Genomic DNA, 67699 nt, shown 5'->3' with positions numbered 1-67699 from the left:
ATGGGGAAGTGAGGAGAAACATAAGGGATGGGATGACAATTGCCTAGGTTGAAAGCATATGATAACCAGATATTAATCAATACAGAATTAAAAATGTGAAAAGGAAAAAAATAATAAAATTCAAATGATAATGACCTCGTAGTAATGTAATTTTATTGTATGAGAGCGGCATACATAATACCATATATGAAAATATGGAGAATATGCCCCAGCTGTACAATAGGGAAACCCCTACAGAACAAGGGGAACGGCAAGAATGCGACAGAGAAAAGACACCGTGTAAAAAATATGAGAATAAGGATTATTGTATTAAAAAAAAAAAAAAAAATTCTATTGGATAGAAATGGGTCGCACCCATAAAGAGTGCAACTAGCAATGGAAAACCATAGCTTAAACTACTGGCACTTACTCAAGGAAAATACAGAAGATGGATAACAACAGTTTTAATAAAGACAGGTATGCCGTACCATAAGGATTATAAGGTAATACATAATATATAAGATGTAAAGAAAGCCAAAGTAAAACATTGATCAGAGTAGCCCACGAGAGAGCCAGCTGGAATAGGCTAATCAAAAATATAGGATCAAGGGGCATCTGAATCCAAAACATGGATATCAAAAAATGAATTGAATAGACAATAACCCCAATCCCCATTTGGAGTATATGAGTCCGCACAATGTTGGCACGTGGTCCTGTATTTCCCAGGCATCCAGTACACAGGCTTTGAGGGTTGGATGAGCACTTGTAGAAGGACAAAACATCGCCATAATATAAAGTTCACGGTGAATAGAAATATAGCCATAGGTCCCAGAATATACTTTGTAGAAACTCATCTCGTATTTATAACCATTGTTGAGGATACCGCCAAATCGGACCGAAGAAATACGGATGAATATTGATCCTAGGATTTTCCGTAGTCATGAGGCATATGGCCAGGGCTTGAGGGCAGACACAGCCAAAGGAAAAGCCGTGGAAGTAGCCTAAAGAAGAAGAATTATGGTCAAAATTAACAAAAAACAGAGATATGCATTCATAGAGTCAGCCCAGGAACCCAGTAAAAAGGAGATCCTCGTTAAGGTATACATATCCCAAAAATAGTAAGTACAATAAATGTAGTATCGTGTCAGGATAATGACCACATAAACATATGAGATATAAACAAATACACCCCGGAAGAGCACAATACAGATAAATGTGTACTATGGTAAGAAAGTTACCCCAGTATCAAACAATGTATAGAACAGCAAAAACCAGGAGCCATGAGCCAACATACTGATGTAACAACAACATAGAGCAGAGACAAATACGAAATGGTGAGCCTTGTGCCAAAGAGACCAAGGGGCACAAAGGATAAAATACTCTAAATAGTAGGCTCTACCATGGTAAAATGGTACCATGGTATCATGGTGATTCCCGCAAGGGCAAGGTCCTCACTACAGTGGCCTCTCACTTTTTATCACATCATGCTGGCAAGTGTACAGGCACCAAAGTAGTGGGTCTTGAGCATATTAGGGGATCAGGCAGGGGTGGCTCACTGGAGAATAAACTCTTACAAGTAGAGGCCCGTTGGATTTTCTTGCTTCATTCCACAGTGCCATTTGGCATTAACGAGGATCTCCTTTTTACTGGGTTCCTGGGCTGACTCTATGAATGCATATCTCTGTTTTTTGTTAATTTTGACCATAATTCTTCTTCTTTAGGCTACTTCCACGGCTTTTCCTTTGGCTGTGTCTGCCCTCAAGCCCTGGCCATATGCCTCGTGACTACGGAAAACCCTAGGATCATTATTCATCCGTATTTCTTCGGTCCGATTTGGCGGTATCCTCAACAATGGTTATAAATACGAGATGAGTTTCTACAAAGTATATTCTGGGACCTATGGCTATATTTCTATTCACCGTGAACTTTATATTATGGCGATGTTTTGTCCTTCTACAAGTGCTCATCCAACCCTCAAAGCCTGTGTACTGGATGCCTGGGAAATACAGGACCACGTGCCAACATTGTGCGGACTCATATACTCCAAATGGGGATTGGGGTTATTGTCTATTCAATTCATTTTTTGATATCCATGTTTTGGATTCAGATGCCCCTTGATCCTATATTTTTGATTAGCCTATTCCAGCTGGCTCTCTCGTGGGCTACTCTGATCAATGTTTTACTTTGGCTTTCTTTACATCTTATATATTATGTATTACCTTATAATCCTTATGGTACGGCATACCTGTCTTTATTAAAACTGTTGTTATCCATCTTCTGTATTTTCCTTGAGTAAGTGCCAGTAGTTTAAGCTATGGTTTTCCATTGCTAGTTGCACTCTTTATGGGTGCGACCCATTTCTATCCAATAGAATTTTTTTTTTTTTTTTTAATACAATAATCCTTATTCTCATATTTTTTACACGGTGTCTTTTCTCTGTCGCATTCTTGCCGTTCCCCTTGTTCTGTAGGGGTTTCCCTATTGTACAGCTGGGGCATATTCTCCATATTTTCATATATGGTATTATGTATGCCGCTCTCATACAATAAAATTACATTACTACGAGGTCATTATCATTTGAATTTTATTATTTTTTTCCTTTTCACATTTTTATTTCTGTATTGATTAATATCTGGTTATCATATGCTTTCAACCTAGGCAATTGTCATCCCATCCCTTATGTTTCTCCTCACTTCCCCATTAACAATCCTATATGTATGTGTGTTTGTTACCGTTTCACCACTGTCCGGTCTGTTATGTTTGTTGCATATATACACCTTTGCAGCTTGGGTCCTTTTAAGTTCCCTTCCCACTTATGAGTACTCCTTCCCTATATTTTATACTCTCATTTTTGCTCCCCGCTATATAATTCCAGCGCATGCGCACTTTGTAGTGCTGGCAGAGACGTCTGCCTATACGGCTCCTTGCCCTTGCTGTGTCACTTCCGGTTCCGGTACCTGGCGCGCCTCACACATGTATCCGATCATACCAAAGGTATTTAAACCTCTATTGATCACCTGACAACTTCCCCTGACGAAGCCGTCCTTGCAACGGCGACACGCGTTGGGCTTCTTCCCACGCTGATCCTTGCCCTACCCTTCTTCACCCCGACTGCAGCTTTCTTCATTTTTTACGGCATTACATGTGAGCTCCACAGATCTCCGCTCTCTTCAGGCTGCGGTATTTTACCATGGTAGAGCCTACTATTTAGAGTATTTTATTCTTTGTGCCCCTTGGTCTCTTTGGCACAAGGCTCACCATTTCGTATTTGTCTCTGCTCTGTTGTTGTTACATCAGTATGTTGGCTCATGGCTCTTGGTTTTTGCTGTTCTATACATTGTTTGATACTGGGGTAACTTTCTTACCATAGTACACATTTATCTGTATTGTGCTCTTCCGGGGTGTATTTGTTTATATCTCATATGTTTATGTGGTCATTATCCTGACACGATACTACATTTATTGTACTTACTATTTTTGGGATATGTATACCTTTGGATGACTTCTATGACGCTGGCAGGATCACTGGGGGATTTGGTTTTTCATACGCATTTTTAAGTGTTTTTATACTTGTTGATCAATAAAAGTTTGCCTTTTTATATATAATTATATTGTGGTGTGCAGTATTTAGGAGTGGTCCTTTTCTGTGTATGTGAGGCTGTATAGTATGAGACTCTAACAACCCAACTTCTGTAAGTATTGCAAAACTACAACTCCCAGCATTCTTTGGTACAGGCCCTTTTAGAATGTGAAAACTGTTTATTAATATTTTGCTTCTAGGCTGAGATATAAGCCATTGAGGCTGCACTACTGAGAGGCATGCTATGTGAATATCTCAGTAGTGCTGCTGGCAGGGAGCAGGGGTAAGCAGCGCCCTCTGCTGACATCTCATCCACAACCACCCTCCCTTCTTTATGGCTGGACTAACAGACGGGCCTGCGCTCTGGGTGGATGTAGGGGGCTTGGTCTGGGGTCTGTCTGCATGCAGGGGTTCTAGTCTGGTTTTGGGTTCAGTCTGTATGAAGAGGTCTTGTCTGGCCTCTGTGTACGGATGAGTTGTCCTCTGAGGTCTGCAGGTACATGGGTGGGTTTTGGCCTGGCCTCTGCTGGTGTACACAGGCGGGTTTTGGCTTGGCCTCTGTACATAGGCGGGTTTTGGCCTGGCCTCTGTACACAGGCGGGTTTTGGCCTCTGCCGGTGTACACAGGCGGGTTTTGGCCTCTGCCGGTGTACACAGGCGGGTTTTGGCCTCTGCCGGTGTACACAGGCGGGTTTTGGCCTGGCCTCTACACAGGTGGGTTTTGGCCTGGCCTCTGCCGGTGTACACAGGCGGGTTTTGGCCTGGCCTCTGTACACAAGTGGGTTTTGGCCTGGCCTCTGCCGGCGTACACAGGCGGGTTTTGGCCTGGCCTCTGTACACAGGCGGGTTTTGGCCTGGCCTCTGTACACAGGCGGGTTTTGGCCTCTGCCGGTGTACACAGGCGGGTTTAGGCCTCTGCCGGTGTACACAGGCGGGTTTTGGCCTGGCCTCTGTACACAAGTGGGTTTTGGCCTGGCCTCTGCCGGCATACACAGGCGGGTTTTGGCCTCTGCCGGCGTACACAGGCGGGTTTTGGCCTCTGCCGGCGTACACAGGCGGGTTTTGGCCTCTGCCGGCATACACAGGGGGGTTTTGGCCTGGCCTCTGCCAGTGTACAGGTCTGTGTATGTTCTGTCAGGAGGGTCTATATATGAGGGGAAGGGGTTGGGGTCAAGAGGTCTGTATACAGGGGGTACTGGACATGGATTTGTATACAGGTGGGTGCTTCCTGGCTTGTTTTTATGTAGAAGTTCCGGTGTTCGGTCTGTCTTTAGTTTGGGTGGTCCTATGTATTATATGTGACCCAATACTACAGACGGGGTATGCCTTGTATAAATGGACGGACCATAAGAACAATTCTGTGTAATGCTGCGCAATGTCCATTTTGGCCCTATCTTTCAGATCCAAGTGATGACCGTCTTCAAAAGTTTTGTCACCATGACGGTGCGAAGGGACTATTGTGCTGTGACAGGCGAGTAGAGTACATGGTGATATGTGGTTTATTCCTCCTCCCGTACAGCTGGATGGACCATGAGGATGAAGGTCATGTTACTGCTACAGACTGGAGATGGCCCTGCCCCTGCTGCTTACAGTCCACAGAATAGTGGCGAAGGACACAATAGGTTGGGGTGTTGCAGCTCCGGTAGTGGCCCCAGGGCCATTGCAGGATGTAATCTTTCTTGAAGCGAAGGGTTTAAGTTCCACCTGTAAGTTCTGAGTCTGGCGGATAGTTGGACGTCTTGAGGCACAGATTTCCTGAGGTTGGAGGATACTCAGAAGATATCGGGAGATGTTGTAGACGGCGAGAGTTTGAAGTGTTGAACCGCTGTTTAGGGTTGTGGGATAAAGAAGATACTCGGGTTGTGAAGTAGAGGTGAAGGCCGACGTAAATGTGAAAGTTGCCGTTTTAAGTGCGCTGAAGTCATCTTGCGAGTGTGTTTCTTCCAGCGCCGCTCCGCACCCTGGACACCTGACAAAACTTTTTAGCATGTGCCAGGGTTGTCTATTGATTCCTCAGTCTATCATGCACCGGACAGGCGACCGTGTCCATAGCTGATGCCAGTGTGACGCTCCTCCAGGACAGCAGTACAATAGTCAGTGTGAGGTTTCATCGGTTGCAGATTATCCTTCTACTACCCGACTCAACCTCTATAATATGATTTTTATGGAGGGAACGACTCCAGAAATAAAGAAATGCAAACGTTATGTACAAACTCAGGTGTGAATGGAAACAATTCACTATAAAATCACAGGTAGTGGCAGAGATCTAACCAGCACTATCACCTATACACTACCAGTACCGTGGGGGCGATTGCTGGGGCAGGCTGGGTTTGAGGTTCTACTGAACTACATTGTAAATCTGTCTTCTGTGAACTCCTCCTAGAGGTGGCTTATAAGTCCCTGCCAAAAAGTGAGCTTGAAGTCTACCTTTCTAATGTGTAACTGTGATTTTCCACAATTAAAGCCTTTATTTGTCTCCGCTTTGTGTATTGATTATTTTTTCCATTAATTATGCCCAAATCCTAAAACTAATGTGGAGTGAAAAACCCGTATCCAGCACTAGAGGGAGCTGACTGTATAACATCAGTTCTATGTATTTAACAATATTCAGGGAACTCCCTCTGGTGGTGGCTACAGGTATGACAGTCTGAGACTTTAAAGGGAATCTGTTAGCCCCTGAACGATTTTGTTTTATTACTATGGGCATACAGGTAAGAGAATGGTTAAACCAGTCTTGCCTGTATGCCTCATAGCTGCGGTGTAGATCTTGAGAAACTCTTTTCTAAATTCTAATTTAATAATTTCTTCCAGGCTCTTGTGCGTGCGGTGCCTGGAAGAAATCGCTGCCTCCTGACTTCATTATAATGGTATCCTCCTCCCATCAGCGTCACACTGACTAGCGCAGGATTGCAGCACCGAATATGTGCGTGCAGTTATGTGAACCCTGTCCGCCCTCCTATGGGCAGTGTCTGCATTGATCTTCTGTGCAGGCGCCGGTGAATCTCGGCTACTGCAGTGACACACCGAAGAGTTAAAAAAACAACAAAAAAAAAAACAAGTTTTGGATCAAGGAAAATGGTGACACTATCAAATTTGTTTTAAACCACTAAACTAACATTTGTAATTATTGCTGTAATTAGATTCACCCAGAGACTCACAATACCAGGTCATATTTACTGCACAATGGACGCTGTTAGAACAATCCCGCCTCCCCCAAAAATGGCAGAAATAACACTGAAATGATCATGTTTGGATTTACAATGTAATCCCAAGAGTCTCTGAAACGTTATTAGAGAAGTGAACAATAATGCAAACACCGATCACTCGATGCATAAAGGCGCAGTCAGACGGGCGTACTACTCACGCGAGGATCGTATCGCAATGCTTGGACTGACCGTCGGCAATCCTGACTTGAGGGGGACGGCTACATAGAAATACATGCTGTCAAGCCCAGGTCAGGAGAGCCAACAGCCAGTCCTAGCAGTGCAAGGTGATGGTCGTCTGTGTTATACGGCCGTCTGACTACACTCTAAAACTAGAACATGGTTAATAAAGATAAATACCAACGCAAAAAAACAAACAAGCGGAGCAACAAAGGAAAAAACATTCAGGGTATGTGCACACGTCAGGATTTCTTGCAGAAATTTCCTGAAGAAAACCGGAAATTTTCTGCAAGAAATCCGCATTTTTTTTTTTTTTTTTTTTTTTTTTGCGTTTTTTCGCGTATTTTTTTTTAGCATTTTGCAAGCGTAATTAGCTTGCAGAATGCTAAAGTTTTCCAAGCGATCTGTAGCATCGCTTGGAAAACTGATTGACAGGTTGGTCACACTTGTCAAACATAGTGTTTGACAAGTGTGACCAACTTTTTACTATAGATGCAGCATCAATAGTAAAAGATAGAATGTTTAAAAAAAATTTAAAAAATGGTTATACTCACCTGCAGACAGCTGATCTCAGCGGCTTCCGTTCCTATAGATGGTGTGTGTGCAGGACCTTCGATGACGTCGCGGTCACGTGACCGCGACGTCATCGCAGGTCCTTCACACACACCATCTATAGGAACGCAAACGGCAGCATGCACCGATGAGAGGCGGGAAGACTCCGGGGGCCATCGAAGGTGAGTATATCACTATTTTTTATTTTAATTCTTTTTTTTTTTTTTTTTTACCAATTATATGGTGCCCAGTCCGTGGAGGAGAGTCTCCTCTCCTCCACCCTGGGTACCAACCGCACATGATCCGCTTACTTCCCGCATGGTGGGCACAGCCCCATGCGGAAAGTAAGCAGATCAATGCACTCCTAGGTGTGCGGAATCCCCGCAATTCCGCAAATTTAATGAACATGTTGCTTTTTTTTCCGCTATGCGATTTTTTCGCGGAAAAAAATGCAACATTTGCACAAGAAATGCGGAATACACTGAAAATAATGGGAGGCATATGTAAGCGTTTTTTTGTTCGCGTTTTTATAGCAAAAAAACGTGAAAAATACTGAACGTGTGCACATGGCTTCAAGAGACACACTCTGGAACTAATCTACAAACCAACATCTGGAAACAAGTGCACACAAAGATCTCCTAAAATAACATTTTATTAAATATACTTAACATTTTAAATCCAAGAAACACGAATAAAACAAAACAGAAGGTTCCTAAAAGTGGTTCCAGATCAAAGTATGAAATGCGGCTGCTAGACAGCCTGAATACATGTGGGGATTCCCTAATAAACAGGCAATCCGCACATGTACTCAGGCTGTCTAGCAGCCGCAAATCATGCAGCTGCAGGGACTTAAACATAATCTCCGATCACTCATAAATTACTCGGAGACCACCCGAGCGTGCTCGGAAAACCCAAGTAACGAGCACACTCGCTCACCACTAGCTATAATGTCTCCCATACACAACACATACAGACATGAGGGACTCCTGTCTTTATGTAGCACATGAACAGAAGTATGAAGGACATTTTTTATTGGTACTGAGCAGCGCAGCTGTGAATCCAGCACTGGGTATGACATAAAACACTTATTAAAAAGCAGCAGTGATTTGTATGTGTCCACTTTTTTCTCAATACTTATCCATAAAGCTCTCAAGTACGTCTTTGACCAGGACGAAATTGGATGAGTGACTGATCAGCTCCGAAGGCAGAAAAGAAATGGCTCATAAGTGGGGGAAAAAAAAAAAGCTGATTTGTCTAAGATGTATAAGGGTATGTGTCCACGTTCAGGAAACGCTGCGTTTTTGACGTAGCGCTGAGCCGCAGCGTCAAAAACGCAGCGTCCAGATATTACAGCATAGTGGAGGTGATTTCAAGAAATCCCGTCTCCACTGTGCATTAAAAAACGCATGCGTTTTTCCCGCAAAAACGCACATGCGTTGCGTTTTTTCAGAACGCAGCATGTTGCTACAATGAGCAAAACACGCAGGAACACCGCAGGTGACCTGCCAGTGACCTCAGGTGCATTTTTGGTCAGGATTTCACCTGCATAAAATCCTGACCAAAGCCTGAAGCAAACCTGACCGTGGACACATACCCTTATAGTCGCTTATGCACACTTTGCTGAGATGACAGTGACCATTTAAGAGGAGCGTAAATCGGACATTCAGCATCGATCATGGGGGGCAGAGACTTCTGGACTTGGGCTGACTGTAGTATTTGTCTAGCCCCATCTCTGAAATGGCTGATAACAGGGAATAACAGATCAAATATAGGATTTAGAGTAAAGAAGTAAAAAGATACAAAGTAAGGCTGTGGTTACGGCAGCAGAATTAACTGTGTGGATCAGACAGTGCACAAGTTGCTACACAAGTTGCTACACAAGTTGCTACACAAGTTGCTACACAAGTTGCTACACAAGCTGCGGCAGGACAAACCATGTATTTACCCCCCAGTCTACTTGGACAGTCCCACCTCGAGGTCGTTAGGACTACACCGAGGCTGATATTGTCCTGATTTGTAATGTACAACTGTGGGTTTGAGTCACCACTTAATGGTCAGCCCAGATGTGATTTTCTCCACGGCGTGGTACTGTGTGTGCAGCGCCTCCTTCACCCCGGCGCCGTCCTGCCCTCCCAGCCACTGCTCGTAAAGCTCCTTCACTCTGTCATTCTGCTCCGGTGCCTCCGTCCTCACGGACGTGTACAGCTGCTCCACCCTCTGCAGTAAGTCCTTACCGGCCTCTCCTTCTGCCCGGATCTGACCACCGCCATTCAAACAGCCTGAAATAGAGGAGACGGGGACAAGATGTCAGTACAGGCGTATACCCAACGTTCAACGTGGGTGCCGGCAGCGGCGTCAAGACGGCCTGGACCCGGCATCAAGACAGCCTGGATCCGCCAGCGGCATCAAGACAGCCTGGTGGAAAAACTAGCCGGAGGAATCCCACGCAAACACGGGGAGAACGTACAAACTCCTTGCAGATGTCATCCTTGGTGAGATTTGAACCCAGGACCCCAGCGCTGCAGTGCTAACCACTGAGCCACCGTGCTGCCCTATAGATTAACCCTATATATTCAGAATCATCCCTTTATTATACAATGACAAGTTTTCTCTATGAATTCCATCCCGGTAATAAACTCAGAACATTTAGCGTCCTCTAACAGACAGTGCAATATCGTAGGGCTCTTGCTCTGGACTCTTCTTTGAGCCGGGCACTGTGAGCAGCGTTACCTGCAGGACAGGCCATCACCTCCACGTAGTGATAGGCGCAGCGGCCTCTTTTTAGCTTCTGCACCAGATTCTGAATGTTCCGGAAGCCATACGCCAGTGCGAACTGCAGCAGCACCTCCCCGTCCTTCTCCAGCGTCACTTCCTGGAAGTCTTTGTTCCTGTACAGGATGAACAGATGATTCGTGTATTCATCATCCACAGGAGGGGTCACCGCTAATAACAGAGACGCCAGACAGCGACACAATGACAGACGCGACCGTACTTCAGAGGCTTGTATGTAATGTCATCTACATGGAGGCCGAAGAGCTCCTGTGCTGCGGATTTAAAGACATGTTCCAGGTATCCGCCAGATCCTCCACCATCATGTCCTAAGGGTTCATTATCCACCGCACTGCTGAACCTGCAGAGACAGAAAACCCATAATGCTTCACTTCTGTATACAACTATGGTGACGTATAGTGTTACTGTATACATACGGTACATTGTCCTGCACTCATCCAAATTCATATCCTGCATTAAACCCCAGTGCTGCGCTCACTATTCTGCTGGTGCAGTCACTGTGTACATACATTACATTACTAATCCTGAGTTACACCCTGTATTATACCCCAGTGCTGAACTCACTATTCTGCTGGTGCAGTCACTGTGTACATACATTACATTACTGATCCTGAGTTACATCCTGTATTATACCCCAGAGCTGCACTCACTATTCTGCTGGTGCAGTCACGGTGTACATACATTACATTACTGATCCTGAGTTACACCCTGTATTATACCCCAGTGCTGAACTCACTATTCTGCTGGTGCAGTCACTGTGTACATACATTACTGATCCTGAGTTACATCCTGTATTATACTCCAGAGCTGCACTCACTATTCTGCTGGTGCAGTCACTGTATACATACATTACTGATCCTGAGTTACATCCTGTATTATACCCCAGAGCTGCACTCACTATTCTGCTGGTGCAGTCACTGTGTACATACATTACATTACTGATCCTGCGTTACATCCTGTATTATACTCCAGAGCTGCACTCACTATTCTGCTGGTGCAGTCACTGTGTACATACATCCTGTATCCTGATGTTTTCCAACAACCACCAGCAGAATAGTGAATGCCTCTGTGGTCAGATATCACTCCGGACCCTGGGGCTGTTGGGTCATGCAGCCGACCAGGGCGCTCACAGGTGAGATTTTGTATGACGACTTCTCAGTAATAACTATATAGATACTGAACACTCACTGTGCATCAAGTGGACAGAGATTCACCTCTGGCAGAGCGATCCCCTCCTGTTCCAGCATCCGCAGCACTTCCCCTATAATAGACATCCTGTGATCAGCAGCGTCCTTTATACACAGCACAGTAGTGACACCCGTGATCAGCGCCGGCAGCCCTCACCAGTAGTGATGACACAGTCTACATCTCGGGTCTCGTACTCCTGATTGAAGAAGTCCGGCCTGGAGGCCTCCAGCTTCTTGTCGTAGCACGGCATCACTGTGACATGGTAGATGCGGTGAGGCGGCAGGTTCTGGGACAGGAGACAGATGTCAGATACATCGATATCAGATACATTAATAAATACCAGATATAGATTTCATTCTTTCACCTTTCCCTTTGCAAAGTAGTTCTTCACCAGGGATCCCATCACTTGCTGTGGAGATTTGGTGACGCTGATGTGCGGGATAATAAAGGAGCCGTGAGTTTTCTCAGCATAACAAATCCACCCTAGAAACGAAGAAAGGGCAACAATGGTGGTTTCTATTCTAGACAGGTTTCATATTGTCTGATTGCAACACACCATCAGCAGCAACAACATGCAACAGCCGGTAACATGTAAGTGCAAAACAGGGAGCTCCCTCCTCAGAGCCAGAAGGAGTAAAAAATAGGGAGCTCCTTCCCCCAGAGCCAGAAGGAGTAAAAAACAGGGAGCTCCCTCCCCCAGAGCCAGAAGGAGTAAAAAACAGGGAGCTCCCTCCCCCAGAGCCAGAAGGAGTAAAAAACAGGGAGCTCCCTCCCCCAGAGCCAGAAGGAGTAAAAAACAGGGAGCTCCCTCCCCCAGAGCCAGAAGGAGTAAAAAACAGGGAGCTCCCCCCCCAGTCAGAAGGCGGAAAAAACAGGGAGCTCCCCCCCCAGAGTCAGAAGGCGGAAAAAAGAGAGAGCTTCCCCCCAGAGCCAGAAGAGTAAAAAAAAAACAAAAAACAAACAAAAAAAAACAAAACAGGCCCCTACCCCCAGATCCAGAGAAGTGAAAAACGGGCCCTTACCCCCAAGACCCAGTGACCTACCCCAGAGGAACAAAACACAGGCCCCTACCCCCAAACCCAGGGACCTAACCCCAGAGGAGTAAAAAACAGGCCCCTACCCCCAGATCCAGGCCCCTACCGCCAGACCCAGGGTGCTACATAGCATACACATGTACCTGGGCAGGCGGAGGATAACATGGGCAGGGCCGTCGTCTCCTCCTGCCGTCTCTTGTAGCGTTGTATAAACTCTCGCTGACTCTCCAATAGGCTGAAGTTTCTGGAAAAGCTGGTGTCAAACACATAGTGGACCCCTACAGAGCATTAAAAAAAATCCACCTAGTAAAGCAGGGAGCAGGAAACCGTCGTCAGGAAGACAAAACCGTTCAGGAGTCTGGGAAAGCTGAATGACCACCTCTGCTGTGATGGTAGGCTCAGTGGTGTGATGGTAGCTCACTCCGCTTTCCCAGATCATGTTCACATTAACAATTCCCTTTAGGACATTTTTTTTCTTTCTTCTTACCCAACTGTTTAAAGAAGGCCGTCAGTTTCTGAGCAGTTTCCTGGATATTGAGGTTAAACTTTGTGGCCAGAGAAGCTCGAGACTGTGGAGAGATGGAAACCACGACCAGCCTGTGCCTAGAGGCGTCCTCCACCTGGGGAAGAGGTGACATGTTGGGATGCTTCTCTACAGCCCTCCCGGGGCCTATTGCTCAGTAATGTCACAAGTTCGGAGTTCACCGGCTCCGGGGTGTGAATCCTATTACTCCTCCAATGTCACAAGCTCAGGGGGTCCATGAAGCTGAGATATAAGGTGCAATCCTCACACTGTGCAGCCGCTTGTGTCGCAGACCCCGTATCTCCGCTTCCGGGACCCCAGGGACGGACATTACCTTGTTCAGCTCCAGGATCTTGTACAGCTCCTCGTGACTCTGCTGTGTGATCAGCACGGTCTCTGCGGACGTCACGCATCCACTGCAGGCCAGACAGTCGTTCAGGGTGATCTTGGCCTTCTCTAGTTTTTGGGAAGCTCCATCCTGCAGGTCACACAGGCGTCAGTATATAAAGTTCTGCTCCATTAAATGCCCCGTTCCTTTATATTTTTGGGCCAGTTTTCTCTATTGGCTTTAAAGGGAATTTTCCAGTTCCAGAAGATATTTGAAATTATATATATATATATATATATACGGTATATATATATATATACACACACCTTACTCACCCTCCCTGGGTCCAATCCAGAGTTTCTAATGTCTCTTATTGTCTAGTGTGCTTGACGTCACATCGACAGCGCTGCAGCCAATCCATGAGCTCTGCGACTATTTGAGTTTATGGCATGAGCTGCTCTGGGTCGCCGAGTTCAGTGATTGGCTGCAGCCATGAGGTTACCGCTGCTGACAATAACAGATACTGGAAACAGCTGTAAAGACTCAGCGCTGGACCTGGGGAGGGTGAGTAAAAAGGACTGCAGCCGGGGACATGGGCCTCCTTTAAAATTAGCATTCAGAAAGTCCGATTATCTGGCACTGGTTCTGGTGATTAAGTCTCGCTCCAGATTAATGATCTCAGTTTAAAGGGGGTTCACTTTTAGAGCACCAAGGATGGAGTATAGGGGGGTCTTGGGCTCAAATCTTCCCCCTCCGGTTCATCCATACGTTACACAATCTGCCCATTAACTCTAGACTGCTGAGCTGGAAGCCTGGGGAAAGACCCCTTTAATGCAGAGCGACTGCACAGACATCGTGGGTGACCCAGTCGTCGTACCCCATTAGCGAGATGTATTTTTAGCATAATTTTCTGAAATCCTGGTAAAACCCAAAGCGATTTTGGCAAAGGTTTGGAAAACTACGGAAAAAATGAAAAAAAACCAAAAACTGCAGCGTGTGAATTCAACTTAAATGTTCACGACGGCGAAAACAAACGTTACTCATCACCTGATTGATTTGGAAATAACTCCCATCATCCTCAATACGGATCTTGGCCGCCCCTTTTCCAGGTTTCTTCTCTACTTTGATTGGTTTTATACAATCCTAGAGAAAAAAAAAAAAAAGAATACTCAGAACAAATCCTAACTATATTCCAATGTTAGACATGAGCATTAGGGAGAGACATGTGGGGGTCTCGCTATCTCATGCCATAAGATATGGTCAAAACTTAAGGGGGGACGCTCCAATCGCCGCTGTTTAACTATTTAGATGCCGCAGTCAACTCTTGGTGCCCATCACATGATCGTGGGCAGCTATAGCAGCTGGGGTCGTACTGATCGCCTCTATTGCCGCCATGTTTGTACTCCCATGGAGCCCAACCATTAGTTACATTAAATACAGAAAAAGTCCTAGGAGGACTTAAAAAAAAAAAAAAAAGTGTAAAAAAAATGGTTTGTAAATAAAATGAAGAATTGAGATTTTAAAAAGTCCAAAAAGTTGTTTTTTAAATCAAGAATTTAAAGTTTAAAATAAAAGAATTACATTTGTATCTTTTTCTAGTTTAAAAGTTAAAAAAAAAAAAGTTTAAGAATTTTAAGTTTTTTAAAATAAAAAAAGTTTGTAAATAAAAAGAATTAAGTTTAAAAAAAAAAACTACAAAAAAAAGTGTGAAAAAAAATGTAAGGTTTTAAATATATATATATATATAAAAAAAAAAAATAAGAGTTTAAAAGGTTTTAAAAATCTAAAGGGAAAAAAAAAATCCTGATACAAAAATAAGCCAAGGTTTAAAAAAAAAATAAAAAATTTGTAGTCGCAAAATTTCAATCAAACATAAAAATTAACCCATAAAGGTATACAGTGTAAAAACAAATAAACCAAAAATTAAAACCGCCAGAATTGTTTTTTTCTCCCTCCTATAGAAACAATAAAAACGTTGTTTGTGTCCCAAATATCAAGAAAAACTGATGGAAAAATACAATTTAATATAATCAGTGATAAAACTACAATTCCCAGCATGCCTTGCCATTCTGCAACAGCCAAGGCATGCTGGGAGTTGTAGTTTCACCACAAAGACACTGCAGTATGGAAGAAAGCTGTTCCTCCGTGGATATGATGTGACCCCTGTCTGTCACCACATGGGTTATCACACGTCCCTTCAGTTATCACGGTGTAACATCCATCTTTACACGCTCACACCGCCTGATAATCGGTTCTTATAGTGTCACCATACCTGCGAGGGGCCGATATAATCATCCAAGTCGGTCAGCTGCAGCACTCCGCTGAAGTGAGACGCCATTTCCGCCACACCGCCGTAAAGCAAGCGACCGTCCGGACGCAGCTGCAGCAGTGCAGCACTGCCGTAAAGCAGCTCAGTACATTTGCGCGCGCACTGACTGTTATAAGCGCAGTGTAGGGAGCTCCGTGTGCTCAGTAAAGAGCTCGGAGTCTGACGCGGAGCAGGGTCTCTGCCTAATTAATGATGGTCTCTGCCTAATTAATGAGCCAGATGTATTGTGGGAACACTTGTGTGGCCATAAATTGTAAACTATTGTAAAGTATGTGACCCCCTTTCAGACCCCTGGATTTTACGCAGCCTCTCAGCTGTGAGCTTCTGTTTGCGCTTTTTCTGAGGTAATTTTTTTCCTCACACAAAAACCATGATACTTTAAAACTGTCATTTAGGGAGCACTGGAGGAAGACGCCCCAAATTAATTAGAAAAGGTAGTTCATTTTAATGAATTTGGCCGTTAAGTTGTCGCAATCCTGCACCAGAAATGATACACCGCTCAGGCTGACGGCCATTTTTTTTTCTTAATTTATTGCTACTTTTGTGGCGTAAATTCTGATTTTTCAACAGGACTGTGTTACACTAATATTGAAGTCACCGGAAAAAACAGAGGGCATTATGGGTAACAAAAGGGTCGTTATGTGGATGTGTGAATTAACCCTTAAAGTTATTCCCTATGTTAGGATGTATTATCACTTTTTAATGTGTGATGATAAAGGGCATGGCCAGACTCCATTTTGAAGTATCCATCTTGTCTCATTCTCTTGTTGCGTGGTAACCAAATAGTTAACAATGGTGAGAAGAACAGCCTATTGGGTACATCTTTCATCAAGGCTTCCTTTGTCATTGACACTGTTAACCTTGGGTTCTGTAGTAATAAACCGGAAATCCTGAGTACACCGTACAAGGCTGTGCCGTATTGTTTTCTCGAGCGCTCGTAAAACAAATCTTATTAATTTGGAGTTCAAAAGGCATAGAAGAAAGTTGATTTCGCTCACACTAGTAATAGACAGTCCATTTGTCACAATTCCACCACTCAAGGTGTCTTTAGGATGCTGTGAGTGACAGCTCCACCGCCCTATAGGATGCAGGGGCGTGCTGGGCTGTCAGTATTGTGAATGACAGCCCAATCGCTCAGTCTGAGGCAGTGACTTGCTGGACTGTCAGTATTGTTTATGACATCCAAGCTGTCCAATCTGGTCCGGCCTGTGGGTTTCCTCAAGGTGTCACCCATTCAGGGTGATTACCTGGCTACTTAGCTGGTTGGCAATGATCAGAACATTGTCAGTTATAGCCTTGCTCTGTTGTGTGTTTGGTCTGTGTTCTGATTTTCTGATCTTTGTTGCTGGACCTTGTATTACTCCTTTTGCCTTTGGCACAGTTTGACCTTAGTTACGTGACCTCGGACTTCGCCTCGTATCTATTTGTCTTTGACGTACCCTTTTGGCTTTTGTCCTCAGACTCCTTGACTGCCCAACCTCATGTTTTATCCATGAGAAGTGACTCTTCCAGCTCCTTTTAGTGTTCTGGATAACTTGACCCGCTCACCAAAAAAGAGCCAGCTCTTTGGAATCTAAATGGATCCCTATTAAATAGGTGTTCTCCCCAGGTGAACACACATTTAAAATGAAATTAATGGAGCTGAAGGCCGCTCACCCAAAGCCAAAAACCCACGTACGTGTAGCCAGCTAATGAAATTGATGGATAGGCAGGGTTTGGTTCGTGTGGCTTGGGTTTTGGTGTTATTTTACGCTCAGAACCATACCAAGAATTTAGTGTCTCACTGGAACGCCGACTCAAGTCGTTCCCAGCAGGCAGCCAGCTCTTCGCCTTAGATCAGTCACGAAAGAGGCATCACTATTGACTACTTTTACAACCCCTGACATAAGTGAGAGAGTCGCCGCAGCCCTCACTTCCTCCAGATGTCTGATTTGTCCAAAGGAAGAGACAATGAAGAGACCACTGATTTGCCACAGGGAACTCATGACATAATGTCACGCAATCCTTTGGAGAGATTGCCAATCCCGGCACCGGTGAGCATAGGTGTAATTATTTACTTGTAGGAAACAGTGAGAAGAGGTTGCCTGAGTAGTGGACAACCCCTTTAAACAAATGTGCCAATACAAGGTACCTTATTTTTCCGTCTATAAGGCGCACCTAGGTTTTAGAGGAGGAAATTAGGAAACAAAACTGAAGCAAAAAATGTGGTCACTTCTGAACTTAATATCCCCTATTCTGGTATATATGGTCCCCACATACCCATCCTGATACACATGGCCCCCTCATCCCTATTTCGGAATGCATGGCCCCCTCATCCCAATCCTGGTGGGAATGGTCCCTTTCATCCTTATCCTCGCAGGAATGATTGCCTTCATCCCTATCCTAGTATGCATGTCCCTGTCCCTATCCTGGTATGAGTGGCTCCATCCCTATCCTGGTATGTGTGGCCCCCTCATCCCTATCCTACTATGCATGGCCCCATCTCTATCCTGGTATGCAGGGCCCCCATCTCATCCTAGAATGCATGGCCCCCATCCTTATCCTAGTATGCAGGGCCCCCATCTGGTCCTAGTATGCATGGTCCCATTCCTATTCTGGTATGATTGGCCCCCATCCCGGTCCTGGTATGCATGGCCCCATCCTTAAAATTGGCCCCGACCACCATCCTGGTATGCATGGCCCCATCAGAAAACATGAAAAAAAAACCATTTCACTTACCTTCCCGGCTCTCCCTCGCAGCATCTTGTTCAGATGCCAGCAGCTGCTTTATGCTTGTAAGCTGCGCATGGCAAGGACTACCTCTTGAAGCTCATCAAGAGAATGCCAAGAGTGTGCAAAGCAGTCATCAAAGCAAAAGGTGGCTACTATGAAGAACCTAGAATATAAGACATATTTTCAGTTGTTTCACACTTTTTTAAGTATATAATTCCACATGTGTTAATTCATAGTTTCGATGCCTTCAGTGTGAATGTACAATTTTCATAGTCATGAAAATACAGAAAAATCTTTAAATGAGAAGGTGTGTCCAAACTTTTGGTCTGTGCTGTATGGGGTATTGCCACGTTCAGTAGAAATTCTGAGACAAATTTTGATGCCATTTTTTTTACCCACTTCTTGCGTGAAAATGTAAAATATTTGGCTAAAACAAAATTTGGGTGGTAAATATGTAGTTATTTTGTTGTCACTGCCCAATGGTATAAAATTCTGTGACATACCCATGGTGTTAATATGATCACTGCACCCCTAGATGAATTCATTGAGAGGTGTAGTTCGTAAAATGGGGTCACTTATTGTGGATTCTGCTCTTCTGGGACCTCAGGGGCTCTCCTAGTGGGTCATGGCACCTGCAAGCCATAATATTAAAATCTTTCACTCCTTGCCTTCTGAGCTTTGCACTGTGCCTGAAAAATATTTCCCGATAACATGTAGGGTGTTGGCACACTAAGAAAAACATGGACCTCAGTCTGCTGTAAAAAAAAATTCTTATTAGCTCTTAGAAAAACTAAAAACTTTGGGCTAAATTAACATTTTAGTGGTAAAAATGTAGTTTATTCTTTCTTCACCACTCAGTGGTATAACATTCTGTGAGGCACATGTGGTGTTAATATGATCACTGCACCCCTACATGAATTCATTAGGGAGTGTAGTTTGTCAAATGAGTTCACATATAGGGGGTTTCTGTTGTTCTAGCACCTCAGGCTTACCCTGCGCGTTTTGACTTTGTGACCGGCACTCACTTTTTTTGGATTTTTGTCACTAACCCACACTCTTTTTGCTTAATACAGTCTGCCCTTTTAAGACTTTTAAAAGATTAAATGTGTGATTATTTGTTTGAAATAAAGTATACATAGTTTTGATATTTAGCATTGACTCAGATTTCTCTTATTTTTCGATATGGCATTGAGTCGCTATTCACAATATGCAATTAGCATATAAATGCAGCTAAGTGCATCCTAATACATTTCATAGAATGATTTGGAGACTATGTATATTATTTGTGTTATCTATGGTATAGTAGATATTTTCCAATGTAGCAAATATAGCAAATAAAGTGCCACAAATTATATGGAGATACAGAGTTCCACACAATTAATTGTAATGTGCAAGTGCATAAATTATAAAATGGGGACCTGATCTACAAAAGCAGGGTTAATAGTCTAGATAAGAAAGTCTGAGTAGACCCTATAACGGTTCATATTAAATAAAGTCCCCGTTCAGTGAATCCAAAGGGCTCATGAAGAGTCAGTAGACACATGGAGCAAAGGAGACATGTGGACTTAGTACTGACAAAGTGAATGGTGCCTTGTAGGTATATGCAGCGTGCTACCACCCAAACGATGCCGTTTCGCCTATGCTTTTTCTAAAGAGGTGTTGGCTTGAATTTTTAAATATCTGCTTTTACACCTGACCTTATTAAAAAAATTAGTTTTTTAAGGGTATGTGTCCACGTTCAGGATTGCATCAGGATTTGGTCAGGATTTTTCATCAGTTTTTGTAAGCAAAAACCAGGAGTGGAACAATTAGAGGAAAAGTATAACAGAAACATATGCACCACTTCTGTATTTATCACCCACTCCTGGTTTTGGCTTACAAATACTGATGAAAAATCCTGACCAAATCCTGATGCAATCCTGAACGTGGACACATACCCTAGGTATTCTTTGCAATGGAACCTCCTTTTTCCCAAACATGTATATTTGGGGTTGTGTGAATACATTAGTCTATATGGCATTTTTCCTGAAGTTTTTTTTATATAGAAATCCCATGCACACCCTTGTTTTTTATCTTCATTCAAGTTGAGAACTGCAGACAACATTTCTGAAGTCTGCAGCATGTCAATTCTTTCAGTGTATTTTTACCCATAGGAAGCAATGAGAAAGTAAAAAAAAAGCTGAAAGAAAACCCACCGAAACAAGCGTTTTTACAGAATGAAACTAAGTTTTATTAAAAATGTAATATAAACAAAGCACACATGTAATCTGCTCCTACCAAAATGTTGCAAAAAAAAAACTCCACTGCAAAACAAGTGTATTGAGATCAGCATTTTTACAGGCAAGAGAGCAGGTTTTGGCTGCAATAAAAAAAAGTAGTAAAAACTCTGCATGTGAACATAGCCTTAGACTGGTTCACAAATCACTGGGTAATACCGCTGACAGGCAATTTACTCAATTTACTGAGTTAGGGAACACTCGGCTACGAACATCAGACCCACGTAAGGGTAGAGGAACCTATAGAGTAAAAACAAATGGAAGTGCACATTCTCGACCATTGCTATTGGAACTACAAGAGGATGGTTCCTATGGCAACAGGAAGGTAACTAGAGCCAAGAATGGGGAGGACTATCTACTAAGTGATAATAAACATACTGTCAGGACTCTGAACATTTTTTATTACCTTTTTGTGCATTACTGCCCTTTTCCAAGATGGCGCCTTTGATCTCATGTGCACTGTGTCTTCCTGCTATAAAACTCCACCCCAGCCTTCAGTCTGTGCTAGAGTATTCTGCCTTGCATCCAGCTCCTGACCTCTGATTACTCCCTGGCTATATACCTGCTCCTGTGAACCTGTGTGGTGATCCTGCTACTCTGCTCTGAGTTCTTGCTGCATACACCAGTTTCCAGTAATCCTCCATCATCTGCTGCTCGAATTTACTTCCATCTGCATTTGCTGGACATGTAAGCTGTTGCTGCTCTGCAAAACCTGAGACTATTACCCAGACCTCCCTGGTTGTGCTAAGATTTTATTTGAACTGCCTTATAAGCATATCTATCTGTGTTTGGACTAAGACAAGGACTTATTCGTGTCAAGTATCCTCAAGAATAATTGTGCTTCATAGACTTCCTGCGTGATTGCATTTAAGGCTATGTGCACACGTAGGAAATGTGGTGCAGAATTTTCTGCACTAAATCTGCATCTGCAGATTTGATGCAGTTTCTGTGCAGTTTCTATGCAGTTTCTGCGCAGATTCTATGCAGTTTCTGTGCAGTTTGTATGCAGATTCTATGCAGATTCTGCGCAGATTCTATGCAGTTTCTGTGCAGTTTCTATGCAGTTTCTATGCAGTTTCTGTGCAGTACAATGTAAATCAATGTGAAAAAAAAAAGCTGTGCACATGGTGCAGAAAAATCTGCAGCAGAAACGCTGCAGAACTGCACAAAAGAAGCGACGTGCACTTCTTTGAAATCTGCAGCGTTTCTGCGCAGATTTTTCTGCACCATGTGCACAGCTTTTTTTTTTTCACATTGATTTACATTGTACTGTAAATCACTGCAGTTCTGCAGCGTTTCTGCAGCAGAAAAATCTGCTGCAGTTCTGCACCAATTCTGCACTAAATCTGCATCGTGTGCAGAAACTCTGCAGAACTGCACTGTGATTTATAGTACAATGTAAATCAATGGGAAAAAAAAAAAGCTGTGCACATGGTGCAGAAAAATCTGCGCAGAAACGCTGCAGATTTCAAAGAAGTGCACGTCGCTTCTTTTGTGCAGTTCTGCAGCGTTTCTGCTGCAGATTTTTCTGCACCATGTGCACAGCTTTTTTTTTTTCACATTGATTTACATTGTACCGCACAGAAACTGCACAAAAACTGCACAGAAACTGCATAGAATCTGCGCAGAAACTGCATAGAATCTGCATAGAAACTGCACAGAAACTGCATAGAATCTGCGCAGAAACTGCATAGAAACTGCATAGAAACTGCACAGAAACTGCATCAAATCTGCAGATGCAGATTTAGTGCAGAAAATTCTACACCACATTTCCTACGTGTGCACATAGCCTTAGGCCATGTTCACACAGTGCGTTTTTTACTGCAGAACCGCAGCGGTTTTGCCGCTGCGGTTCCGCAGCTGTTTTCCATGCAGGGTACATCACAATGTACCCCTATGGAAAACAGGAACCACTGTGCACACGGTCCTGAATTTCCCTTAAAAAGCCGCGATGAATCGGTGCGGGAAAAAAGAAGGAGCATGTCACTTCTTTCCCCGAAACTGCAGCGGTTCTGCACCCATAGACCTCCATTGTGAGGTCAAACCCGCAGTAAAACCCGCAGATCAAAAATATATCTGCGGGTTTTATTGCGGTTTGTGGTGCAGAACCGCTGCAGCCGGAAGTGCGGGGAAGCGGCCGGAAGTGCGTGGGCGGAAGTGCTTGGGCGGAGAGACATGGAGGCGTACCGTCGCATGGGGATCGTGTCGGCCGTTTGATTGAATTGGTATGTGTGTGTGTGTGTGTGTATGTCTGTGTGTGTGTCTGTGTGTGTGTGTGTGTCCCCATGCGACGCTAGTGCCACCATTGTGCTAAGTCGCCGTATGGGACTACGACTCCCATCCGGTATTAGGATGGGAGAGTTGTCCCTGTGTCCGGCGACTTAGCACAGTTGTAAAGTTACACCAAACACCTACACACAATACACATACATGACACACAGTACAGTACATACAACATATAACACAGAGTATATACTCACCAACAGCACACTTGTAGGCGAAGCCCTCGATCCTCCAGGAAAAAATCACAAAATAAAAAATCAAATCCATACTCCCTGTCCGCAGAATCCATAAAACGAGTGTCCCACGCCGATCCCCTGCTCTCCGGCGATACACTGCCAGGAGCGAAGCTCCTAGCAGTGTATCGCGTACTGTTCCGGAGTTCAATGACTCCGGCGTCTCGGTTAACAGCAGTACAGCTGCGTTGAACTTTCCCACGCAGCACTGCCGTTAAGCGAGAGTGCCGGGGTCAATGACCGCAGGTAAACTCGCTCGCGCATGCGCAGTGACACACCGACAGGAACTATGGCTCCTGTCAGTGTGTTGCTGCAGCCGTGGAGAGCAGACATGTCTCTGGATGTGTCTGTTCTCCATGGAAAATCTTCGTGGGATACGTGGCACTTAAATACGTGGCAATTAAATACGTGACACGTGGCACTTATACGTGATACGTGTCACTTAAATACGTGATACGTGTCACTTAAATATGTGGCACGTGGCACTGAAATACGTGATACGTGGCACTGAAATACGTGGCACTTAAATACGTGGCACTTAAATACGTGGCACGTGGCACTTAAATACGTGATACGTGGCACTGAAATACGTGGCACTTAAATACATGGCACTTAAATACGTGGCACGTGGCACTGAAATACGTGGCACGTGGCACTGAAATACGTGATACGTGGCACTGAAATACGTGGCACTTAAATACATGGCACTTAAATACGTGGCACTTAAATACGTGGCACGTGGCACTGAAATACGTGATACGTGGCACTGAAATACGTGGCACTTAAATACATGGCACTTAAATACGTGGCACGTGGCACTGAAATACGTGGCACGTGGCACTTAAATACGTGGCACGTGGCACTTAAATACGTGGCACGTGGCACTGAAATACGTGGCACTGAAATACGTGGCACTGAAATACGTGGCACTGAAATACGTGATACGTGGCACTGAAATACGTGGCACTTAAATACATGGCACTTAAATACGTGGCACTTAAATACGTGGCACGTGGCACTGAAATACGTGATACGTGGCACTGAAATACGTGGCACTTAAATACATGGCACTTAAATACGTGGCACGTGGCACTTAAATACGTGGCACGTGGCACTTAAATACGTGGCACTTAAATACGTGGCACGTGGCACTTAAATACGTGGCACGTGGCACTGAAATACGTGGCACTGAAATACGTGGCACTGAAATACGTGGCACTGAAATACGTGGCACTGAAATACGTGATACGTGGCACTGAAATACGTGGCACTTAAATACATGGCACTTAAATACGTGGCACGTGGCACTTAAATACGTGGCACGTGGCACTGAAATACGTGGCACGTGGCACTGAAATACGTGGCACTGAAATACGTGGCACTGAAATACGTGGCACTTAAATACGTGGCACTGAAATACGTGATACGTGGCACTGAAATACGTGGCACTGAAATACGTGATACGTGGCACTGAAATACGTGGCACTTAAATACATGGCACTTAAATACGTGGCACGTGGCACTTAAATACGTGGCACGTGGCACTGAAATACGTGGCACTGAAATACGTGGCACTGAAATACGTGGCACTGAAATACGTGATACGTGGCACTGAAATACGTGGCACTGAAATATGTGATACGTGGCACTTAAATACGTGGCACTTAGGCTATGTTCACATTTGCGTTGTGCGCCGCAGCGTCGGCGCCGCAACACACAACGCAAACAAAAACGCAGCAAAACGCATGCACAACGCTGCGTTTTGCGCCGCATGCGTCCTTTTTTTGATTGATTTTGGACGCAGCAAAAATGCAACTTGCTGCGTCCTCTGCGCCCGGATGCGTGCGCTGCAGTGACGCATGCGGCGCAAAACGCAAGTGCGACGCATGTCCATGCGCCCCCATGTTAAATATAGGGGCGCATGACGCATAGCTGGATAGAGCTGGATCCGCGGGCTGTGATCTGGCCTACGCTCCGCACTCTGCGGAGCGCTGTCATTCAAAACACGTCCACTCATTTTGGTGTTTAGTCCCAAAATGGAGGATGGAAGAAGAAAAGGGTTGGACAAGGAAATGACATCATTTCTTTTTTTTTTTTCCCCCACTGCAGTTAAAGCTTTATTTGTGTCAAACACAGACAATCTGCAGAGAAAACTGCATCAAAAACCGCACTAAAAACCGCATCAAAAACGCACCAAAAACGCACCAAAAACGCACCTGCGTTTTCTGCCAAGAGCTGCGGTTTTTGTCCTGAAAAAAAAAGGATTGAAATCAGGATCGTGTGAACATACCCTTACTCTGAAGTTTCCTATAGACTGCTAAGCTGTGTTTAATATTTACACCAAGTGTTGTGGACTTGAGTTTCTCTCTGCACCTGTTTGAATCACCGTGTATAATATAGACTTTACCACTTATAAAACTGTGTCCTGTAGTTGTCTTGTTCCATGCAAAGAGTCTCCTGAGTTATCCCCTATAATTATTACACATACCCTACATGACTTTACTTGTTTTAGCTCATTCTACTATTAATGCTGATTGAATAAAAGAGTCATCAAACAGGAGTTTAGATCAAAATATGCTTTTTATTAATTTAAGAATATATTACAGACATTTGTGATCCATTTTGATCTTGTATAAAAATATCATCCAGTGATGTATAAGATTTTTATTTTACAACAAACTGACAGGCAACACAGGAGATATACACATAGACACAATGCAGCTCAGGTTTATTCCATTGAAAAGGGGGTATAGTTTGTAAGTTTAATGGAGGCTGGTCCTGCGACTGGAGAAGGTGAATACTTTTGAGAACTGGCTTCATCTGGGTGGAGATACGGTGCCAGGGACTTATCTCCCTTTTCTCCTATAATATTGCATTTTGGGAGGAAAAAGCTCTTCCAGAATTTCCTGTTTTGGGAAGCGGGGCCTAGTCAGACATTTTGTCTATATAGTGAGGTATAATCTTGTAAGTGCAAATTTGACCGATATATAGGTAAGCCTATACTGAATATTTGGTCGACATGTTGAGGTGATATGTATAATTTTGCAGAATACTGATATTTCAACTTGGTGTCTTGATTTTATTTTTTTTTATCATTGTGGATTAGATAGTGGGACATGCTGACAACATGGGCTCCTAGATCAGCAAATTGGCTTCATTTTCCAAGGTCTCAGCACTTTACATAAATTTTGGGCCAAATTAAATGCTTCCCACAAGATTTCATACCTTCTATGATCTCCTCAATCTTGAGGCTCATGATTGACTGGAACTATTTTTGGCAGTGACACTACTAGTGAGTGGAATAGTTGGTTTTGATCTTGACAGATTAGTTATAGACTTGTATCCTGGATATACCCCCTAATGTTGAGTGATACAAGAGTATCATAAACAGCATTGATTACCTCATAGACTGTCGTTGTCTCGGTCACCATGATGTGTAGGATGAATTGTAAGTGTAATTTATGGACTGTGTAAACATCACTATTGAGGTATCATTAGAATCTAAAAAAGCATCCTGTGCCCTGAACAAGTGTGAATACTGCTTATCCACATACCTCCCACGTTAGGTTATGAAAGGTGGATGTGAAACATTGGATATGTAGGCTGGTTACAGAAAGAGGCTATTTATGTAAAATATGGCTACTAATGTGCAAGCATTCAAGAGGTAGATAAAGCTGAATGATGATGCTCCAGAAGTGGGGGCTACTGTAAAAGAAAAAAAAAGGAAGGTGGTTAGGTGAATGCATGATTCAGGATTCTGCTGGATTCCTGTTACTTCAAAGCAGTGCAATCCTAAAACTAACCCCCATTGCCTATTCACAGAATGGATCATAGGTCTTTGAGACCCTCACCAATCTTGAGAACAGGTATCCTGTTTGCCAGTCGGAATGAATCGGAAGTGCGTTTCATTCAAAGTCTTTGAGACTGATGAAGAAATGGGAACGCTGTTCTTGGTTGTTTCGACCTGTCCCATAGACTTCGACTGGAGCTGTGCTGTATGTGACCAGTAGCATAATATCAAGATTTCTCAGATTGATTGCTACAGATTCACCGGATAACATCCATATTATTTACATATTGACGAGTAGTATATCTGTAGCGACCAGTCTGTGTCGGATCACCTACGTCTACAATTCAATGTTATATTGGCAATGAGGTGAAGGTAGAGAATAGGCAAGGAGACTTGGCACACTACTGCTTATCTCTCCCATATAATCAGATTTTGGTGAAGGTTAATCTAGGTGGAGAACCCCTCTAAAGAATGTAGTTACCATAAGACAAATTTTAAGGGAAGAGTGACATCAAACAACTTCAGAAGATGTCTCTGTTGGGTTTCAGTGACCATTTCAAACCATAGTTGAAACCCTCTGTAATCCTTCATCTTTTGACTATGAGGGCGTCAGATAATTAAAGAAGCACTCCCAGTTTTTTCCCCCTTCTATAACCACACCCCCAACTGATTGTTAATTAGATTGTACACTTATTTTATATACAGTTTACTTATTTCCATTAAATTCAAACTTTTGTTTTTTTTCCCTTCAAAGAGGTTGTCCCATGAACAAACTACATTTTAATGAATAGATCTTGGAATAATTAGTTACACAATTGGATATGTAAAAATGTTCCTGTTCTGAGATAATTATATAACTGTGCCCCTGCTTTGTAGTTTTTTATTTGCGGAGTCTGACCTTGTAGAGCTCCTCCAGCTCATGATTAGCACATACCACAGCTCCTGGCCGGGGAACATAGGTCGCTTATGATAAGAGAGTATACAGATGCATGCAACAACAAGGAGTCGCTGCTTTCCGAGGTAACTAATTTTCCTGGCTGTTTTATCACAGGAGCGAGTGTTTGCTGCGGTGTCTACAGGTCTGTGAGTTCATTATAAATCAAGCCAGTGGTGTGGGTTCGTCCTATGACATCTGAGCGCCTATGTCATTCACTTGAGTTATGAGGAACTCAGAAGGCTGGAGATATGACAGAAACACTCGCTCCTGTGATAAAACAGGCAGGGAAATGTGTTCTCAGAAAGCAGCCCCTGCTGTTTCATGTTATTTATCATAAATGACTAATGCTTCCTCACCTGGCCAGGAGCTGTGGCAAGTGCTGACCATAAACTGGAGCAGCTCGACATGATTGGACAGATAAAATAAGACAGTACATAGTAGGTCCGCATTTATAAGATTATCTCAGCACAGGAACTTTTTTTAGCTCATACAATTGTGGAACTTATTATTATTCCAAGATCTATTAATTAAAATGTACTTTGTAAGTGGGACAACTCCTTTACGCCATGATATCTCCCACTCAAAAATCTTAAAAATGTTTTAAAGTGAAACGTCCCTTTAGTCTTGGAAAGTGGAAATTTCTGTTGTTGTCTATGCTATTTTTTGGTTCACATATTCTCAATGTTAGCTGAAAAGCCAAGGATCAAAACACAATACCTTCTTTACACCATAGTTATGAGATGTTGAAGACAGAATCTATCCCTTAACCTGTTGTCACCCCTAAAGAGCGGTGGGCACCATTATACACTGATGAAGGGAAACCCACCAAGACATCTAAAAGGTAACCCTGTCTCTGTGTAGTCTTCCTTTCCTCAGTATATTTGTTATGGGATTTTCTATGCTTGAACACTGCCTGCCTTATTCCAATACTAAAGAGACACAAAACTGTAGACTTTCCTAAACTGTCTTTTTACAAACTTTCTTATATTTCCATGTATACTTGTAGCGTAGGTGTTGAGTGTAATAAAAGAATCATCTTGTTACCCAGGCTAATGATTATGAAATCCTCAGGCATTGTCTCGTTGACTCCTCCTGTTACGCCGAGTCCCAGTTTGTTGATCTCTGTCTGTGTGTTCACCGACACCCAGGCTTGGAGTACGGAGCTGTTGGTTATCGTGTCGATGTCGGAGATGCTATTTCCAAGAAGAGCCTTAATATTTTCTGCACTCAGTTTCTATTCGACAATGATAAGAAAAAAAGTATGAAAAAGTCAGATTAACCACTTATTTTTTTCGTCATATATCCTTCTGTTAATAATAAAAAAACCATAGGTTAGTCACCATGATAAGAGTTTTTGCTTTGAACAGGCCATGGGCTGTGAGAATATGCTCGTAAGGGACTGAGATGCAATACCATGACAAAGCCAGTAGAGAATGAGATGCTGTTTCAGAAAATAAAATAAACATTTGTAGTGCAATGGTTTTGCCTGGGATTGTGATAATTCAGCTGTAGGGGACCAGAAGGGAAATGTTTGGGGAGAAAAAATGGGACCCCTGTGTTTCTAATCTATTTAAAGTAAAAGCTCCAAATGTAATGAAGTAACATTTGGTAAAATTAACGTCAATCTCTCAAAATGTAAATGTGAGCTATAGAAGACTGGAATAAAATGGATTAAAACTGAGTTGCCATCGGAAGGATGATGAGGAGACAGGAGTCCAAGATTGTGGTTAATTGGTCAACGCTTTTCGAAGTATCAAATTTCTTCTATCAGGACAAACCACAGTGGTTTGTCCTGATTAAGTAGTTTGATATTTCGAAATGCGTTGACTCTAAAATGAAAATGTGAATATTTCATTGTATAATGAAAGTTCTGAAATTCTGTAATATGCTTATTGCCGGCATCAGAGGAGCAGTGCCAGTCCTGGAATGTTATTTATTACTTTTTTTAATCTTATGTCAGGCAATTAAGAAGGGGTTGTCCAGTAGTGGGCTATCCCTTTAAAGGTTCCTATAACTTTAGTGACCTATAATGATGGACAGAGTCAATCGTCAGGGGAAAAGTGACCAGGAGGTGACAGAAGGGGACACAGGAACTTAAACAAGATTCCTCAAGGACAGACAGACATGAGTGCTGAATACTGCAATATGTAACTATTATGTATTTTACGTGTAACTACTACAAAATGGAGACCACAAATAATTTTAGAAGAAATTATCACGTGTCTGCCTGTTATAGCCAGAGAAAAAATTCTGGATTAGCTAATATACAGTTTAACCCCTTCTTGACATCACCATGTCTTTATTTTGCTGTTTAGAATTACTCCTCAAAATTTTCTGTACCGGTGTGGAGCTGTGAGGATGCAGGCTTAAATGGTTTCACCCTGTTGTCACTTTATTAACACACAAATAATAGAGGAACATCACCATTCCAAGAGATAAGAAATTCAGATTTTCAACAAAGTGGGGAATACAAATGGGCAGCATGGTGGCTCAGTGGTTAGCACTGCAGTCTTGCAGCGCTGGAGTCCTGGGTTCAAATCCCACCAAGGACAACATCTGCAAGGAGTTTGTATGTTCTCCCTGTGTTTGCGTGGGTTTCCACCAGGTTCTCCGGTTTCCTCCCACATTCCAAAGACAAACTGATAGGGAATTTAGATTGTGCGCCCCATCGGGGGCAGCGACGATAATGTGTGAAAAAACTGTAAAGCGCTGCGGAATATGTTGACGCTATATAAATAAAAAGATTCTTATTATTATTACAATTATTATTACTAAAACAAACGTGTCAGGAGCGAAGATGGGTCTATTTTATGGTTCATAGTTTATTTTAAGAGGCCGAAAAGGAGGAATCAGAAAGGGGAGAGAGAAGTAGGTCACAACACTACTTTTGGTAAGTCTTTTGAAATACACCGTCCCACAATTACAGCTTTTCATCTGCTGTATCTACAGGATGGATGACAAGTTCCTGATCGCATGGGGTCTCATAAATTACAAGAACAGGGTCTTCCATTTAAATGATGAGACACTGCTGCTGCCCAGTTCATTGTCAGTGAGACTGATGATTATAGACATGTAATAAGTTAATACGTGTGATAAGTGAATAGTTGATATGTTGTCATTGTAGGTCAACCCATTAATTAATATACATTTAAATGCAACATTAATATATTTGGTTCCTAAATCATTAGGTTTTTGAGGCAAAAAATACCTAAGTAATCTGGAGTACTGGTATCTAACTAAGAATGTTCCTATTTCCTACAACCAGCAGATATCTTGAAAATGTTGAGAATTTTGGTGATGTTACTCGTTTCTCTGGAAATTAATATTCTTTTTTTATGAACACGAGTTGATCATTTGGAATGGTTTTTCTATACTGTGTTGGGGTAGGGACAGATATTCCTAATTTTATACATTTTTACCTTAACTTCAGATGGATTCAATGATGTAAATGTAGTAAGATCCATTTCTGGGTTACTTTTTGCAAAAAGGAGCAGATCCTCATATTTTGAGCCTCCTGCAAGAGAAATAATTAAGTAAACATTTTAAGTATCAATTAGTAACAAATAACAATAGGATTGTAAAGTACCCCACTCCCAAAAGACCAGCAACCACCACTGCAGCTGCCTTATGCATTTTTCTTCGACATTGACAAAACATTTGCAAATTTCCACAATGTAATCTCTTACCTATCACCGTCGTCATCATTTCGTAATAAGCGTTGGAAGAGTTCCCAGAGGTTGAGTAAGCTGACTTCATCTTGCTGTAGAGAAGATCCTTCTGGCCCTGAGTACAAGTTGATGTATCCAAAGGTTGGCTAGAATTTCTAAAATTAAAAGAAATAATTTTGCATGCATCAATTTCCACATTAAAGGGAACCTGACATTTGATAGCTGCTGCCCAAGCCACAGGCAGCATGCATCAGGCATTGGCTGCATCTTTTCAGCTAGACATGTTTGACTCCAAAATGCAGCGACATTTCAGAAAAAAACACATTAAAAGCCATCTGGGACTGAGCCGCACGGCAGAGTAGTCAGACAGGCGGGTCCCTGGCGGCTTCTCTCCTCCCGCTCCCGTTGTGCGACAGGTCTCTCCCTGTGTGCATGTACAGGGAGAGACCTGTCACTCCAAGACAGTGGGCGGGGAGAAGCCATTGGAGATCCGCCTTTTCGACTAGTCTACTGTGCAGCTCAATCCCTGGCCAGCTATTAAAGTTCATTTTACGTACGTTTTTCGGTTTTTCACAGTTAAACATACCTGGCTGAAATCATGCAGCTACTGCCTCCTAATATTGTATTATCTAAGAAATTATTTATTGTACATTAATTCCTCTAAAAAGCACAGAGGATACTTACTTAAGTTCATTATCAGGAATTTTTTGAATTGTGGTTTCATTTAACCCGCAGATATAAGGGGCCAAGACAGTGATTGCAGTCCCATCCAAACTCGCATTTGAAGAACTTAGATATTGTGTCACCAAGGCATCAATCTGTTAATAATATAGCCAAATAATTAGAAGATTGCAACACTATGCTGGTAGTCTATGAGGTGTGTATGTGTTTATACATGTATACATATATACTGTTATTATTATTATTATTATTTTATTATTATTATTATTTATTTATTCCATGGCGCTGTACATGAGAAGGGGTTACATCAAAATACAAATATCACAGTAAACAAAACTAACAATGACAGACTGATACAGAGGGGCGAGGACCCTGCCCTTGCGGGCTTACATTCTACAGGATTATGGGGAAGGAGACAGTAGGTTGGGGGTTGCAGTAGCTCTAATGGTGTTGAGGTGGCCGTGTGGTCATTACAGGCTGTAAGCTTCTTTGAAGAGATGGGTTTTCAGGTTTCTTTTGAAGGATCCAAAAGTAGTGGATAACCGGATGTGTTGGGGCACTGAATTCCAGAGGATGGGGGATATTCGGGAGAAGTCTTGGAGGCGATTGGATGAGGAGCGAATAAACGTGGAGGAGAGAAGGAGGTCTTGGGAGGACCGGAGATTACGTGAGGGAAGATATTGAGAGATTAGTGTGGAAATATACGGAAGAGAAAGATTATGGATGGCTTTGTAGGTCAGTGTTAGTAATTTAAACTGGATATGCTGGGAAATTGGGAGCCAGTGAAGGGATTTACAAAGAGGGGAAGCAGGAGTGTAGCGAGGAGAGAGATTAATTAGTCGGGCAGCAGAGTTAAGGACGGACTGGAGGGGTGCGAGAGTGTTAGAAGATAGGCCACAGAGGAGGATGTTGCAGTAGTCGAGGCGGGAGATGATTAGGGCATGCACGAGCATTTTGGTAGAGTGTGGGTTGAGGAAAAGACGGATTCTGGAAATATACTGTTATATGTACATCCAGTAGACAGAATTGTCTTAAAAAAGATAACTAATTTTAGTCATCAATGACTTCAGTGGAAAGGCTCAGCAGTTTTTACAGTATAGTGTGGGGAGGGACACAATGGCTTTGTTATTTGGTGTAGCTATGCCTTTCTTAATTGACCCCTGAAAATCAAGCTCAGATCATTTTCTCATCTCCGCCAAATTTTACAGTAGGCATAGGGCAGTCAGGGGGTAACGTTCTCCTGGTATTCATCAAACCCAGACTCCTCCATCAGACGCAGACGATAGAGAAGTGTGATCCATCACTCCTCCAGAACCCAGTGGTGGTGGCTTTACACCACTTCCTCCAACACTTGGCATTGGGAATTGTGATGTACGGCACCATTCAGCTGCCCAGCCATTTAAAAAAATGTGTTACCAATACTAAACATCTGCACGTCCTCTTAAAATTTTGACATCTTAATAGAGAACCATGCTAGTATTGGTGATCTTTTTAGAACAAGCTGCTCTTTCACACATGTTAATAAAGGCAGATGGCATGGAGAAGGGTCGGTGGATAAACATCTGCAACAATGGGACTAAATAAAACAAAAAACTGAATTTAATTATTATGAGGCACATCCCAATACTGTTCTCCATATAGTAAATGCTTGAAAATGACGTTAATATGCTCCAGGAGACTTACCTTCGAGTCATTGGTTTGCCAAGATGCACCTTCTAGAATATCTGCTAAAGTGTCCACTGTTGTTATGTTCCACATACTTATTTCGTCTGCGCTGTACATCATGGCAATGTTCCCTATCTGGATGAGATACCCATTTGGTATAGTAGTAGGAAAGATCTGTGAGGGGTAAAAAACATGAAATGAAATCAACTGATGTTAGTGATAAATGTTTCATAAAAGTTAGCAGCAGGCAGCCACCACTAGGAGGAGGTTCGAATGTACTAAAGACTGTATACATTTCTTTACCCAGAGGGTAACAACATTTTAGAAGCAGTGCAATGGGAACACTTTATCAAACTTATTGGCTCTTGGAGGTCTGTCTGTGTTAAATAATTTCTACTAAAAAGAAAACATATGTAGTAAACGCATTACCGTATCCAGCTTATTTTTGAGTACTTGGAGCTGGTTATTTTCAAAGGCCAGGCTTCCAAGGATCTCCAGGTTTTCTTCTAAGGTTATGTTACTGAGACAGGCATCCAGCTGTCCGGCTGTGTAGCTGATAACAATATATTCATTCTGCTTGGCAATCAAATCTGTAGTAAGCTCTTCACAATCAGCTGTGTAGAGATATAGGGAAATATGAGAAGCGTTATACATGGACATATGTGGACCATCAAATCTGCCACTATGACAGGTTCTACATTAGATGGCCTCTTGGACCATTTGTACACCTGGATAATCTTATCACATCTTTGTTTTCAGTTTACTGAATGTAACAAACTGTATTGCTTAAAATCATGATTGGTTAGTCCTTTTGGCAAGCTAGGCTGGAAGTCTCATGGAGTTTCCAGAGCACAGTCAATAACTACTTTACAACTATTAATAAAAATAATTAGTAGTAGATAAACATAATTAAAACCCTAATATGTAATGTTTTAAGATATGTCAGCAGCAGGTACACATTAATGTTATCCTATATGTGTATTAATCCATTTTTTTTCAGTTCCAGCATTAGGTATAATGGGGCTTCACAATTGTCCCATGAAGGTGGTGTTCAGGAGGCTAAGATATTGCATATTCATAGTTGATCTACCAGAAACCTATTTATTTCTTCTTGTGCCACCAACACAGAGCAACTGGCAGCTTTTTGTATAAGTCTGTGTGCAAAAAGTCCTTTTAGTCAAATATCATATGAAATGTATTCTTTAAAACGTACGTGCTGCTCGAGTGGCGATTCTTGATGAGACCTTCAGTTGACTTATCACAAGAAGGAAGACCATCTTAGAATTCGTCTTCATTGTTGTCAGGAATCCGGGGAAGAACTGCCGCTTTACAGCCTGCAATGTAAAAATAGTTTTCAGTGTGCTCTTTAGATTATTCTTGATATGGTGTAGTATTTGAAGTATGTATTACCGTGTTGATCAATTTAAGGGTGGTACCATCAATAGCGCTGCAGAGACTTCCAATCTGTCCCATGGTCGAGACTGTCCAGAGAGAAGGATCCCTGGAGAAAAGTAGCACACTTTGTGAGATAACTGACAAGAGGTTTCCAGTCGTCAGCATCAATCAGTAACATAAACTGGCGGATACCTTTCCCTATATAGGGATTAGAGGAATGCAACATTATGGACCCCATTCACAGATATAAGTGTATTCTGAAATTTTGGATGTAGAGTGACACAAATATCTCCAAGCAATAAATCTGAGGACCATGATCGTCAGAAGAACCGAAGATTCCTTAAATCGATGAAAGTCCCGTCTCACAAAATCCCACCAATGAAAATTCATTGATATGGTTTCACATACATACCCATATGTGGCCTTCAACGTCAGTAAAACAGCCGACTTCTGGGAGTCAGTGAAAGACGTGCAGTTTTTAAGAGCTTGTAATATGTAGGGATCTGAATTTTTAATTTCATTGTCCGACAGGTCACAGGCAAGGCTTCCCAACGTCTGTAGGGTCGCCTTAGTAATAACGCTTGCACTGCTTATGTTCTGTATTAGACAGAAAAACAGACATTACACAGCATTATTTATGCATAGCATGGTTAGTTGTCCCTTTGTACAAACCACAGTCCTTCCATGCCTTACCAGACAGGCTCTTGCACTGCTCATTAGAGATACTCTTCTTGCAGATCCCTGGGCCAGCAGATCTATATTAGCCTTTCCTACACTTGTGAAATAATTCTTACATACTGATGGTGTGGTATAGGGTCTAAAAAGGAAATAAACATTGGGTTAATCTTAGGTTTTTAATGTGTTTTTATACATGAACACAAAAGCTTTATATTTAAGCAATTTCGAACATGGATGCCGATTGCCGAATCCTTTCGGTACACAACGTTGACTTCCTAATCTTCACCCCATCCAGTGGCGAAGTCTCATTTTGTAGAACTCTGTTCTTGTCACGATCTAGAGGTTTGATAAACTTTCAAGTACTCCTCCAATACATAATGTTTGTGAACAGGCCCAGAAAAAAAAAAAATCCCCTTTTACACTTTACACTCTATGCTGTAGATCAAAAAGTGTTTACCCCAAGTATAGAAGGACATCACTGGAATAGCTGCTGAAATCTGCTGTTGCTCCACTGATTGTGAGTCTATTGGCCAGGCAGCTTAGCTGAAAGAAAAAAGAACATAGCAGAGAGTTTTATGATGCCATCTTGGCTGCATTATGTGCATCCCTTTGTCTGGAATTTCTTACCTGACTACTTTCTAAGTTCACTGATTTGCCATTCATAGACTTAATAAGATTGACAAACTGATTATTGTTTAGTTTATTGGCAGCTCCACATGTAAAACCTTGCAGGATATTAGATGATAATCTATAAGAAAAAGGTAATAAGATTAAAACTGTTTTTATAACCTCTCTTCTGAAGATATCTCTCCACAGTATCATGCTATGATAGAAGGGCGTGATTTTGTTTTTCCGTTTTGTAATGGAGTAGAATAGTATTACCCTCCCAGCAAAGACGTCCGGTATATCTACTGACCAAACCTGATGGAATAGGGTTCGCATTGGTGCGGAAGAATCAGTACATTTTTATAGTTTTCTAATGTATTAGAAGCATTAAAGGGTTGTCTTACAAAATGCTTTCTTAACCCCTTAATGACCGCCAGTACGTCTTTTAACTGACCCTATACAGGTGACAATCCAGCAGCTGTTCACTGTCCACTATAGCTGACAACTTGCTGTATCAGCCACGGTCAGTGTTTGCACCGTCCAACTCTGTTTAACCCCTTAGATGCTGCTGTCAATAGTGACTACATCATATAAATGGTTAACAGAGTGTGGGGGCTTCCTCTTTATCCCATTTGGTGCCCTCAGATCATGATTGTGTGGTCCTTATGTTTGTCATGGCAATTCATGACCAAATAGCCGCCTTAGAGTCTGATAGCTCTAGTAATCTGTTCAGAAGTCAGCGGCATTTAGGTGGTAAAAATACACATTGTCATTTCTGTCATGCCATTTTGCATTAATTCCTGAAAATCACCTGAAGGGTTAATAAACTACCCGACAGCAGTTTTCAGTATGTCAGGAGGGGCTGTTTTTAAAATGGTATCACGTTTGGGGGTTTCCCAATATATGGGACCCCTAAAGTCACTTCAAACATGGATAGGTCTCTAAAAAAATAAATTTTGTAAATTTCCTTGAAAAAATGAAAAATGACTGCTACATTTTTAAACCTTTTAAAATGCTAACAAAATAAAAGAACATTTTACAAATGGTGCTGATGTAAAGCAGACATGTGGGAAATGTTATTTATAAATGTTTTTGTGTGTTATAACTATCTGGATTAAAGGGATAATCATTCAAAGTTTGAAAATTGCAAATTTTTGTAACATTTTTCTCAAATTTCTGATATTTTTTATAGACACAAAACATATTGACCTAAATTTACCATTATCATAAAGTAAAATGTGTCACGAAAAAACAATCTCAAAATCACTGGGATTTGTTGAAGCGTTGCAGAGTTATTACCACATAAAGTAACACTGGTCAGATTTAAAAAATGTGGCTCCGTCACATTAATGTAAGTTAGGCCTACAAATATATTGCCAAACACAGCCTATAAAATGGCAACCAGAGGATATCACCTCGGCAAGTGCGGTCTGGGCTGCCACATAGGAAATCTTATACAAATGTAATAGAGCGACCAGGACCAAGAAGCAGGAGCTTCTTATAGTTTACATATTCTCATATAGATTTATTTTCTTTAATAGCAAACAAGTCACTTACTTGGAATAGTCCGTAACTTGGATAAGCACAGTCTGGAAAAATATTCGAGCCTGCAGAATGAAATGGATAAAAACAATAAAATAATGTATATTGCTTATGAATTTACTAGTCCGAAAAAAACTAAAACAGCAGTTGCCATACCTGGCTGGTTGTCCATTTCATTCCGGATATATCACTGAAATTAAGGCTGGACGATAGTAAGTATGAGGCAGGGATCTCACTAGCTAGGTTAGCTGGTACAGACTGGAAGATATTACTTGAGCTGGCATGAATAATCTGCAGAAAACATAGTTTGTTATGTGAGAGCTGTGTCATTTTAGTAAAGAATATTAAAATATGGACCAGCATAACAAAGGAACAACAGTGACATAAAAAATGACGATGGTCCACCCCATAATCCTATTAACAATTATTAGAATAGAATCCTCATCGGCCTACCCGAATAGGCCTCTAATTAGCTTGCATGTGGCCATTCGGAAGTCATTTAGCGGTCGCATGTTTAACCACTGCAGTACCCGTTGATTTTACGTTTTTTCCTACACTTCTTCCAAGAACCATAACTTTTTTATATTTTTTTATAGACATATGAGCGCTTATTTTTTGCAGGACGAGTTGTACTTTTAAACAACACCATTCATTTTACAATATAGTGTATTGGAAAACGGGAAAAAAGTTCCAAGGGCATTGCAATTGCAAAAACAATGCAATTTCACAATTGTTTTTTTTATTTACCATGTTCATTATATGGTAAAACTAACAATATAGTTCCCCAGGTCAGTATGAGTTTTTTTTAATTTAAGGGTAAAAATACAGTTCAGACATTTTGTAAAAATAATTTTTTGTTGTTGCCTTTTTACGAGACCTGTAATGTTTTAATTTTTTGGCATCTGGGGTTGAGTGAGTTCTTACTTTTTGTGCCCTGAGCTGATGTTTTTATCGATACCATTTTGGGGTAGATACAATGTTTTGATCGCCTCTTATTGCATTTTAATGCAAAGTTGTGGCGGATAATAAAATGTAAGTTTTGATTTATTTTCTTGTTACGCTTTTTACAGATCGTATTAGTTTATTATATATTTTGATAGATCTGACTTTTCTGAACGCAGAGATACCAATTATGTGCTTTTTTTAAATTGTTTTATTTTTAATGGAAATAAGGGGGGGGTGATTTGAACCTTTTTTTTTTTTCATTTTCTTAAGAATTGTTTTTTGCTGTCCTCAATAGTCCCCTTGAAAGACTTGAAGCTATGATCATCTGATCGGATATACTATACATAGCATGCTATGTATAGCAGAATTCACCATCTATGAACGACAGCCATGGGCCAGTGTTCACAGGATACTCATAATGACAGGCATGGGGGTCATCAACAGACCCACAGCTGTAATGATAACCCATTGGCGCCCCCGATCACGTTACAGGGGCACCGATGTCCGGAATTAATGATAAACTTCCGGCTGGTAGGTAGTAAGTCCCGCTGTCAGTGATTGACAACTGGATTTAACAAGTTAACAGCCGCAGGTGGAGCACTGCTCCTCCCGCGGCTACAAGAGGCCCTTGCTGTGATTAAATCAGACATCAAGTGCTGGGAGCACGACCTTTGATGTACATGTCAAAGACCTCTTTAAAATCAGATGCTCTTTAAAGGAAGAATTAGTGTCTTGACTGCAGCATTGCTTTTGAAGGTGAAGACATTTTGCAGGCATTGAAGCCACCCATGGTGAAACTGGAACTTCCTAACTTGTGAAGATGCCTCTATAAGTGCATACTCCTGTTTACGTTCCCTTGACAGCCACTTTCTTTTTACTTTCAATTGTTAATTGACAGCTGGAGGAGGGTAGGTGTGCATGCATGGTCGTCAATTGCTCTGCTTGTTTTACGCAACAGAGGTGTGGTGTTTTCGATCATAGTACTTGACTATACAAGGTGCAAGGGTTGCAATCGCACCCAGGTCCTGGAGCCTAAGGTGCCCCAAAGGTCCTTTTGCACCATATGAAAAAACTATAAAATAAAAGATCTGTGATAGTTGGGGCCACTAGTTATGCCACTGTGAATATATACACAAACAAAAGTCCTGTCTCACAGCAATATAGTGACAATACAATTCTTTTGGATACTGTTACCACATGCCAACTTTTTATTAGCATGACGACTGGACACACTTACCATCAGGACAAATTTTTGTTTGAGTGCAACCGGGGCTTGCTCCATGTGGGCGCTAAATATCGAGTTGGAAGCCAGAGCTAAGATGTTTTCAGAACTCAAGCTGCTTATTTTAGAAGACGATACTCCAATAATTAAGGTGCCAAGCTTTTGAAACATGTCCACAGTGATCTACAAGAATAAAACACATTTCAATTATTAGTTGAGGCATTCGTTATGTAGCTTTCCTTCACCTAATGTCTACAAGTTTCATCTTACCGGAGAACCAGTTTGTATTATTTTGCTAACTATGGCGGACGCCTGAGTGACTGTCCAACCATTGATGGTAGACAGGGTGGATAAGCTGTCACTTAAGGTGATGCTGTCTGTGTTTTCAATTGTGTATGTGGATAGTCCAACCGCTAGAGAGCCAAGTGATTGAAGGAGAGATGACGTAATCTTAGTTGCAGAAGACAGGAGACCAGTCAATGCCTAAAAAAGCAAATATTATGCCCAATTAGTAAATAAAGTTAGCCACAAACGAACACGGACCTGGAGATGGCCACCGACGACCCTTCAGAGCAGTATATTGATTATCAATGAGATCAATGTGACTGAAAAACTTACTTCTTTATCCACAGTAGAGTTGATGCCATAGTTGCACGACGTGAGGAGATTCAGTGTAACTGTAGCTTGGTCACCAGTGATAGTTCCAATGTTCAGGTTAGCAATTGCATAGCAAAGAATATTTTGAGGAATCCTACAAATAAAAAAAGCCAAATTGTTGAGGGAGTTTGGTTGAGGAATTAGGATCATCGAAGATATAACATCTTTGCTCTGCTCTAATGCATGATGAGATAAGTAATTGTATTATTTGAAAGTAGACAGCTTAACGACTGCAGTAATACTCAAGATTCCTTATTGATGGAGAGGGGGAATAATAAGGAAGAGTCTACACACCTAGAGCACCCCGCATTTATTCTACTCCTCTAACAGCAAACTACAAATTGCCATGAAACTTATTTAAAAGGAAACCAGCTTACATATTTAATGGAAAGTTGGAATTTTCTGTGGTCAATAACTGTGCATAGTACGCTTTAAAGTCTTCATTAAGAGTTAGTGATTGAACCAAAGCCAATGTTTCGTTGTCCACTGAAAACTGCTGTAACTGTTGAAGACAAAATAAAAGGGGTGAATCAATGCACCTCCAGTAACACATTATTTGCAAAGTATCTCAGCCCTGGAATATTGTATATAGCTAAAGGTTTGTCTGTCTTATCGAGAAGGGGTTGTCTGTTTAAAAAAAATAAAATTAAGTGCCCAATTCATGAATGCTGATTTAATACAATGTTTTTTTTTCATTGTGGACCCTAATTGATTATTAATAAGGCTACAACAAGCACATGTCGTTCTGGAGAACTTGGCATATACATTCATTAGATGGACATCTTGTTGATTTCAGTAGACACAATAAAATGCTTCATTTCTCCTATAGTTTTGCTGTAGAGGAATTGAACTTTTGCTGCCTGGTTCTCCAGCTAGTCTCTGAAGGTCCGCACAGTGAAATACCCTGTTATCAGCCTACTGTTGGGGAATCCGTCTACCAAAAAAGAATTGTCTAAAGCAGGTAACCTCTTTAAACTTTTCAGATAGGATTTTAGCTATAGCTGCCCCTAGACGGCAGATATTTTGCCCTAAAGAAGCTGCTAAGTTGCAGGTAATTTAGCCCCCAATCCAACCAATGTTTTAGAGATCCCTGACTCCACTTATTTTGCAAAAAAAAACATTTGGACTGGCCAACATCATGCTTTCATTGAACTAATTGAGATGTTAGCTTGAATATGGATCCCACTTAAGTGATCTGCAGAGGAAAGAAAAACAAATATGGATGAGACTTAATCCACAGTTACCAATGTTTCGTTGCTGAAGGATTTGAGATCATCAGCACTGCAAAAGCTCAAATAATCTTCCAAGTGGTAAACTATCCATGAGTTATTCCCCTCCGTATAGCACCTTGGATTAGGACCTAAGAAAAAAAATTAGAAACCGGAGAAAGATTTATAAGTAAAACTTCCCATTATAATCGGTGACATGCGGTAGATATATTATATCTGGACTTCAGCAAAGCATTTGATAAAGTATCTCATACTATCCTTATTGCAAAAATGACTAAGTATGGGATTGACCAGGCTACAATTAGGTGGATTCATAACTGGCTCAGTGATTGTACTCAAAGAGTGGTAATAAATGGTTGCACATCCAATTTGAAGTGTTCCAAGTGGGGTATTACAAGGCTCTGTCCTGGCCCCAGTGTTGTTCAACATTTTTATAAATGATCCTAATAAGGGAACTGAAGGTAAACTGATCAAATTTGCAGAGGATGCAAAGCTAAGAGGGATAACTAACACTAGAGAAGACAGAAAGGATTCAGAAGGATCTAGATAAGTTTGAACAATGGGCAGTGACTAATAGAATGGTATTTCTGGGCAAGAAAAGCAAAAATTACATCTACACATTGGGAGGAATAGAACTAAGCAAGAGCACGTGTGAAAAAGACTTGGGTATACTAATAAACCACAGACTGCACATGAGTTACCACAGTGAAAAGGCAAACACAGTTCTAGGGTGTATTAAGAAAAGCACAGAGTCTAGATCACGTGAAGTAATTATCCACCTCTACTCCTCCTTGGTTAGACCTCATCTGGAATACTGTGTCCAGTTCTGGGCACCACATTTTAAAAAAGACATTGAAAAACTGGAAAAGTTCAGAGAAGAGCTACTAGGAGGGTGAGCGGACTGCAAGGTATGTCCTTCGAGGAACTGTTAGAGGATCTGAGAATGTGGGGAGTTCTCCTTCAATGGAAGTCTTCAAACAGAGGCTGGACAAACATCTGAGACGGTTTAATGAATCCTGCATCTAGCAGGGGGTTAGAGACGATGACCCTTGAGGTCCCTTCCAACTCTAACATTCTATGATTCTATAACCAGTCATCTTCTGTGATATTGTTATTAAAGGGAGCTTATCAGCAGAAAAAGATTGTTCAAACCACGCAGGGCACATTGTAGGTTCCATAACACTAATAAAAATCATATCTCTTGTGTCTAGATCCATTGCTTTGTTTGCCACAAATCATTCTTCATTCAAATGTGTCATCAAGTTGCTTGGTAAACTCTTGATATGGCTTAGTATGTCTGTGAATCTTCACACTTCCTTGTTCTCCATTTATCTCTGGCATCTGTAAAGCCAGAGCTGTCGATCATGAAATATGAGGGAAGAGACAGATTCAAAGCAAGCTGCTGAGAAGGTGCACAGAACTGCCTAGTCCCGTAAAGGTGCACCAAGCACAAATTTATAGCAAATGCATTATTGGATTTGGACACTAAAGGTATGGTTTTTATTTGTGCTATGTCCTCTACATGATGCTATTGTCTTATTTTCACGGCCATTTTGTATTGATAGACATTTTTTAAAGGGATATTCCTAAAATAGTAAGTTATCATCTATTGCTGAGGGTTCAAATGCAGGGACCCCAAGCGGTAATAACCCCTCATTACAGGTCCTAAATGAGTTGTGAACCAATGTTCCAAGACTTTAGAATAGCAGAATTTGCTTGTGATGGTTGGCAGATTTGAAAAATATAGAGGGAAGTAAAGGAAAGCAATAAACAAAGTGAGATAGATAAATCTGTAGATAGAGCCATCTTTGTTTTCAATACATATACAGACCTATCTGGAGGTACTCCTTGAGGACATTGTAAATATCTTGACGTGTAGTGTCGCTGTATTCTCCATAATGGTTAGATAGAGTTTTCACTCTGATGGTAAAATAAATGAACAATCAATTGTTACATAAATGACTTGTTCACTCAACTTTGATTGATAGATCATGCTTAACATTATTGCGTGTTTAATGTAGAATTTGACTAGGATTTTGAAAAAAACCTTCAGTTTATGGGAGCTAAATTTAATCCCAATCTGCGTAAACATTGCCCATTTTCACTTGACCACATCAATCTTTCCACGAGCTATTGTATGCCCCTTCCGAGGAGAAAAAAAGATTAATCCTAAATATATCAGATGGTCATGGGAATGGCAGTGATCACAGAATAACTAGTCTGCATCCAAAAGTGTGGGTTGGATAGGCACCTGGATATCAAGACTGATTATTTTTCCCCTTAGTTTTATGATATACCTAAACAAAAAAACCGTGCAAAGGCTAATAAGTGGTAATAAAAAGATAGATTTTATTACAACATTAACAATTAATACTTGGTTAAAAAAGAATATACAGTAAGTACATCAGAAAAATAAGCGGGTGAACCAAGAACAATTAAATATTATATAGAAATAGAAAGTGCAAATAAATATCCTTGAGCAAGGAAATACTATTAGGGGAAAATCAAGGTTTAATGTCAGTACTGTAGGCATTGTTGTCCACAATCCCTCCAATACCAATAGGTAAAAGGAGGCACAGCTCTATATAATATACATATAAGTAAAGATATATAAGTATACTAGGACTCGTATGGATCACCCACTAGGTCCGACTCATGTTTCACATGTAGCTTTGTCAGGGGGTGACGACTCTTGATGAAGCTACGGGTGAGTCGCTAGTCAAACCCAGTGGGCGAACCACCTCCGTGAATTAATTGGATTTCATACTGCTCCTAGTATACTTATATATTTATATTTCTGATGTGCTTCCTTTCACCTATTGGTATTGAAGGAATTGTCAACAATCATTCCCACAATATTGCTCTTAAACCGTCATTTTTACCTCATTTATAGTATTTCCTTGTTCAAAAGTATTTATTTGGACTATCTCCTTCTATACAATATTTAATAACTTTTAGTTCACCCACTTATTTCCTGGTGTACTTTATATCTTTTTTTAATCATGTAAAAGTTTTTTTTTACAATAAAATGTGACTTTTTTTCATTACTTATTGGCCTTTCCACGTGTTTTTGATTAGGTATTTTGATTTTATTTTGTGCTTATAGGCATAACATATTATTGCAATGCACATTGTTTAGGTTTTTTTCCTTTATTTTGACCTTAAAATTATACAGAGATTTTTGAACATGTCATAAAATTTTACTGTACAAAAAAAAAGTATATTCTTACAGCTTTTCGTAAAAGAGGCATTTGGCATTGATAACTCCTGTGACGTTTAGCTGCTCCAATGTTATCAGTTTTATAGAGTTGTTGAATCGAACATTGAACCATATATCCGTATCAGAGTCATTGAGAAGGTTAGAATTTGACACAAAAATTGGCCACACGGTCTCGAAGACAGCAAGATTGATATCATCCTACAAAACAAATAAAGCATAAGAAACAATTATTTGGTGTGTATTTAATAAAGAATTATTAAGCAAAGTAGAAAACCTCTTTTGGTGCAGGATTGCATAACACTCTCAGCTCATCATGGCAAAAGATGGACAATCCATTGTTTCCATGCCTTGGTAGAATATTACAAAGGCCTGACCTTTAGTCTGCACCCTCTTATTTGCCATTATCATGAATGTTTTCAAGGGTAGAAGAATTAGTAGACACTCTCTATGCTAGATGTATTGTTGGGCTATAAAACCTCCAAATCTCCCAAATCTAGCAAGGAAAAAAGTATTGAGATGTAACCTGAACATATTTATCTTCTTATCCCTTAGTTCCCAACATCTGTTTTGGTCACAAGACCTTTTACAATATCACAAAAATGTTTCAACAATACGTGTAAGTTTTTCCCAATCTTTCCATATATATTACATAATGCGAAATCAGATAGCTTTTAAGAGATGCGACTATTAATGCTAACTTTTCAGAAGTCCGGTTATACATTGGAGTCATAAACCAAATCATGATGCTTCCTCTATTAATAGCCTTCATCAGATTTGGGTTCTTTTTGCGAATTACTCAAGAGTTTGCATTCTTACCGTTTTAATATTGAGCTGGTCTATGACTTCTCCCAACTTGCTAATGTCTGTGTAATGCGAAAGAATTATTGACCATAGAGTACTATTTGTGTTAGTGTCAGGCTGCAGATAGAAGACCAGGTCCTGTGGCTTCAAAGAGTTCAGTTTCTGGAAATAAAAATGACGGAACAGCTGTTAAACGCGAAGGTATGGACTCTGAAATTGGTTTCCTATATCAGCAATGGTTTGTTTGGAAGTTTTCGGCTTTTAGTGTTAGTCATAGTGCGTCCACATTTAGCGAGGCAGTAGATAAGGAAATGTAGAGAACTTCATAGAATAATAAAATGCTATGCCAACCCATTGTTACCTGTTACGTCCATCACTCTGGCCCAGGTCATCCCTGTGCTGTATCTGTCTACAGTTTTAGAAACAAAAATTAATTGTCTACACCTTTTAACATACTTACTGTGAGGAGCTGCTCATTTTGAAGAAGAGACACTAAGTCCTCAGGGTTTAAGAGAGCTGAGGATGCCTCAAAATACGTGTTAATAAATAGCTGAAGGTCATCAAACGTGTCACATACCAAGGCGGATCCTATTAGGAGAATGTAAACATGAAAGAGTTACTGATATTTAGGAGACTGTTGCTGATTGTATCAATCTTTAAATTTTAATACTAGTTTATTACAGATTTTTTTTAGATTTTTTACATAGAGCAAAAAAAGCAACATGTCTTTAACACTTATATTGCAGTTTACCGTAGATTTATAAAGTTAATGAACATACTTTTATGGTAATCCAACAAGTACTGATACACTGCGTTCTGTATATTAGACACCAACAGGCCAAAGGAGGAATTGATGGATGCGATTCTGAGTGAAAGAACATAAGATGACACATTGTTGGTTTCAGAGTATTAGTTTTGTGTTTCCTGTGACTGATTTGCCCTTGTTACATTAAGCCCTGTGCTCTCCAATAGAGTCATATGACTTTATAGGTCACTGCCTACTAGACGATCAACATACTCTTCTGCTGCTGTCAACATTTACATTATTTGATCGGGACTTTCCTAACTGCACTTTATGAATGAAGACTTATGCAAGTACAACTATTTTCATTAACTCATTAGTTATTTTACAGATTTGTGATGTATGGTCCACATTCGGATTGCAATACTGCTGGATCTCTTGACCGGAATGTACTGCTTGACAATTAGTACAGATCAGGAGATTTTCCTGTTAGACTAGTTATTGCAATCTGAACATGGTTGTGTGATGCTGTCATTAGTCGCATTGTATATTTTCCTATCACTCACATTATAAAAAAAAAAACAGGTTTCAGCCCAATACTTAGTAAAATAAAGCCATAAGTGCGTAAGCCACTGCCTCCCAAGAGATCAACACATTTATCTTCTGCTTCTATCATTGTTTCCACAACTACTAACCGGAGCTCTACATATAGACAAATTAAGCAGGATCAATGAAAATAACATGATCGGCATTTCATTGCTGTAAAATCATCTATTATATTTGCAACTTACATTCCCTGGGCAGTGTCACAGGTAATGTTTTTAGGGAACTGAGAGATGGTTGGCTCTGTGAATTCCAGGGAAAACATATTGGCCATTATTTGGAAATTATCCAGCCATTGTTGTTCGATGCTGGAACTCCAGAATTTCTGAAGAACATCCCACACAGCTGAGAAAATGGCGGACTTTGTGCTGTTCTGAAGAACTGATGAATTTGCGCACAAAGATGTGCCAGATGATGGCGAGGAGTTCTGCTTAGGGAGTAAAAAAAAAGTTTTGTTTTCTCAATCTACCCTATAATTAGAATGTATACCCTAGAGTGTAAGGTCATACTTACTGCACACACATAGCTTTGCAGTTGGGCAATGTATTCATTTAACTCTGTCAGTGACTTCAATTGCTTGATATTGGTTATTACGATTCCATTTAGAGTTATGTTTTGGATGGCGTCCGCTGTTATCGTTATATCAGCAAGGTTGATGGGTGTGATGGTTGCATTAGATTCCAGCTGGATGGAAAGATATCAATCAGTAATTGTGGAAAAAAACCTGTGGTTTATAGGATGCAGTGAGGACCCTATCAAACAGTTTCAATGTCCAGAATGTATCACGCAGAGGGAAAATGAATATTGAGAGTCGGGGCCCAATGTTAGACCCTGTTACAGCTAATGTTAGTTACTTCTGAATTTATATTTTTTAGTGGAGTTAAAGGGGTTATCATCCATCCACGAGAAAGGTGATCACCTATTGATTGGCGGGTTCCGACCACGGGAACCTAAACTGATCAGCAGAACGAGGACTTTATATCCTTGTTAGGGCACTTTTTCCTCTGTTATAGCAAGGGGCGGCAGGTCGGATGCCCAATCGCTGCTTCTATATGAGCTAACAGAAAAAAAATGAGTGCAGCGATTGACCGCTCCATAGAGATTGAATGGAGCAGCGGTCAAGCATGCACACTGCTGCGTGATTCTATAACGGGGATAACAGGACCTGTCTTGCAGATCGGTGCAGATCCCATTGGTGAGACACCGACCAGTCAATAATGATCACCAATCCCACGTAACTTACATATTTTATTATGTGACTGTCCTCACCTTTGTCAGATTTGCATTGAAAGTACTTAGGTCCTTATAACTTGCTTCTTTAACAAACTTTCCAAAGTTAAGCGCAAGCCAAGTTTCTTGATTTCCAGTATCACAAGCCACACCTGCAAAAGAAAGTTTTAGAAATGGTTCAAAAAAGTTAATGCTAGAAATACTCAAACTCTATCAATGCTTCCGCAGGACACAACTTATCGGTACACAATTGCGAGTTGTGCGGTGGTACAGATTGTACAACGTAAATGATATTCTGTAGTCTCATAGCTGCAATTCTAAACGTCTCATTTCAAGATCTTGATTTTATTATCCCGTTCTATTAAAACAGGCTTTCTCATCAGATCCAAGAGTGTACCTGGTGCCCCATCCCCAACGATCTGTTGTTGATGATTTATCATAAAGATAGGCCATCATTATTAAAATACCTGACAACCCCTGAAAACACTTGAGCATAGACATTACATTTACCTGTAGGGAAGGACTGCTGACCCATATAGTTCTTAATAAAAGAATTATAAATGTCCATTTTAGTCTCGTTTGTCAGCGCTGTGAAAACTAAGCTGAATCCTGTCACTCTGTGTTAAAAAGAAATAACATAATTACATAAGTATAACAAAAATAATATAAATTTATGTGAAATAATATAACAAAAGTAAACAATACCATAGTACATCAGAGTATTGTTACTTTTTAGGACACTTTATTGTAGATTTAATCTTTTTCAATCAATTCTTTAACACTCCTTATCCTGCTGATATCTTTATGGTACTCACATGGCTTGGAAGGAAGAGCAGGGAATGCTTATAGGTAGCATTTGAAGAGTTGTTTGGTTAAAATATGGAATCAAGATGGCCAATTGCACCTCAAACAAAACTGTCCATTGTTGAGGGCTATAGGAAGAAAAGTTGGACTGAAGTTGCTGAAGCTGCACTGTCAGAAGAGTTCTGAGTATGGTTGCCACTTGATCCACAGTTAGATTTGCCTTTTTAGGAACACAAATATTTGTACAAAGTTTTGTTAAATGAGCCAGCGCTCCTATGTTAATACAATTTGGAATATGTAAAACATGGTTTCATTGCTTTAAACAAATGCCCGTTGGCACATACCTCTTCTGATGAAGATGCCAATGCATTTACAAAAGCAGTAACATTTTCCAGGTTTATCTTTCTTAGATATGAAATAAGCAGTGTTTCATTAGCCAGAACCTCAGGGCTGGTTACTGAGATAGCCATGGAGGCCAAAAATACAGCACCCTGCAATAAATACATTCAGTGTTCATAATCCATGACATATAGCATATTCTCTGTCGTATAGTTATGGAATATGTCCAGAATATTAGTTGTTTTTAAACCCCCTATAAATTTCATTTATTATTAAAGATATCGTCCACTTTCTTTTAACAAATGTGTTGAGAACAGGATCGTTTTGTGCCTACTGATGTTCTTCTGCACTTGTTAGTGTGGCCTTTATCATACTGCACAAAGCTTCTGCTTCCAAACGGCCACATATGGAGGGGCATGTGAGCAGACCTGTCCTTCAACCACTTCCAATTAAAAAACACTACACATATGAAAGTTATTATCCAATTGGAGGAGGCTAAAGGACTGCTCTTATTGTTTGCTTTTTCATTAACTAGAATTTAAAAAACATGAGCTCTGAACACCCTATGAGAAAAGCTGGACTAGAAAGTGCAGTAGAGAAACCGATCAACTTTATACAGTTTATTAATAAGTGCCCCAAAATCATGTTGTCAACATGTTTGTGTTGAAGTTGTATGTTGAATTATACCAGTTCGTTGCATCTATCATTAAACAAAGCCATTGTCTGAAACTTCAACTAATATTGCATATTATAGATACCATACCAAAGGAAAGTCTGAGCCAAAAGGATTCATCTCCTGCCTATTTAAACTCATCAACTCCTGATTAGCAACAAACGTTCTAAATGGTGTTTCTATATTTTTAATAAATGCATCTCTGCACGGATATTGTGAAACAATAGCATATTAGTACAATAGCACGTACAATATTATGTTCTCAGAAATGCACAGTCCCATTGATAGAATTACATGGTACATTTACAGCATTTTTTTTCACTTTTGTTCCAAAGTCTATCTGAAAATTCCATTTTCAACTATATCTCTAAAGTGAAATGTATTTATCTTTTCATGTATATGATCTTTATATGGAGGATTTGTCATCTGAGATCCCAGGTCTATTTTTTGACTATTACATTGAAAAGTACTAAAAAGAATAAAAAGAAACATAGATATATCTATCCATCTATTTATCTATCTATCTATCTATCTATCTATCTATCTATCTATCTATCTATCTATCTATCTATCCATCTTCATAGAAAATATTTAAAAATAAAATCTTTGAAGTCACTCATATCCACCCTCTCTCCCTTTTTCTTCTTATTTGCCATAATGAAACAAGAGCTGGCAATCTAGTCGACACTCTTGGAATAGACTACTACAAGTAGGAAATTGATCCAGCCACTGTATACTTGGGAGAATTCAGTGCAGAGTTTTGAGGAATCAGACTCAGTGTTTTTAGTATTTTTTTTAATCTGGGATATTACTGTATGTGTAGCAGCTACATCCCTCTCCTCTTGTTTTTCAGTCCTATCTTTTATTTGGAAATTTAGCCACATTTGAAGAGCCCTGGTATAACCAGTAATCCAAGGACCCTCTGTGCGCAGAGATGGATTAACTCCACGGGCAAAGCGAGGCACCAAACGATTGCTGAACTGTTGCAAGGTGCTGCAGAACCAGTCCGTCACCAGAGCCCTGATGACGGAGAAGACAGCCCAGGCGCTGATGGTGCTGCTGCAGAGGTCCAACCGGTGAATGTCAGCCATGCTCGTAACCAGAGTAGTGTAGACCCCCTCCTGCAGATGGCCTTAAAGCAACTCGATACAGACGATCGCGAGGGAAGTCTGATCATGATTCAGCAACACTGATAGGCCCCAGCTGAGTGGGAGCAGGAGGAGAGACATTACCAGCTGGAGATAGCCTGAATCCAGCCTCAGAGATCTTCCCCATCCGGCAGTGAGTCCAGCAACGCCAACTGCTTTAAACCCTGTCCCGAGCATGTTCCTGTGATGGACGAGGACGGGGACTTGGACATATTTGCCTGCATGCAGTACCAGCTGCCTCAAGACCAGGGTGCCCGATATGTAACTCCATGGCTACAAGGAAAAGCTTTGGAGGTGTTTGCTTCTCTCCCTCGAAATCAAGATAGAGACTGAGGCCATCAAGTGGTCACATTAGCCCCGTTTGTCTGGAGAGGCAGAAGATGAACCCCACACCTGAGGCCCCGGGCCTAGTGCAGACATTCTTTTTGTGGGTGGGGCAGATGGGAAAGCCAGTGAGAATTTGCAACCACTTACTGTGGGCCACACCATTGCTGTTGGACTTAAGGACACTGGTACAGAACGTACTCTCATCCACCCTGAGTTTGTGTTACCGGAGGAACACATTCCTGGGAAGACCCTTACTGTAATCGGTTTTGGGGGTGTTCGCCGTCTGTTACCAATGGCCCTTGGAATTTCTATACATCCGGTATTAATGAAACATATATTCTTAGCACTGGGGCTAGCCAAGGAAAAAGATACGTTTTCTCATACTGTAAATATAACCCCCACCCAAAGGCCCCAAAGCCATAGGGGCCATATAACTGGGAACCACTATGCCATGTTTAGTCTCTCAGTAAAGATAAAATCCCAATAAAAAATGCAACATCAGTCTCAAAGTTCTGTGGTCGTCCGGTAAGGAGTTATCGCATAAGTTGGGATTTCATAAAATCATGAAGGGATGAGACCAGCACACAAACCGGCCCATGTGAGGTCATCATGGGGGTTGTGTGGGTGGCACTCAGAATCTGATAAAAGATCCAGCTGAATTATGATCTGGGTTCCTGTACGTATCGTGTATGCAGAGACCTCTGTACGCAACGGCAAATCAAGGTGCTCTTCTTCGGCTAAACTGAATTGTCTCTGCGATCGGCGTAGTAAATTCTCTTTTTAATCCCTTTTATTTTCTGTAACTGTATATGCTGTGTTTTGTCCCACTTGTAAAACCTTTTCTATATTTTACAGAAACACTGCCTCCCTCTGGATTAAATATACAATTTAATAGTTTTGTTCCTTTTGTTCTGTAAACACAGCTTGAAGCCATGTGCTACCTTAAATGGCGTTCAATCGGCCGAAAACGGATTGGTGGTGGCAGCGAGTAGTCTGGGATTAGTGTGAAGTTAGCGGTGACCGTACTGGGGTATATACACATTTTCCATATGTTGGAATCTGTAGGTGTATAGGCCATATGCTCAATGTTAGTTTTACAATTACCGGCGTAGTAGTGCGAACAGCTTGTGGTCTCCTCCGTTGATCATTGGCCAATCATGTAATTGTCTAAACGATAGTGGGCAGCAGAGAGCTGTTCGCTCCAAAGATCACAGCGGGTGGTACTCGTGACCTTCCTGACCTGTGATATTGTGACTTTGTGTGTTTAAGAAATTCCTGACACACATATGTACTGTATACAATATAAAGTCCAGAAACTATGGGCATTCACTTACCTCTGTAAAAGTTTTGTTGTAAAAGATTGAATCCTCTGCTGTACAATATTTAAAAAAATAAGCAAAATTATTCTGAATCCAGATATCGTAGTCAACAGCGCCGCAAGCGAAATCTGTAGATGAACAAAAAGGACAAACTTGCCTTGTCAAAAGATTATAAAACTATGGCATAAAATCAAGAGAAATACTTAGTAATGTATGTATATTTTGTAGTATAATTATCGTATGGGGATCCTTACCTACAGAAGTTGCTTGTTGAGTCATGTATCTTTTGATGAAGTAGTTGTAGATATCTCTCCCAGTGTCATCGCTCAGCGCAGAAGAATCAAGACTAAATCCTTTTACTCTGTGTCATGAAATAAAGATGAAAATTACGTATCAGGATTTCATCATAATATTGTTGTTTTGAAAGTTTTCTTTTTTTGTTTTAAAAGACGATAGGTTGCGGATGTCTTTGCATCTCTCCATATATACTTTGTACTTACATGGCTTGATAGGAACTGCAGGAAATGTTTGTCGGCAGGAGCTCAAGTAAGGTTGCGTTGAAATATTGGATCAAGACTGTTAAGCTGCTCTGAAACAAAACCTGCCATTGCTCAGTGGTATAATTAGAGAAGCTGGACTGAAGTTGCTGAAGCTCCACAGCCAGGAGAGTTTCTTTTACATTGTCTACCAGCTCCAGAGACAGATTTGCCTACGAAAATAAAAAGAAAAGTTTTAATAAATTTTCAGTAAAACAGATCCAGCCTAACTGGTGCCCTACTATTAGTATTTGGTGTTACTGTTACAGCATTCTCAAACTGAAAATGTTGTGACCTACTTGAATTTCATAAACCTCAGTTGAAGGTTCAAAATTGCTTACCTTTTCTGCTGCGGATGTCAGAGCAGTCAAGAAGACGGTGACATTTTCTAATTCCACCTTACTTAAATATGAAATGAGCAAGGTTTCATTCTGAAGAACATCTGTTCTGGTCACAAGTTCAGCCACAACATTTGGTGTCAGGGAATTCTGGAAAACGCATACTTTTGTTAAAAAAAATCAGCCCTGGCATTCTTAAAAACTAAGTTTCCACATTACCGATCATATACAAAAATGTGTCAATATATTTCTCGATGGAGACGCAGTTGAGCCTGGTACTTTGTGATGGACTAGTGAACAGCTAAAGTATTGTTTGTCCTTGAGCTGTAAAATTGTTTAAAAATAACTATATCGCTAAACTAGTGATGTATTTGTTTGCTACATATGACAATATCCAACTTGAGGTAAATTTACCCAAATCTATATAATAATCATCTAAGGTCCACTTGCATCTATTTGCGTGTTTGTCTGTTTGTCTGTCACGGAAATCCCATGTTGCTGATTGGTCGTGGCCGGCTGGGTGTCACCAATCAGCGACAGGCACAGTCCGGCCGCGAACTGGCCCCTCCATACTCCCCCCAGTCAGCGCTCACATAGCTTTTTAGCAGTCCGTTAAATGGACTGCATTACACTGTGGCATAGCACAGTGTAATGCAGTCCGTTAACGCTGCCATTAACCCTGTAAGTGTGACCAACTTTTTACTATTGATGCTGGCTATGCAGCATCAATAGTAAAAACATAGTGTTAAAAATAATAATATAAAAAAATCATTATATTCTCACCTTCCAGCGCCCGCAGTAGCCTTTAACGCTTCACGCGATGCTTCGGTCCCAAGAATGCATTGCGGCAATGACCCCAGATGACGTAGCGGTTTCGCGAGACTGCTACATCATCACAGGTTATTGCCACAAGGCCTTACTGGGAACGGAGCATCGCGAGGAGCATCGCCAAAGGCCTGGGCTTGATCTGGAGGCTGCCAGAAGGTGAGTATATAACTTATTTATTTTAATTTTTTTAACAGGGATATGGTGCCCACATTGCTATATACTACGTGGGCTGTGATATATACTACGTGGGCTGTGTTATATACTGCGTGGGCTGTGCTATATACTACATGGTTGTACTATATACTACGTGGCTGTGCAATATACTACGTGGCTGTCTAATATACTACATGGTTGTGCTATATACTATGTGGCTGTGCTATATACAACGTGGCTGTGCAATATACTACGTGGTTGTGCAATACACTACGTAGCTGTGCTATATACTATGTGGCTGTGCAATATACTATGTGGCTGTGCTATATACTACATGGGCTGTGTTATATGTTACGTGGGCTGTGAGACTCTTTCGCCTGTAGCCCTCAAAAACCTGGAGCCGGCCCTGGCTTCACTGATTGGTCGCGACCCGCCGGCAGCGAACAATCAGCAACAGATCCAGTCCTGCCGCGAATTGGCACAGGATATAAAACTCACTTCACTAATTGATCACGCCCGGCCGGCTGAATCCTGTGTATTCATTGCATTATTCTGAAATCTTCATAAATAAACTGCATACATATTCTAGAATACCCAATGCATTAGAATCGGGCCACCATCTAGTTCAGTTATAATTTATTAAAACTGCAAAAACACCAATAGGCTCTAGTTCTACGTTGTGTTTCCCTTTGGACATTGACACCTACTGCAGTAAGTGTATAAATTGGCAGCACGAAAGTAACCATTTTAATAAAGGCGATAACCTTATTTCTTGTTAATCTATTTGGATATCCACCTACCTGTGTAAGGTTTTTGTTGTAAATGATCAGATCTTCTGTGGTGGCATACTTGAAAAAATAGTAAAAATTAATCTGAATCCAGGTTTCGTAGTCTACAGCGCCACAAGCAATATCTGTGAATGAAGAATGAGAAAAATCATGATTTGTCAGAAGTTTATATACAGCATAAAATAAAGAAATATATTTACAGAAATTGTGTGTATTTTCAAAGCTTAGCTATTATTCTGGAGTCTTACCTGCAGAAGTTGCCTGTTGAGTCATATATCTTTTGATGAAGTAATTGTAGATATCTCTCCCAGTGTCATCGCTCAGCTCAGAAGAATCAAGACTAAATCCTTTTACTCTGTGTCAAGAAATAAAGATAAAAATTATGTATAAGGATTTCATCATAATATTGTTTTGAAAGATTTATTTTTTCTGTTTTAAAAGATGATAAGTTGCTGATGTCTTTGTATTTCTCCATAAATACTTGGTACTTACATAGCTTGATAGGAACTGCAGGAAATGCTTGTTGGCAGGAGCTCAAGTAAGGTTGCGTTGAAATATTGGATCAAAACTGTTAAGCTGCTCTGAAACAAAACCTGCCATTGCTCAGTGGTATAATTAGAGAAGCTGGACTGAAGTTGCTGAAGCTCCACAGCCAGGAGAGTTTCTTTTACATTGTCTACCAGCTCCAGAGACAGATTTGCCTACGAAAATAAAAAGAAAAGTTTTAATAAATTTTCAGTAAAACAGATCCAGCCTAACTGGTGCCCTACTATTAGTATTTGGTGTTACTGTTACAGCATTCTCAAACTGAAAATGTTGTGACCTTGAATTTCATAAACCTCAGTTGAAGGTTCAAAATTGCTTACCTTTTCTGCTGCGGATGTCAGAGCAGTCAAGAAGACGGTGACATTTTCTAATTCCACCTTACTTAAATATGAAATGAGCAAGGTTTCATTCTGAAGAACATCTGTCCTGGTCACAAGTTCAGCCACAACATTTGGTGTCAGGGAATTCTGGAAAACGCATACTTTTGTTAAAAAAAATCAGCCCTGGCATTCTTAAAAACTAAGTTTCCACATTACCGATCATATACAAAAATGTGTCAATATATTTCTCGATGGAGACGCAGTTGAGCCTGGTACTTTGTGATGGACTAGTGAACAGCTAAAGTATTGTTTGTCCTTGAGCTGTAAAATTGTTTAAAAATAACTATATCGCTAAACTAGTGTTGTATTTGTTTGCTACATATGACAATATCCAACTTGAGGTAAATTTACCCAAATCTATATAATAATCATCTAAGGTCCACTTGCATCTATTTGTGTGTTTGTCTGTTTGTCTGTCACGGAAATCCCATGTTGCTGATTGGTCGTGGCCGGCTGGGTGTCACCAATCAGCGACAGGCACAGTCCGGCCGCGAACTGGCCCCTCCATACTCCCCCCAGTCAGCGCTCACATAGCGTTTTAGCAGTCCGTTAAATGGACTGCATTACACTGTGGCATAGCACAGTGTAATGCAGTCCGTTAACGCTGCCATTAACCCTGTAAGTGTGACCAACTTTTTACTATTGATGCTGGCTATGCAGCATCAATAGTAAAAACATATAGTGTTAAAAATAATAATATAAAAAAATCATTATATTCTCACCTTCCGGCGCCCGCAGTAGCCTGTTGTGATTTTGCTTTTTGCTCCCTCTAGTGGTCATTAGTGATTTGACTCTGGAGCTTCTGTCTTTTCCTATATCCTCACCTGGGCCGTTAGTTCAGGGGCGTTGCTATATAAGCTCCCTGGACCTTCAGTTCAATGCCTGGCATCGTTGAAATCAGAGCTAATCTGTTGTGCTCTTGTCCTATGATCCTGGTTCCTGTATTTCTAGCTAAGTCGGCTTCCTTGCTTTTTGCTTTTGTTTTGTTTGGTATTTTTGTCCAGCTTGTTCCAATCTGTATCCTGACCTTTGCTGGAAGCTCTGGGGGGCTGGTGTTCTCCCCCCGGACCGTTAGACGGTTCGGGGGTTCTTGAATCTCCAGCGTGGATTTTTATAGGGTTTTTGTTGACCAGATAAGTTATCTTGCTATATTCTGCTATTAGTAAGCTGGCCTCTCTTTGCTGAACCTGGTTCATTTCTGTGTTTGTCATTTCCTCTTACCTCACCGTTATTATTTGTGGGGGGCTTGTATCTTGCTTTGGGGTCCCTTTCTCTGGAGGCAAGAGAGGTCTTTGTTTTCTTCTCCTAGGGGTAGTTAGATTCTCCGGCTGGCGCGAGTCATCTAGCGATCACCGTAGGCATGATCCCCGGCTACTTCTAGTGTTGGCGTTAGGAGTAGCTATTTGGTCAACCCAGTTACCACAGCCCTATGAGTTGCATTTTTGAATCTCGCAGACTTACACGTTCCTCTGAGACCCTGTCTACTGGGGTCATAACAGTATGCCAGGCCAGTATTAAATGTTTAATGCATTGCAGAAGTGGGATTATAAGAAAGAAAATTTTGAGTTTTTTTTTTCCCTCTCTCATTTTTCTTTTTTTTTTTCTTTTCCCCTTTACCTCAGAGTGGCTTGTGTTTGCTGCAGACATGAATGTCCAGACCTTGATTACAAGTGTGGACCAGCTTGCCGCTCGTGTGCAGGGTATACAAGATTATGTTACCAGAAATCCTAGGTCTGAACCCAAGATTCCGATTCCTGAACTGTTTTCAGGAGACCGATTTAAGTTTAGGAATTTCAGGAATAATTGTAAATTGTTTTTGTCCCTGAAACCTTGTTCGTCTGGAGACTCTGCTCAACAAGTAAAAATTGTTATTTCATTCTTACGCGGTGCCCCTCAAGATTGGGCTTTTTCGTTGGCGCCAGGAGATCCGGCATTGGCTGATATTGATGCGTTTTTTCTGGCGCTCGGTTTACTTTATGAGGAACCCAATCTTGAGATTCAGGCAGAGAAAGCCTTGCTGGCTATGTCTCAGGGCCAGGACGAGGCTGAGGTGTATTGCCAAAAATTTCGGAAATGGTCCGTGCTGACACATTGGAACGAGTGTGCACTGGCCGCTAATTTTAGAAATGGCCTTTCTGAGGCCATTAAGAATGTTATGGTGGGTTTTCCCATTCCCACAGGTCTGAATGATACCATGTCCCTGGCTATTCAAATTGACCGGCGGTTGCGGGAGCGCAAAACCGCAAATTCCCTCATGTTGTTGTCTGAACAGACACCTGATGTGATGCAATGTGATAGAAAAACCGCAAATTCCCTCATGGTGTTGTCTGAACGGACACCTGATTTGATGCAATGTGATAGAATCCTGACTAGAAATGAGAGGAAAATTCATAGACGCCGGAATGGCTTGTGCTACTACTGTGGTGATTCTACACATGTTATCTCAGCATGCTCTAAACGTATATCTAAGGTTGTTAGTCCTGTCACCGTTGGTAATTTGCATCCTAAGTTTATTCTGTCTGTAACTTTGATTTGCTCACTGTCATCTTATCCTGTCATGGCGTTTGTAGATTCAGGTGCTGCCCTGAGTCTTATGGATCTCTCATTTGCTAAGCGCTGTGGTTTTATTCTTGAACCATTAGAAAATCCTATCCCTCTTAGGGGTATTGATGCTACGCCATTAGCAGAAAATAAACCGCAGTATTGGACACAGGTTACCATGTGCATGACTCCTGAACACCGTGAGGTGATACGTTTTCTCGTTCTACATAAAATGCATGATTTGGTTGTTTTGGGGCTGCCATGGTTACAGACCCATAATCCAGTCCTTGACTGGAAGGCTATGTCAGTGTCTAGTTGGGGCTGTCGTGGTATTCATGAGGATTCCCTGCCTGTGTCTATTGCTTCTTCTACGCCTTCGGAAATTCCGAAGTATTTGTCTGATTATCAGGATGTCTTTAGCGAGTCCAGGTCCAGTGCATTGCCTCCTCATAGGGAATGTGACTGAGCAATAGATTTGATTCCAGGCAGTAAATTTCCTAAGGGAAGACTGTTTAATCTGTCGATACCTGAACATACCGCTATGCGTTCATATATCAAGGAGTCTCTGGAGAAAGGACACATCCGTCCGTCTTCTTCCCCTCTTGGTGCGGGATTCTTTTTTGTGGCTAAAAAGGACGGATCTTTGAGGCCTTGTATTGACTATCGGCTTTTAAATAAGATCACTGTCAAATTTCAGTATCCTTTGCCGCTGTTGTCTGACTTGTTTGCCCGGATTAAAGGTGCCAAGTGGTTTACCAAGATAGACCTTCGTGGTGCGTACAACCTTGTGCGCATTAAGCAAGGGGATGAATGGAAAACCGCATTCAATACGCCCGAAGGTCATTTTGAGTACTTGGTGATGCCTTTTGGGCTCTCTAATGCCCCTTCAGTTTTTCAGTCCTTTATGCATGACATTTTCCGGAACTATCTGGATAAATTTTTGATCGTTTATCTGGATGATATTCTGTTTTTTTCTGATAATTGGGACTCGCATGTGGAGCAGGTCAGGATGGTCTTTAAAATTTTGCGTGAAAATTCTTTGTTTGTCAAGGGCTCAAAGTGTCTTTTTGGTGTACAGAAGGTTCCCTTTTTGGGGTTCATTTTTTCCCCTTCTGCTGTGGAGATGGACCCAGTCAAGGTCCGAGCTATTCTTGATTGGACTCAGCCCTCGTCAGTTAAGAGTCTTCAGAAGTTCTTGGGTTTCGCTAACTTCTACCGTCGTTTTATCGCTAACTTTTCTAGCATTGTGAAACCTTTGACGGATATGACCAAGAAGGGCTCCGATGTGGTTAATTGGGCTCCTGCTGCCGTGGAGGCTTTCCAGGAGTTGAAACGTCGGTTTACTTCGGCGCCTGTTTTGTGCCAGCCTGATGTCTCGCTTCCCTTTCAGGTTGAGGTGGATGCTTCAGAGATTGGAGCAGGGGCCGTTTTGTCGCAGAGAGGCCCTGGTTGCTCTGTTATGAGACCTTGCGCCTTTTTCTCTAGGAAGTTTTCGCCTGCGGAGCGAAATTATGATGTGGGCAATCGGGAGTTGTTGGCCATGAAATGGGCATTTGAGGAGTGGCGTCATTGGCTCGAGGGTGCTAAGCATCGTGTGGTGGTCTTGACTGATCACAAAAATCTGATGTATCTCGAGTCTGCTAAACGCCTGAATCCTAGACAGGCCCGCTGGTCATTGTTTTTCTCCCGTTTTGACTTTGTTGTCTCGTATTTACCAGGTTCAAAAAATGTGAAGGCCGATGCTCTTTCCAGGAGCTTTGTGCCTGATGCTCCTGGAGTCGCTGAACCTGTTGGTATTCTTAAGGATGGTATTATCTTGTCAGCTATTTCTCCAGATCTGCGACGTGTGTTGCAGAGATTTCAGGCTGATAGGCCTGATTCTTGTCCACCTGACAGACTGTTTGTGCCTGATAAGTGGACCAGCAGAGTCATTTCCGAGGTTCATTCCTCGGTGTTGGCAGGTCACCCAGGAATTTTTGGCACCAGAGATCTGGTGGCCAGATCCTTTTGGTGGCCTTCCTTGTCTAGGGATGTGCGGTCATTTGTACAGTCCTGTGGGACTTGTGCTCGAGCTAAGCCTTGCTGTTCTCGTGCCAGCGGGTTGCTCTTGCCCTTGCCTGTCCCTAAGAGACCTTGGACACATATCTCCATGGATTTCATTTCTGATCTTCCGGTGTCTCAAGGGATGTCTGTTATCTGGGTGATATGTGATCGCTTCTCCAAGATGGTCCATTTGGTTCCTTTGCCTAAGCTGCCTTCCTCTTCCGATCTGGTTCCTGTGTTTTTCCAGAACGTGGTTCGTTTGCACGGCATCCCTGAGAATATTGTGTCAGACAGAGGATCCCAGTTCGTTTCCAGATTCTGGCGATCCTTTTGTAGTAGGATGGGCATTGACTTGTCGTTTTCGTCTGCTTTCCATCCTCAGACTAATGGACAGACGGAGCGAACTAATCAGACTTTGGAGGCTTATTTGAGGTGTTTTGTCTCTGCTGATCAGGACGATTGGGTGACCTTCTTGCCGTTGGCTGAGTTTGCCCTTAATAATCGGGCTAGTTCCGCCACCTTGGTTTCGCCGTTTTTCTGCAACTCTGGTTTCCACCCTCGTTTTTCTTCGGGTCATGTGGAACCTTCTGACTGCCCTGGGGTGGATTCTGTGGTGGATAGGTTGCAGCGGATCTGGAATCTTGTGGTGGACAACTTGAAGTTGTCACAGGAGAGGGCTCAGCGCTTTGCCAACCGCCGCCGCGGTGTGGGTCCCCGACTACGTGTTGGGGATTTGGTGTGGCTTTCTTCCCGCTTTGTTCCTATGAAGGTTTCCTCTCCCAAATTTAAACCTCGTTTTATTGGTCCTTACAAGATATTGGAAATCCTTAATCCTGTATCTTTTCGCCTGGATCTTCCTGTGTCGTTTGCTATCCACAACGTGTTTCATAGGTCCTTGTTGCGGCGGTACGTTGTGCCTGTGGTTCCTTCTGCTGAGCCTCCTGCTCCGGTGTTGGTTGAGGGCGAGTTGGAGTACGTGGTGGAGAAGATCTTGGATTCTTGTCTCTCCAGGCGGAGGCTTCAGTACCTGGTCAAGTGGAAGGGCTATGGTCAGGAAGATAATTCCTGGGTGGTCGCCTCTGATGTTCATGCGGCCGATTTAGTTCGTGCCTTTCACGCCGCTCGTCCTGATCGCCCTGGTGGTCGTGGTGAGGGTTCGGTGACCCCTCACTAAGGGGGGGGGGTACTGTTGTGATTTTGCTTTTTGCTCCCTCTAGTGGTCATTAGTGATTTGACTCTGGAGCTTCTGTCTTTTCCTATATCCTCACCTGGGCCGTTAGTTCAGGGGCGTTGCTATATAAGCTCCCTGGACCTTCAGTTCAATGCCTGGCATCGTTGAAATCAGAGCTAATCTGTTGTGCTCTTGTCCTATGATCCTGGTTCCTGTATTTCTAGCTAAGTCGGCTTCCTTGCTTTTTGCTTTTGTTTTGTTTGGTATTTTTGTCCAGCTTGTTCCAATCTGTATCCTGACCTTTGCTGGAAGCTCTGGGGGGCTGGTGTTCTCCCCCCGGACCGTTAGACGGTTCGGGGGTTCTTGAATCTCCAGCGTGGATTTTTATAGGGTTTTTGTTGACCAGATAAGTTATCTTGCTATATTCTGCTATTAGTAAGCTGGCCTCTCTTTGCTGAACCTGGTTCATTTCTGTGTTTGTCATTTCCTCTTACCTCACCGTTATTATTTGTGGGGGGCTTGTATCTTGCTTTGGGGTCCCTTTCTCTGGAGGCAAGAGAGGTCTTTGTTTTCTTCTCCTAGGGGTAGTTAGATTCTCCGGCTGGCGCGAGTCATCTAGCGATCACCGTAGGCATGATCCCCGGCTACTTCTAGTGTTGGCGTTAGGAGTAGCTATTTGGTCAACCCAGTTACTACAGCCCTATGAGTTGGATTTTTGAATCTCGCAGACTTACACGTTCCTCTGAGACCCTGTCCACTGGGGTCATAACAGTAGCCTTTAACGCTTCACGCGATGCTTCGGTCCCAAGAATGCATTGCGGCAATGACCCCAGATGACGTAGCGGTCTCGCGAGACTGCTACATCATCACAGGTTATTGCCGCAAGGCCTTACTGGGAACGGAGCATCGCGAGGAGCATCGCCAAAGGCCTGGGCTTGATCTGGAGGCTGCCAGAAGGTGAGTATATAACTTATTTATTTCAATTTTTTTAACAGGGATATGGTGCCCACATTGCTATATACTACGTGGGCTGTGTTATATACTACGTGGGCTGTGTTATATACTGCGTGGGCTGTGCCATATACTACATGGTTGTACTATATACTACGTGGCTGTGCAATATACTACGTGGCTGTCTAATATACTACATGGTTGTGCTATATACTATGTGGCTGTGCTATATACAACGTGGCTGTGCAATATACTACGTGGTTGTGCAATACACTACGTAGCTGTGCTATATACTATGTGGCTGTGCAATATACTATGTGGCTGTGCTATATACTACATGGGCTGTGTTATATGTTACGTGGGCTGTGAGACTCTTTCGCCTGTAGCCCTCAAAAACCTGGAGCCGGCCCTGGCTTCACTGATTGGTCGCGACCCGCCGGCAGCAAACAATCAGCAACAGATCCAGTCCTGCCGCGAATTGGCACAGGATATAAAACTCGCTTCACTAATTGATCACGCCCGGCCAGCTGAATCCTGTGTATTCATTGCATTATTCTGAAATCTTCATAAATAAACTGCATACATATTCTAGAATACCCAATGCATTAGAATCGGGCCACCATCTAGTTCAGTTATAATTTATTAAAACTGCAAAAACACCAATAGGCTCTAGTTCTACGTTGTGTTTCCCTTTGGACATTGACACCTACTGCAGTAAGTGTATAAATTGGAAGCACGAAAGTAACCATTTTAATAAAGGTGATAACCTTATTTCTTGTTAATCTATTTGGATATCCACCTACCTGTGTAAGGTTTTTGTTGTAAATGATCAGATCTTCTGTGGTGGCATACTTGAAAAAATAGTAAAAATTAATCTGAATCCAGGTTTCGTAGTCTACAGCGCCACAAGCAATATCTGTGAATGACGAATGAGAAAAATCATGATTTGTCAGAAGTTTATATACAGCATAAAATAAAGAAATATATTTACAGAAATTGTGTGTATTTTCAAAGCTTAGCTATTATTCTGGAGTCTTACCTGCAGAAGTTGCCTGTTGAGTCATATATCTTTTGATGAAGTAATTGTAGATATCTCTCCCAGTGTCATCGCTCAGCTCAGAAGAATCAAGACTAAATCCTTTTACTCTGTGTCAAGAAATAAAGATAAAAATTATGTATAAGGATTTCATCATAATATTGTTTTGAAAGATTTATTTTTTCTGTTTTAAAAGATGATAAGTTGCTGATGTCTTTGTATTTCTCCATAAATACTTGGTTCTTACATGGCTTGATAGGAACTGCAGGAAATGCTTGTTGGCAGGAGCTCAAGTAAGGTTGCGTTGAAATATTGGATCAAGACTGTTAAGCTGCTCTGAAACAAAACCTGCCATTGCTCAGTGGTATAATTAGAGAAGCTGGACTGAAGTTGCTGAAGCTCCACAGCCAGGAGAGTTTCTTTTACATTGTCTACCAGCTCCAGAGACAGATTTGCCTACGAAAATAAAAAGAAAAGTTTTAATAAATTTTCAGTAAAACAGATCCAGCCTAACTGGTGCCCTACTATTAGTATTTGGTGTTACTGTTACAGCATTCTCAAACTGAAAATGTTGTGACCTTCTTGAATTTCATAAACCTCAGTTGAAGGTTCAAAATTGCTTACCTTTTCTGCTGCGGATGTCAGAGCAGTCAAGAAGACGGTGACATTTTCTAATTCCACCTTACTTAAATATGAAATGAGCAAGGTTTCATTCTGAAGAACATCTGTCCTGGTCACAAGTTCAGCCACAACATTTGGTGTCAGGGAATTCTGGAAAACGCATTCTTTTGTTAAAAAAAAATCAGCCCTGGCATTCTTAAAAACTAAGTTTCCACATTACCGATCATATACAAAAATGTGTCAATATATTTCTCGATGGAGACGCAGTTGAGCCTGGTACTTTGTGATGGACTAGTGAACAGCTAAAGTATTGTTCGTCCTTGAGCTGTAAAATTGTTTAAAAATAACTATATCGCTAAACTAGTGTTGTATTTGTTTGCTACATATGACAATATCCAACTTGAGGTAAATTTACCCAAATCTATATAATAATCATCTAAGGTCCACTTGCATCTATTTGCGTGTTTGTCTGTTTGTCTGTCACAGAAATCCCATGTTGCTGATTGGTCGTCGCCGGCTGGGTGTCACCAATCAGCGACAGGCACAGTCCGGCCGCGAACTGGCCCCTCCATACTCCCCCCAGTCAGCGCTCACATAGCGTTTTAGCAGTCCGTTAAATGGACTGCATTACACTGTGGCATAGCACAGTGTAATGCAGTCCGTTAACGCTGCCATTAACCCTGTAAGTGTGACCAACTTTTTACTATTGATGCTGGCTATGCAGCATCAATAGTAAAAACATATAGTGTTAAAAATAATAATATAAAAAAATCATTATATTCTCACCTTCCGGCGCCCGCAGTAGCCTTTAACGCTTCACGCGATGCTTCGGTCCCAAGAATGCATTGCGGCAATGACCCCAGATGACGTAGCGGTCTCGCGAGACTGCTACATCATCACAGGTTTTTTGTTGTGAATTAGACTTTTCGGCTCCCTCTGGTGGTTACTAGTGATATGACTCTGGGATTTTCTTCCCTCAGTTTGCACCCACCTGGGTCGTTAGTCCAGGGGTGTTGCTATATAAACCTCATGGATCCTTAGTCCAGTGCCTGGCATCGTTGTAATCAGATCCTTTTTGTTTGCTCCTATCTGCTGGTCCTGGTTCGTGCAAAATTTAGCTAAGTCTTGCTTCTTTGTTTTTTCAGTTATTTGCTTGCTCTCATTTTTGTCCAGCTTGTACTAAATGTGATTCCTGACCTTGCTGGAAGCTCTAGGGGGCTGGTGTTCTCCCCCCGGGCCGTTAGACGGTTCGGGGGTTCTTGAATTTCCAGCGTGGATATTTTTGATAGGGTTTTTGCTGACCATATAAGTTATCTTACTATATTCTGCTATTAGCTAGTGGGCCTCTCTTTGCTAAATACCTAGCTCATTCTTACGTTTGTCTTTTCCTCTTACCTCACCGTTATTATTTGTTGGGGGCTTGTATCCAACTTTTGGGGTCTTTTTCTCTGGAGGCAAGAAAGGTCTTTCTTTTCCCTTCTAGGGTTAGTTAGTTCTCCGGCTGGCGCGAGACGTCTAGAATCAACGTAGGCACGTTCCCCGGCTGCTGTTATTTGTGGTGCTAGGATTAGATATATGGTCAGCCCAGTTACCACTGCCCTATGAGCTGGTTTTTGTGTTTGCAGACTTGGTTACTATTTCTGAGACCCCCTGCCATTGGGGTCATAACAGTATGCCAGGCCAACATTGAATGTTTAATGCATTGCAGAAGTGGGATTATAAGAAAGGAAATTCTGAGTTTTTTTTTTTTTTCTTTTCCTCTCTTCCTCCCCTTTACCTTTGAGTGGCTTGTGCTTGCTGCAGACATGAATGTCCAGACCTTGATTACAAGTGTAGACCAGCTTGCTGCTCGTGTGCAGGGCATACAAGATTTTGTTACCAGTAGTCCTATGTCTGAACCTAAGATACCTATTCCTGAACTGTTCTCTGGAGACCGATTTAGGTTTAGGAATTTCAGGAATAATTGTAAATTGTTTCTTTCTCTGAGACCCCGTTCATCTGGAGATTCAGCTCAGCAAGTTAAAATTGTTATCTCTTTTTTACGGGGCGACCCTCAGGATTGAGCTTTCTCGCTAGCGCCAGGAGATCCGGCATTGGCAAATATTGATGCGTTTTTTCTGGCGCTCGGATTGCTTTACGAGGAACCCAATCTTGAAGTTCAGGCAGAAAAAGCCTTGCTGGCTATTTCTCAGGGCCAGGATGAAGCTGAAGTGTATTGCCAAAAATTTCGGAAATGGTCCGTGCTTACTCAGTAGAATGAGTGTGCTCTGGCCGCAAATTTCAGAAATGGCCTTTCTGAAGCCATTAAGAATGTGATGGTGGGTTTCCCCATTCCTACAAGTCTGAATGATTCCAT

At 41.7% G+C, this 67699-nt stretch overlaps 2 protein-coding genes across 4 annotated transcripts; both read right to left on the bottom strand.

Annotated features, from left to right (window-relative positions):
- Window positions 1-8130: 8130 nt before the first annotated feature.
- CIAO3 (cytosolic iron-sulfur assembly component 3) lies at window positions 8131-15823 on the bottom strand. 2 transcript variants are annotated; one of them, XR_013218005.1, is made up of 12 exons: window positions 15630-15823; window positions 14405-14500; window positions 13364-13507; window positions 12994-13126; window positions 12650-12784; window positions 11837-11955; window positions 11629-11758; window positions 11473-11545; window positions 10487-10624; window positions 10225-10382; window positions 9410-9773; window positions 8131-9367 (listed from the first exon to the last, which is right to left on the bottom strand). XR_013218005.1 is itself a non-coding variant. In XM_077274420.1 (11 exons), exons 1-11 carry the CDS (start codon window positions 15693-15695, stop codon window positions 9535-9537), a joined length of 1431 nt encoding a protein of 476 aa, XP_077130535.1. In that variant the 5' UTR covers window positions 15696-15823; the 3' UTR covers window positions 8825-9534. The 2 variants fall into 2 exon arrangements, 1 of the variants encoding a protein (XP_077130535.1); XM_077274420.1 differs by having other exon boundaries at window positions 8825-9773.
- Window positions 15824-25751: 9928 nt separating this feature from the next.
- On the bottom strand, window positions 25752-53769 carry MSLN (mesothelin). Of its 2 annotated transcripts, none has more exons than XM_077274418.1 (33): window positions 53666-53769; window positions 53427-53539; window positions 49950-50096; window positions 49617-49825; window positions 49312-49418; window positions 48841-48953; window positions 48085-48255; window positions 47760-48001; window positions 47006-47091; window positions 46687-46814; window positions 46242-46388; window positions 45436-45623; window positions 44037-44125; window positions 42221-42336; window positions 41354-41478; window positions 40938-41070; window positions 40590-40802; window positions 40335-40502; window positions 38309-38443; window positions 38168-38217; window positions 36632-36752; window positions 36462-36547; window positions 36020-36143; window positions 35739-35923; window positions 35342-35432; window positions 35145-35265; window positions 34361-34545; window positions 33950-34105; window positions 32270-32403; window positions 31604-31740; window positions 31337-31431; window positions 28962-29151; window positions 25752-26895 (listed from the first exon to the last, which is right to left on the bottom strand). In XM_077274418.1, the coding sequence occupies exons 1-33, from the start codon at window positions 53688-53690 to the stop codon at window positions 26798-26800; spliced, it is 4428 nt and encodes a 1475-aa protein (XP_077130533.1). In that variant the 5' UTR covers window positions 53691-53769; the 3' UTR covers window positions 25752-26797. The 2 variants fall into 2 exon arrangements, with proteins under 2 accessions (XP_077130533.1, XP_077130534.1); XM_077274419.1 differs by having other exon boundaries at window positions 47760-47998.
- Between the last annotated feature and the right edge of the window lie 13930 nt (window positions 53770-67699).

The sequence above is a fragment of the Ranitomeya variabilis genome, chromosome 7 (genome assembly GCF_051348905.1).
Source record: "Ranitomeya variabilis isolate aRanVar5 chromosome 7, aRanVar5.hap1, whole genome shotgun sequence".
Taxonomy (NCBI): domain Eukaryota; kingdom Metazoa; phylum Chordata; class Amphibia; order Anura; family Dendrobatidae; genus Ranitomeya; species Ranitomeya variabilis.
Note: the sequence above shows the minus strand (reverse complement) of the source record. Positions and strands in the feature narration are given on the sequence as shown.

Coding starts and splice junctions, on each gene's coding strand:
- MSLN (XM_077274418.1), bottom strand. CDS start 53,690: ATGACTCAACAAGCAACTTCTGTAG. Junction 46,389..46,686: donor AAAATGAGCAGCTCCTCACA/GTAAGTATGTTA, acceptor TTTTATTTCCAG/AAACTGAACTCTTTGAAGCC. Junction 35,266..35,341: donor CCCTTAAATTGATCAACACG/GTAATACATACT, acceptor TTTACATTGCAG/GCTGTAAAGCGGCAGTTCTT.
- CIAO3 (XM_077274420.1), bottom strand. CDS start 15,695: ATGGCGTCTCACTTCAGCGGAGTGCTGCAGCTGACCGACTTGGATGAT. Junction 13,508..14,404: donor GTTATTTCCAAATCAATCAG/GTGATGAGTAAC, acceptor TGTGACCTGCAG/GATGGAGCTTCCCAAAAACT. Junction 9,774..10,224: donor GGTGATGGCCTGTCCTGCAG/GTAACGCTGCTC, acceptor CCTCTATTTCAG/GCTGTTTGAATGGCGGTGGT.